General features: G+C 42.0%; 2 protein-coding genes across 2 annotated transcripts; both read left to right on the top strand.

The window, feature by feature from the left end:
- Positions 1 to 26,317: 26,317 nt before the first annotated feature.
- Positions 26,318 to 49,922, top strand: LOC134207264 (cystathionine beta-synthase-like). Its single transcript, XM_062682986.1, has 5 exons — positions 26,318 to 26,668; positions 47,969 to 48,075; positions 48,143 to 49,043; positions 49,104 to 49,432; positions 49,490 to 49,922. The coding sequence occupies exons 1-5, from the start codon at positions 26,493 to 26,495 to the stop codon at positions 49,597 to 49,599; spliced, it is 1,623 nt and encodes a 540-aa protein (XP_062538970.1). The 5' UTR covers positions 26,318 to 26,492; the 3' UTR covers positions 49,600 to 49,922.
- An 18,811-nt stretch (positions 49,923 to 68,733) lies between these two features.
- LOC134213510 (UDP-glucosyltransferase 2-like) lies at positions 68,734 to 70,563 on the top strand. The gene is made up of 2 exons (XM_062692634.1): positions 68,734 to 69,611; positions 69,669 to 70,563. The coding sequence occupies exons 1-2, from the start codon at positions 68,766 to 68,768 to the stop codon at positions 70,395 to 70,397; spliced, it is 1,575 nt and encodes a 524-aa protein (XP_062548618.1). The 5' UTR covers positions 68,734 to 68,765; the 3' UTR covers positions 70,398 to 70,563.
- Positions 70,564 to 72,089: the final 1,526 nt, after the last annotated feature.

The raw sequence follows: 72,089 nt of genomic DNA, 5'->3' as shown, positions 1-72,089 counted from the left end.
TATCGTCTTGCCCCTTCTCTGTATGTCATGTCCAATGCAAGCTTCATTCACCAGGTTAGGTTTTTGTTCTCTTTTGTTGGCGTTGCCATCGTAATGGGTGGAGCTTATTAGGTGTCAATTGACACACACACAAACAAGCAAACCATGTATAAAAAAGCCGCTGCTGCGCAGTGAATTTTGTCATTCCAGTTCGAGACAGCAACACGTACGGACGTGTTTTTTGCTCGCGCATTTTTTCGAAGTGTTTTTTCTCGTTCTTTCGCTGTTTACGTTTTCGCCCAGACAACCAGAATGCATGCATAATAGAATTGTTTTTCTGTTATGCGATGCCTATGCGCACAAATTTCATCGCTTACCAGTCGCGAAAACACTTTTTACGTACAAAAGTGGAGGCGATATATGTGTATTTCTTATCCGACGTTGCTCGGAAGTGTATGCGATGTGCACGATTTTTATGCGAGTTTGTTCGTTATGCATTGCGATGTAGTTTGTGATAACAAACTCTGTTTGACAGATAATCCGATTTCATGTGAGTTTGATTGCAGGAATATGCGATGTCAACAAATGAAGCTGGAATAAACTCGTAAAATAGCCTACTGTGCGGGAAAATTTATAAATAAACTGATGAGCTTTGCACAACAATGCGATTCTGACGAAACTTGGATCGGTAAACGATTTTGATTGTGCATTCTTATGCGATGTGTGGTTGTCTGGGCGCTTGTCGCGTTGGCGTTATTTTCTCCCGGACCCGTCATGGGAGACTCGGTGGCCGATTCGGTCGCTGGAAAAGTGCCTAAGCGCACTGCTCTTGGAGGCGCGGGTAACCCCTCCAAGCAGCTTTTGCAGAGCAACGTGTTCTCGCCGTTGCCGCTTGATGACGCCGGCAATCCGCCGAAAAAGAGGAAGAAGCAGCAATCGCAGCTGCCGCAGGTGCAACCGGAGCGGAAGGAGAAGTGCCCGCCCGTGTTTGTGAAGGGCGATCCGCCGGATTTACGCCCAAAAATTCGCCAGCTGATCGCTAAGGGGCTGAAATGTACTTTTCGGCTCTGCAGCGAGGGCGTGAAAGTGATTCCGGTCAACAGGGACCATCATCAATCCGTCGTGGAGTTCCTCGAGGTCCACAAGTATGAGTACTACACTCATGACCACCCCGGCACGAAGCCGCTCAAGGCTTTGCTGCGAGGACTTCACGACATGCAGGAGGAAGAGCTCCAAGCAGAGCTTGAAAGTTGCGGACTGAAGCCAGTAGCCGTCCACAAGATCGCTCGTCACGACAAGGCGAGGAGATATCGCGACCAGCTCTACCTGATCCATCTGGAGCACGGCTCCACTACCTGGAAGGACCTGAAGCTGGTTGGCGTTATAAATTACACCGTCGTTGACTGGAAGCGATATCGGCCAGTGCACCGCGATGTCACGCAATGCACCAACTGCTTCAATTTCGGGCACGGCACCAGGAACTGCCGCATGAAGCCGCGCTGCAACAAGTGTGGCGAACCCCATCCGACTGACGAGTGCAACAAAATGGAGGTGGCCGATCCCAAGTGCGCCAACTGTGGCGACAAACATCGGGCCACCACAAAGGGCTGCCCAAAGCGAGCCGAGTTCCTGGAAATCCGGAAGAAGGCTTCCACCAGGACCATTCCGAAGAAGAACCGTGTTCCTGTAATCAACGAGGTGAACTTTCCAGCCATCCCGGCTCCCCGTCGTGTGATTCCAATACTCCCACCGCTACAGCCGCACAAGCGACTGGCAGCGGCAGCTGCATCGGTCCAAGCTCCAGCATCGTCGGCACCATCCACCAGCGAATGGCCCCGCTTCCTCCTCCTGGGTTCCGTCGGCAGTCGGAGAACGAAGCCGTCCCACCGGAAGAATCTGCCCCGCTGTACACTCCGGAGCAACTGATGCCGATCTTCGCGCAGCTCGCCACTCGACTGCGCGGCTGCAAAACCCGATTCGACCAGGTCTTCACACTTGGCATGTTCATCATTGAAAATGGCTGCTAGGGTGGGCCTGGTCAACTGGAACGCTTGCTCGCTAAAGAGCAAAACAATCGAGCTGAAGGATTTCCTTGAGGAGAAGGAAATAGACGTGGCGTTCATCACCGAAACGCACCTAAAACCGGAGGTGAACATCAACATCCCGGACTTCCGCATCGTGCGACTCGACCGGCCGACCAGGGAGGTGGTGTGGCCATCGCTCTTCGCTACAACATCAACTGTCGTCTGCTTCCAAGCTTCCAGCTCAGTGTCATCGAGGCCATCGGTGTCGAAATCACCACTTCGGTCGGCACAATCGCGCTCATCGCGGCGTACTGTCCAACGCAAGCCAAAGCCGGCGATGGATCATCGGCTGCCCTTCGGAGGGACATCGTCAAGCTGACGCGGAGGCAAGGCCAGTATATCATTGCCGGCGACTTGAATGCCAAACATCAAGCCTGGGGCAACAGTCGCGGCAATCGAAACGGCACCATCTGGAGCAACGACATGGAGGAAGGCCACTACACGATCCTGAGCCCGGATTCCCCACTCGGCTGAGTCGGTCCGGTGCCCACGCAACGCTCGACCTCTACGTAACAAACCTGGGTGACCACGTCTCGCAGCCGGTTGTATACCAGGAGCTCAGTTCGGATCACTATCCGGTGGTGGCGGAACTGGGCTCCTCGGTCAATCGGCACCAGCAGTTACGGCGGAACTACCACCGAGTGAACTGGCAGCGGTTCCAGCAGTACGTCGATAACACCGTCGACTACGAGGTGCGTCCGGAGACGCCGGAAAGTATCGACCGCCAGCTGTGCGCTATCGAGGAGGCGATCACGGCGGCCCGAGAGCAACACGTACCGACGGCTCGGCAGGTAAGCAACTCCTTAAACATCGATACACTCACCAAAGATTTGATTCGATTGCGGAATGTCACTCGCAGGCAGTTTCAGCGTACTGGACTGCCTGAGCTTAAGGCACGCTGCAATCGAATCACAAAATTATCAAGGCCAGAATGGTGGACCTCAAAAATAACGACTTCTCGAATAAGATCCGCACTCTCCCAGATTATGCTAAGCCGTTCTGGAAAATGACCAAAATTCTAAAATCCAAGCCTCGGCCCATTCCACCTTTGATCCCACTAGACAATAATGGCTCTAAGGATCGCTTGATAACTCCTGCAGAGAAGGTCGCTGAAATAGGTCGTCACTTCGTCAGCTCACACAATCTTGGGCAGAACATCGTCAGTCCACACGAAGCAGCCGTCAACGAGCATGCTAACAACATCCATTTGATTCCCAACGACTTCTCGGAGGAGTTGGAGATCTCAGCTGACGAATTGACGGCCTATATCAAATCGTCGAAGAACATGAAGGCCCCAGGCTTCGACAGCATCCTGAATCTCGAGCTCAAACACATGAGTGCTCCGTTCTTTGAGCACCTCTCGCTGATCTTTAATCAGTGTCTCGGCTTAGCTACTTCCCATCGTCCTGGAAGTCAGCGAAAGTCATCCCCATCCGGAAGCCTGGGAAGGATCCTTCCTCCCCAAAAGTTATCGACCCATCAGCCTTCTCTCAGGGTTATCCAAGCTATTCGAAAAAGCTATTCATCATCGGTTACTTGAGTCTGCCGAAAATCTCAACATCTTGCTCGAGGAACAGTTTGGTTTACGACGCGGTCGGTCAACTGTACACCAACTGACCCGAGTTACCAACGTCCTCAGACGGAACAAGTTTGTCTCGAAAACATCCGCCATGGCCTTACTCGATGTCGAGAAGGCATTTGACAATGTATGGCATGATGGCCTGGTGTACAAACTACAACGCTACAATCTTCCCAGCTACCTGGTGAAAATCATCAACAATTACCTGTCGGCAAGGACATTCCGGGTCTCAATCAGCGGAGCGAGTTCCAATGCGCACAACATCGTCGCAGGCGTTCCCCAGGGCAGTATCCTCAGGCCCCTGCTTTTCAATCTGTTCACCTCCGACATGCCAGAACCTCCAGAAGGCGGCATTCTGTCTCTGTTCGCAGATGACACATCCATCGTCTACAACGGTAGAGTGATCAGAGCGCTAGTGGCAAAACTCCAACGAGGCCTGGATGCCCTGACAGAGTACCTCACCAGCTGGAAGATCTGTATCAACGCGGCGAAGACCCAGGTCATCATTTTCCCCACTCCAAATCCCCTAAACTTGTTCCGCCTGGGGACTGTAAAATCATCCTCAATGGCACGACCGTGGAATGGGCCAATGAGGCCGGCTACCTTGGCTTGACCCTCGACAGCAAGCTTATTTTCAGGCAACGGGTTGACAAAACGGTGACAAAGTGTAACGTCTTGTTGAAACTACTGTACCCTTTGATCAACCGCCGGTCGTCATTGTCCCTGAAAAATAAGCTTGCTGTCTACAAGCAAATCATCCTCCCTGTGATCGAATATGGCATGCCGGTCTGGGAGAGCTGCGCTAAAACCCACCACCTCAAACTTCAACGGGTCCAAAACAAATTCCTGAGGATGATCCTCAACACCCTCCCAGGACAAGAACATCCGAGGTCCACCGTCTGGCCGGAATAAAAACCTTACATGAACGCTTTGGTGAGTGTAAAGAAAAGTTTAGGGTCCGTTGCTTGCATTCGGATCAGGCTCCAATTAGGGCGCTAGTTCCAATCTAGGTTATCAAATTTCTTATTGTAAATATTAGTGTACATAGTAGTTAGGTTATCAAATTTAAAAAAACACACCAGCGCCTCCTAAAGGCCGTCATGATATATCATATTAACACTTAAATAACAATGTAAACATAAAAATTTAAAATTGAAGTTGGAGGGCCAAGCCGGCCGAGCACTGTACATGTAAAAAATAATTGTAGAACAGAAAATGATGAAATAAAGAAGAATTTTACTACTACTTACAGTGAATTTTGATTTTGTATTTTGTCGCTACGGAATAAACATTAAGAGGAAAAGCGAAACCCGAAGTTTTTACTGCCAGAAGCACCTCCCGATCCAGATTCCACTGCGCCGCTGCCGGAGAGCCGATCGCTGCTGCTGATCCACTGCCATACAGTCCACCCGTTCTGCCGCTCATTGGAGCATCGTCGGAGGAAGCCAAGGAGGAGGCAACAGTTAAAAATTGTCCCTTCGATACGATCCATATTAGACTCCACCAGTGGTAATCTAATGTGGACACCGTTTCGACTGCACACGGACAATCTGTTGCTTTCCTCAGTCAAGATCCCGCTGCTGGAGCCTCAACAAGAGACAACATTGTGTCCCAGCGAGCCGATCCACTATAAGACCCTTCCGGTAATCTTTTGTGGATATCGGTTCGCCTTGCACATGGATTACATGTTGTTCTCTGGCCTGTTGAGTGTTGGCCAGTAGCAACATTTTGACTGCACCCCCGGAAGGAAGAGTCCGATTCCCGTTCCCATTTGTGACGTTGTGCACCGCACATTTGGCTTGAATGCCTCCAATGTGACTTTTAAAAGTTATTTTTTGACCCAGCAGAAGTCCTAAATATTAAGCTTCGCTAGAACAATTAATTGGAACACCATTCATAGTGACAATATGTCTGCTAGAAGGTTTTAAATAAGAAGCTCTCGGCTTATGTGGGAAAATAATAAGCTGAGTTTTGGAAGCATTCGGGGAAATATTCCATTTTCGCAAGTTCACATATCCAAACTTTTTTGGAATCTACTACAAATGACACGAAGGCTTCGCCCTTTGGCTGAAAGGTCCGTGTCATCTGCAAACAAAGATTTTTGACACCCTGGTGGTAAATCAGGTAAGTCAGAAGTAAAAATGTTATGCAAAATGGGCCCCAGTATGCTGCCTTGGGGGACACCAGCCCTTACAGGTAATCTATCAGATTTAGAATTCTGATAGTTTCCCTGCAGCGAACGATCTGATAAATAATTTTGGATCAGATTAATACGGTACAGAGGAAAATTAAAATTCATCAATTTTACAATCAAACCTTCATGCCAAACACTGTCAAATGCTGTCTCTATATCAAGAAGAGCAGCTTCAGTCGAATATCCTTCAGATTTGTTGAGCCGAATTAAATTCGTAACTCTTAATAACTGATGAGTGGTTGAATGCCCATGGCGAAAACCAAATTGCTCATCAGCAAATATAGAATTGTCATTAATATGAACCATCATTCTATTTAAAATAATCTTTTCAAACAGTTTGCTTATTGAAGAAAGCAAACTGATTGGGCGATAACTAGAAGCCTCAGCTGGATTTTTGTCCGGCTTCAAACTTTTGCGTTTTTCCATTTATCTGGAAAGTATGCCAATTGAAAACATTTGTTAAATAAATTAACCAAAAAGGATAAAGAGCTCTCAGGAAGTTTTTTGATAAGTATGTTTATTTATTTATTTATTGTCGTCAATCATAATTGTAGACCTATTTACATTTGTATTCTTAACTATTCTAAATAACATTAAATAATGTTGATACTGTTTAAACTTATTGTAAAGTGTCATTAGCTTATAATACGAGAGAAGATCTGTTTCAGCTGTGTTTTGGACATCGATAAGTCAATAGTGTCACAATGTTTATTATAAGTGATCATCATTTGATTCATTGGGCCATTTTTTGCATAGTTTGTTCGATGATAATTTACGGAGAATATTTGAGGATGTCGTAACGATCGTAATGGAACATAAAATTAAGTTTTGATAATAGCTCCGTTGAGTCAATTCTGTTTGAAACAATATTGTTTATAAAAGTTACCATTGCTAAATCTCGACGCACTTTTAGTGAATGAATATTGATGAGCTTACAACGAGCTACATATGGTGGCAATGAAATTCGGTCCACCTAACTTTCGTAGTGCATATAATAAAAATTGTTTTTGAACTGACTCAATTCTGTTGCCATGAATAGCTGAAAATGGGGACCAAACTATGCTGCAATATTCTATGATTGGCCTTACATAAGCTGTATATAGTGTTTTATTGTGTATGGGTCCTGGAAATTGTAACAGAATCGGTTTATCAACCCTAACAGGTTGTTGGATGTGCTTACACTGAAGTTATAATGATCGATGAAAGTTAGTTTTGAATCCAATATTACGCCCAAATCTCTTACTCTATTGCTTCTTCCTACGTTCTGATCATCAAAACTAATATTTGCGCTGAGTATGTTTCGTTTTCTGCTGAAGGTTATTGAGTTGCATTTTTTATATTCAACTGTAGAAGACTTTTTACACCATGTATGGAATACCAATATTTCATCTTTGAATGTATCGATATCCTCGACAGTTTTGATTTTTAGGAAAAGTTTCATGTCATCTGCATTAATTAAGACATTCAATTTATGAAGCACAAGAGGGAGGTCATTTACAAATAAAATAAAAGTAACGGACCTAAATGAGATCCTTGAGGAACTCCAGAAGAGGCTTGTATTGGGGTTGATAATTTTCCTTTGAATCTTACAATTTGAACCCGACTTGTTAGATACGATTCAAGCCAATGAAGAAGTTTTGGTTGAATTCCATCTTCTGCAGTTTGAACAAAAGCATGGGTAAATCAACGCGATCAAAAGCTTTGCTAAAATCTGTGTACAAGGCTTCTACATGGTGACCACTATCCATTGCATCCAAAGAATAATTAACGAATTCTGTTAGATTTGTGGCTGTCGAACGACCTTTAAAGAAACCGTGTTGCTTAGATGTGATTCGATTTTAATTTGAACAAATATTTTTCATTAACAATTGCTTCGAACAATTTCGGTATGCAAGATATAAGAGCAATACCACGATAGTTACGAACATTGGATTTTATACCAGATTTAAAAATTGGAACTAAAAATGATTTTTTCCATATTAGCGGAAAACATCCTGATTCCAGTGACATGTTGAAAATCCAGAATAATGGAGCAGTAAGTTCAATTGCTAGAGTCTTAATAAACACTGGAGGTATTCCATCGGGTCCGGAGCTCTTAGACCCATCTAGATGTTTCAGGGCATCACAAATTTCGTGTACATTCAGATGGTTGACGCAAACGTCATTTGAAAACTCAGGATAAAAATCGAAAAAGTCGCGATCTCGATCATCTTCTGAGTGGGTAGTGTATACTTCTTTAAAGAAATCGGCAAACAAATTACATATTTCCTCTGGACCATTACCTGTTCTACCATCTAAATAAAGTTTCGATGGAAAATAGGCTGATTTTAATTTAGTGTTCACATAGCTGAAAAAATGTTTTGGACTTGTCTTGATTTCACGTTCAGTTTTTAAATTATATTCATTGTATGCGATATTTATAGCACAGTTCAGTTGATCACAAATATTAAGATACTCCTCTAAATAATGTTGAAGATTATGCTTCTTGAAGTTTTTATGTGCTTTCTGCTTGCGATTTTTAAGATTTCTAATATCTCTTGTAAACCAAATTGGATTTTTCGATACAGCATGACTTCTTCGTCTTTTAACCGGCACTTCTTCCATCATTATATTGTGCAATGTGTTATAAAACTTTTCTGTCGCTTTATCAACATTTTGTTCGTTCCTTATAGCAGTTTGCCAATCTATATTCTTCAGTTTATGCTTTATATTTCCGTAGTTGGCTGATTGATAATCGAAGATTTCTTCAAACTCACATTCGATTGGTATATCATTAACGTGTACAAACAAAGAAAATTCAATTGCTGTGTGGAATACTTCATTTCGCCAAAGAGGAGCTAGTGATTCATTTACACAAAAATCTTCATAACAGTTAGTCAGCAGTAAATCTAGATAACACTTTTGGATATTCTTCACATGATTGATTTGATTTAATCCTAAGTTAGCAATTTTATCGAATACAAAATGCAATAGCTCATTTTCCCCTATGACTGGAAGTAAAATGCTCTCATTGTCACAGTCCGGTATGAAATCTACATTTCTTTGGTTAAAATCACCATATATATGCACTTTTACTTCAGGAGGCAAGCCAGATAAAACATTCTCGGCGATACCAAAAAATTTATCATAAATATCTCTGCGAGCATTATATGTAGAAAATACCATCATCACCCGGTGCTTTCATATTTTTTAATTTTCTAGTAATAGATTCATCCAAATTAGTTCCCAACGAAGGGTCAAAAACATTCTCTTGATTGAGAATGTCTTCGAAGCTCCGTGTAACCTGATCCTCAATTGGACTAGTGAGACCTAGACTAAAATTATGGGCACTCTCGAACTGCTGAGCAAGTTTTTGAGCCTTTTCGCCATTTGTTAATAAAATTTTATTTCCCTCTTTAAGCGCTGGAATTGGCTTTTGAGGTTTTTTAAGAATTTTCGTTAATTTCCAAAAGGGTTTCGAACTGGGATCCAACTGCGAGACATTATTCTCAAAGTTGATATTTCTCAGAATAGCGAAAGATTTTTCAATTTCATTTTGCAAATCTCGCCAAATAACTTTCAACGCGGGATCACGAGTTCTTTGGTATTGCCTTCGCCTCACATTTTTAAGACGGATCAGTAGCTGAAGATCGTCGTCAATAATAACGGAGTTGAATTTAATTTCACAATTAGTAATTGCAATGTCTCTGGCTTCGACAATTAAATTTGTTAAAGATACGAGAGCATTATCAATATCACTTTTCAAAATTCCTATCGATATACTTCTTCTTCTTATTGGCATTACATCCCCACACTGGGACAGAGCCGCCTCGCAGCTTAGTGTTCATTAAGCGCTTCCACAGTTATTAACTGCGAGGCTTCTAAGCCAAGGTACCATTTTTGCATTCGTATATCATGAGGCTAGCACGATGATACTTTTATGCCCAGGGAAGTCGAGACAATTTCCAATCCGAAAATTACCTAGACCGGCACCGGGAATCGAACCCAGCCACCCTCAGCATGGTCTTGCTTTGTAGCTGCGCGTCTTACCGCATGGCTAAGGAGGGCCCCTATACGATATACGTTTTATATAATTCCCAATCAGCTCTATGATAATCAAAAGTAGAGCTGATTGGATAAATGGCTTCATGTGAGATTTCAAACGTAACAAGAAGGTGATCAGAGTCAAAGTTGGCATGACTTACCAATTGGCCACACAGCTGACTTGAATCCGTTAAAACTAAATCAATTCTCGCTTAACTTTTCAAAAGGACCTAAGTAACATTTTTTTCATGAATTAATTTGATTAGCGCAATCAACAGAAAAACATGAAAGCTTTCGATTGCAGTACTCAAATTATTTCATGAAAAAAATGTTACTTAGGTCCTTTTGAAAAGTTAAGCGAGAATTGTAGAAGTATTTCGATTGGAACAAAAAACAACACTAAATTAATGATTTTGTGTGTGTTACTTCTACGTGAAGTTAAACGATTTACAATGATATGGAAATGCTAATATCATCTTCCAAACTTGGACGTACATGTTCGTGATAGAATTAGAGGCGAAAGTATAGAATTGATAGTTCCGTTAGGATACGGCAGGCATGGAGAATGTTTTAATAGAAGTCGATTTGAAAGCGAGCGGAGGGCAATATTTGTGATGGCACATATCACACGACCTTCCTTCTGCCAAGCTCCAGTATGAAGGGGGATGGAAGAGTATCAGTGTGGAAGCTGATATATCTCCACTGGCCAGTGGAAAAATTTACCATTGGAATTGCTTTGAGCATTATTCCATGAACGGTACCAGTACCAATTGAAGTACCAATTATGAAAAACTTGGATTTGTTACGAGTTAGAATTTAAAGATCAGCTCCAACAAATTCCTTTGCTGTCCATTGCATTGGAAAAGCAAGTAGGCACCAATAGAGAATTGTGCAAAATTTGTTTCAACAGAAACTCCCAAGGTTTCGGAAACTTTGGTCTCAAACGAAGAATATAATTTATGTTTGATACGTCTATTAATGACAATGACGACCCCACCACAGGCGCTGTCAAGACGATCATTTCGGTAAATAAAATAATTTGGATCTCTTTTGATGAAGACCAGGTTTTACATATGTTTTAGTTATAATGGCAATGTGCACATCATGAACTTTTTTTTACCCTTTAAAGAACGGGCATTCCAATTTAAAACTTTCAAAAAATTATTTGGATCCATTAAAACGAAGTCCAATAACAATTCTTTGAGTAAATTTGTTACCAGCCTGAACAGCTTCAGTTTTGGTATTTGCTTTACATTTCATCAATCATGTGATGCATTTGTTCATTTAGAAAATCAAAGTCGGAGGCAGATATGTTACCTGAGTCGTTAGAACGAACGTTATTTTCCGTTGATGATAAAAGTCATTCATCGTCGGTAAATTTTCAGAAATGAAATTTTGCCTGCCTGCAGCGATGCTTGCATAGGAGGGCGTGATTGAAAACTTAGAATTCGACGAACTGCTCGTTACCCGGTGAGGGGTAGGAGCTAAATTTGTTCGTTGATTGTGGTGGGTATGAATTGCTCGACCGGCAAATGATTGCGGATTTTGAGCGTTTGAAATATGTTTTTGTTGAAGTGAACTAAATAAAATTCTTGTGAAATACCCCTCTGGGAAGTACCAGAGCGAGATTTCTTTTTCATCTTAATTACTTGGACCGGGGAAAATCCAAGTAATTGAGAAATTTCAATTTTAATCTCATCCAGTGATTTATCATCACTGGGGAGACCTTTCAAGACGACTTTGAACAATCGCTCAGTTTTGTCGACGTATGTGAAGAATTTATGGCGCTTCTCAGTTAAATACTGAAGAAGACGTTTGCGATCGTCAAAGGATCCCGGCAAAACGCGGCAGTCACCCTTCCTGGCAATTTGAAATGAAGCCATGATCCCTTAAAGGTTACTCAAAATCTCATTCCTAAAGCCAGCAAACTCGGCAACAGACAGCACAATTGGCGGAATCCTTTGCTTTTTCGCATGAATCGAATCACCTGGGCTAGAGGTAGATTCGATTTGCTCAATTTCAATTTTTATTAATGCTCATTGCTGAGCGTGGAGACGTGACCGTCTAAGAGGTTTTTTTTTCAAGAACGGTGTCCCTGCAGGATTACCACCGCTTGTCGGAATTATACTTCCGCAAACGGGTCCAACGTAAAACGACGGCACAGGTCCTTGCAAAGATCGTAACGGGATCAGTAGAAAAAGAAAGAGAGAAAAGAACCACACAGCACGAAAGCAGAATGTGGTCTGAATCATGATTCTAATGATTTCTTGATCGCAATATTCGACACGTTAACCAAGAACACGTAGGTCCCAACATGCAATTAGGTTCAAGTTTCCCATAATACAAGTTCCATGCAAATGCTTCCACACTTTTTCATTTATTTAATAAACCGGTTGAGATGAAATTTATGTAAAAAGTTTAGTCACAAGATGAATATCGCACAAATGTACCATGCGTCTCCATATGGTTTTATGCTTATATGCTGCTGAACAGTGTTCACAACCTCTTCCTTTCGTTTCCCCTCATTTTTGGCTAATTTTTGCCTGAAAAACACGCACGGGGACATTCAGATATCGATGATCCCCTTCATATTTTATGACAAAATAATCTCGGAATTTTCACTATCAAACAACATAGGGGAAGGGGGGGGCAAAATGCCCTAGCTAAGCAAACACTTCTTTATTGTCTCATTTGTAACGCTATTCATGGGTATTTTTACATTATACAACAGTTAAACAAGATAGCTAGTTGATGCTATTTATAAATTGTCAAAAATCTCAATCATATTGATAATATTCACATTTAAAAAAAATGGTGATATTCTGTTGCCGGAAAACTCATGAGGCAAAACGCCTTTTAGCTGGCAACTACTAGGGAACAAAGTACCATGCGTCGGCGAATCAGCATTCTGGTATGGATAGTGCGTGGAGACGCAAGTACATTGTAGGTTAGCGACACTAGGGCGTTTTGCCTCGCCAAAATGTTAGATGTTTCTCCAAAATGTGGAAATTTTCGTTTTTTCCGACCTTCCCATACACTATTTTGAAACTTTTTTCGCCTAACCTACATAATTTTAGATCTAGTTTTGTTACGGCCATCTTAATGACGGTAAATATGACGGAAACCACAAAAGGCGTTTTGCATCGGGGGGGCGTTTTGGGGCCTCTTCCCCTACGCCAGTAATCAGTCGATTTTAGAGGCCGAGAACTACTAATACACACTTAAAATAAATCGCCGACTTCGGTAAAATTTACCGAATACTGTAAAATGAGCTAAGTGTGTACAACACACGAGCATCGCAGATTTTTTTTTGTTGTATTGGGTGTAGGACAACACTGATGGGTTCATAACATATGTATAATTGTATAGCCATATCAATAACAAAAAAATGCAGAACATGTGCTTTAATTTTCACCTTTGTGTATGTGGTGGTGGTGGACCAGACTAAGACCGGAGTGGCCTGTGCAGTACATAAAAGTCTTCTTCATTCAGCTCGATCCACGGCTGCACGTCACCAACCACCTCCTCCACCTGAGCGATCCACCATGCCCGCCGTTCATCTCACCTTCTTGTTTCCTTCGGATCGTTGTCGAGAACCATTTTCACCGCAGTCTTCTGATTATCGCGATGGATGATTCTCCCATCAACTGATGCAACTCGTGGTTAATTCTCCAGGTCTCGTGTCCGTAGAGAACTACCAGTCTGATAAGCGATTTGTAGATAGTCGATTCGGTACGGCGGCGAACTCTATTTGATCGGAGCGTTTTGCGGAGTCAAAAGTACGTACGATTTCCTGCCATCATGCACCTCCGAATTTCTCTACTGGTATCGTTATCGGCGATCACCAGTGAGCCCAAGTACACGAATTCTTCAACCACCTCGATTTCGTCACCACCAATACAAACTCGGGGTGGGTGGCTTACATTGCCCTCTCTTGAGCCTCTTCGTATCATGTACTTCGTCTTCGACGTGTTCATAACTAGTCCAATCCGTTTAGCTTCGCTTTTCAGTTTGATGTAGGCTTCCTCCATCCTCTTAAAGTTACGTGCCATAATATCTATGTCGTTAGCGAAACCAAATAACTGGACGGACTTCGTGAAAATCGTACCACTCGTGTTGATCCCTGCCCTTCGTATTACCCCTTCCAAAGCGATGTTGAATAGCAGACGCGTATCATAGAAATTTCCTGCGTTATTATTTGTTTTTAAGGGCGCCTTAATGGGCCTGCGCAAACCTCCTGTCTCGTCGGAGAGCCGTCGTGTCAGATCTGTTTAGCGTCCCATCTAACACCAGGACTTGGGCTTGTGCGCTTTGAGCGGCACACGGTCGCTTTGGCGGAGTCTACTTGCGGATACATGCAGCTTTTTATAGAAGTTTAACAGAGCCCATTGTCAAACCCCATCACATCCTAGGCAGGCACCACAACTCGCAGGTGGCCTAGGAAGGGATCGTCAAGCCCTTGGACATAGCCCCTGCGGCCCCAGATGCTATCAGAAGGTGCATAATAAATAAATCTCAAGTACTATAACACTAATGTAGTTGCATTCAAAAAGAAAGAAATTCCCTCATAATTGCATGCAATTCGAGTTTTGAAACTACCAGTATCAAGTTTACTGACGGTCACAAAGTCTTTTAAGTGAATTTAATAATTAGAGAATATTTTTACTTATATAAAACTTAACACGAAAGTGCGCTTGTGTGTTTAATGTAACCTGTCAAGCAGAGACACAGAAGAATTTGTCATTAGATGCCAAGCCACGATAATTCACCTAATAGCAGCAACAGTAATATACTTCTGATGCATCAACCGTAAAATCCCATTCTACCTAATGTCTGCGATAAGCTTTGGTGCAATGAGATTCTAATTTGCAAAAAGCCAACTTGACCATTTTTCAATTTTTACAAACGTAAAATACATTAAGAAAATTAGTTTGATCTTTTTAGTGAAATGTCTTCACTTGTCATAAGTCGAGCTTGTACCATCCCATTTAATTGACACTTGATTGTACCTTGACAGATACGTATTTTGACCTCAACAGTAAGGTAGTCTTCAGTGTCTCGTACTTGACTCGAAGTCGAGTAAAAATACATGTCTATCTAAGGATACGTTCAAAACGCTAATAACTTCTTCTTCTTCTTCTTCAATGACTCTACATTCCAACTGGAACTTGGCCTGCTTTGCAACTTAGTATTCTATTAGCATTTCCTCAGTTATTAATTGAAAGTTTTTATATGCCCGCCATTGCATGAGTATGTATCTTGTGTGGCAAGTTCAATGGATACACTATGCCCAGGGTGTCGAGAATGTTTTCCCACCCGAAAACACCCTAGACCGGACCGAGAATTGAACTCGCCATCTCAGGATTGGCACTCCTACGCCTTTACTCGCAAGGCGACTGGAGACCCCAAAAAAACGCTAATAACGTCGATCCTAAATTAGGGGCAACGGATGACAGATTTCAATACAGTACTGCCTAAGAACCTTAGGGGAAGGTGGGTAGACTTGATCCCCGGGAAGACTTGATCACCCCCTGTTTTATCGAGAACTAAAGTAGTTTTGTTCTAGCGTAATTTTAGTATAGATCCTCTAGACAAATGACCTTTATGTGGTGAGTTATTTTTTGGATTGACAGCCTTATTTATTCTGCAGGGCGGTTTGTATGTTTTGACCTTCCTAAAGATTTTTTCATTGGCCTTGCAAAATTTGAACAACTTTTCATAACAATGACCAAAGTCTTTCGTTTTTTCACAGCAACAAGCCATAAATATGCTTATTGATCTGAACTGATGAAAATGTCAACATTACATCAAAGTTTTAGGATATTTGGATTCGAAGTGATTGCCTCAATATGGGGACACTTGATCCCCATACAAGTCACCCATACAAAAATTTGGCGAAAAAATTCAAAAAAAAATCAAAACCTTTCTTAGGCTTCTAATTTTTTATAGATTTAACGGATTTGATGAAGGGTTGGCAGAAAAAAATATTTATTGCGTAGATCTCATAGAAAGGGGATCAAGTCTCCCCAAACTCTAAAATTGCATGTGCTGTCGAATTCAATAATTCATGTATACGCACAGCAATTCGATAACTACGCGTATTTTGAAGGGAAATTATTTAAAAAATCTGAGGGCACCTTTCTAATTTTATCAAAGCAAGTTCTTGTAGTGGGATCAATTTTCCCCAAATATTTTCAAAGTCGATTTTTGACAGCACTCAGCAGAATCGATTGTGTATCAATAACAACAATAATTTAAGGACTGTCATACATCAGTGAATTTAAATACTATATTTCTTAGAGAGTCTATGTGGAAATCGCGCATGTTTAGTTATTTTTGGTTATGATACTTCGGAAATCAGAAAAGGGGATCAAGTCTACCCAGTCTCCCCTACAGAAACTGTATAAAATTTTGGCATATACAATTTCGGAAGATTTTAATACAACCATTGTATTGAAATCTCACAATTTTGTATTATTTTTATATAGGAGAACGGTTCGGCACGGCATCTCATGGCACCAATTTCCATCCCATCAAAAACAAAACAATGAAAAGGAATTTGATTTGTTTTTTATTTTTGTGATTTTTTTCACCAGTGAGCACGCATGTGAGCAAAAAGAAGCGATAAGATTGGATCTGTATTTCTCTGTTTTGCGATGAGATGAATATATGTTCAGTGATATGGAAAACGGAACAGTTCCCCTAGTACCGTGAGGCATCGAAATCCGTACACTTAAGCACCTTAGTATATGAAAAAGTCATTAGGAAATAGGAATCGAATGTAAATAAAACGTTTATCATCGACACAGGAGCATGAAGGCTTCTACTTTTGAAGTGTTTCACATTTACTCATTAAAAAGTACGAAAAACATGATAGAATAATGAATAAAATCAACTACTCCTGACTCGAAATCTGTCCACCGTGGACGGATTTTGAATCAAAGGATCAAAATCCGTACAGCTAATTTTTAACTAAATATTTAAATTGTAGCAGTCTGATTGACTAAACTACCACTGTAAATAGTTCGATACGCACCTTGAGAAGCGATCCCTTCGATTTGTATTCCGCTTATCTTATGTAATGATTCGCAATTAGCAATTGAAACACAGTTACTTTTGGTGTAAATATGCTCTACCCAAAAACAAAATGGCGGCAAAAACTCCGCGTTTGATGGGTGGCGATTTGTTTTTGATTTTTGTTGTTTTAATTTCAAAGCCTTGTTTCCATTTCTATGCCCTAAAAGCTTACTGCCAAGTATCTGAACAGGATAAGATAAATTATTTCTACATTAATTACCTTTTTCCCACTTTAATTTATTGATATCTCATGAAGTGGACGGATTTCGGTGCTGTACGGATTTCGGTCCCGCACGGTATCAGCCAAATGGAAAAAAGTAGGACGTGTGGAAAATCTGTCACTAGAGAAAAATACATGCACGCGCGATCACGGATTACTTCGATCTCCAAGTGCCTTACACTTATGAAAGTAGCAACTTCGTAACTCAGGCACAGAAAGCCACACGTGTTCCTCAATTTTTGTAGGTATTCGATCGGAAACCGATAGATTCAATTATGTGTAGGTTATCGCTTCTATCAGATTTGCTAAGTAGAGTCATTTATGGAGTCATGCGTACCAGCTGCCACATTTCATCAAACAAATATTGCGTGCCAAAATGATACCAAGTTTGCCGCCTCTTCCAACACGTGGTAATTGATGATGTTTATTTTTCATGCAAGATGGAAACAACAAGGTAAAAAAACGAATTCTACGAAATGCATTTCGTTTTCTCTAGCAACCTAATTCAATTACCAAGTAGAGTTTTACCTACTCATGCCACTTCTCAATTTCATATTGTTGAATAAATATACGCTTATAATAGCATGTTCAGATCACGATAAATTTAATCGGTTAACTACTATCAAATAGAGCTAGTGTTCCGAAACAATTCATTACCGGGAATGCTAGTTAGCTTCCTCTACATAACCCGAATGGAACGACTAGGCGGGACATAGATGAATGGTAGAAAAATCATGAATATCCCTGAGCACAAATTGTGGCCTTTTCATCCTTATGGTGCTATGCTGCTGGCTGTGACCATGACTGTGGGTAATGGAAGGGACGGTAAAGATCCAAAAGAATTACAATAATGAAAATACAGTCAAAGGTGATAGCTGCTGTTCACCGACGAAACATCTCTTCACAAAACAATTCATGTGCTCCTTGATGGCAGCATAATCGCTTAGGGTCTGTTCACAAATTACGTAACGCGTTTGGGAGGAGGGGGGAGGTCCAACTTGCGTTATACTTTGTTACACTATCAGAAAACGTCTACCCGGTCAACTGCCCTCCCACGCATAATTGTCTCATATTATTCTCAACAGATTTTCACTTTTTATCTCAAAGTTGTTTATTTAGATGTATTTTTTTAAATCCTTGAGATACCGTGCTTTGTTCGAAAGTCCGAAGTCCGTTTGTCTCATTCTCTCTCTCTTCGTTGGCATTACATCCCCCACTGGGACATTGCCGCCTCGCAGCTTCATTAAGCACTTCCACAGTTATTAACCGCGAGGTTTCTAAGCCAAGTTACCATTTCTGCATTCGTATATCATGAGGCTAGCACGATGATACTTTTATGCCCAGGGAAGTCGAGACAATTTCCAATCCGAAAACTGCCTAGACCGGCACCGGGAATCGAACCCAGCCACCCTCAGCATGGTCTTGCTTTGCAGCCGCGCGTCTTACCGCACGGCTAAGGAGGGCCCCTTTCGTTTGTCACATTGCTCCCCTTTTTTGTTTCGCGAGTCGCGATGAATATTCACCATTTGTGCGTATTATGTTATTTTATGAGACGACACTTATTGGAATTTGATGTCCAAATAAGGAATTCAACATTAGAGAGTTTTAATCCTAAGTAGGTAGATGCATTTTGATCTATACACTTTAACCACGTGAACATATTTCTCAGCAGAGCTTACCTGTCAAATTATTGTAATGGTCACTCACGGCCTCAAATTCTATTTTCGAATACAAAACTAGACTGATTTCAATAAAAATGAGTTTTCTTAACAGTCATGTTTCCAAATTTCCTACCAGTTGGACGCTAGCAATAGAAATTGAGGATTCAAATGCCATTTTCTAATATTTAATATTTACAATAAAAACTAATATACACTAATATTTACAATAAAAATTTGATAACCTAGATTGGAACTAGTGCCCTAAGCGCTTCTTGGTCCGAGTGCAAGCAACGGACCCTAAACTTTTCTTTACACTCACCAAAGCGTTCATGTAAGGTCTTTATCCCGGCCAGACGGTGGACCTCGGATGTTCTTGTCCTGAGAGGGGTGTTGAGGATCATCCTCAGGAATTTGTTTTGGACCCGTTGAAGTTTGATGTGGTGGGTTTTAGCGCAGCTCTCCCAGACCGGCATGCCGTATTCGATCACAGGGAGGATGATTTTCTTGTAGACAGCAAGCTTATTTTTCAGGGACAATGACGACCAGCGGTTGATCAAAGGGTTTAGAAGTTTCAACAAAACGTTACACTTTGTCACCGTTTTGTCAACCTGTTGCCTGAAAATAAGCTTGCTGTCGAGGGTCAAGCCAAGGTAGTCGGCCTCATTGACCCATTCCACAGTCGTGCCATTGAGGATGATTTTACAGTCCCCAGGCGGAACAAGTTTAGGGGATTTGGAGTGGGGGAAAATGATGACCTGGGTCTTCGCCGCGTTGGTACAGATCTTCCAGCTGGTGAGGTACTCTGTCAGGGCATCCAGGCCTCGTTGGAGTTTTGCCACTAGCGCTCTGATCACTCTACCGTTGTAGACGATGGAGGTGTCATCTGCGAACAGAGACAGAATGCCGCCTTCTGGAGGTTCTGGCATGTCGGAGGTGAACAGATTGAAAAGCAGGGGCCCGAGGATACTGCCCTGGGGGACGCCTGCGACGATGTTGTGCGCATTGGAACTTGCTCCGCTGATTGAGACCCGGAATGTCCTTGCCGACAGGTAATTTTTTGATGATTTTCACCAGGTAGCTGGGAAGATTGTAGCGTTGTAGTTTGTACTTCAGGCCATCATGCCATACATTGTCAAATGCCTTCTCGACATCGAGTAAGGCCATGGCGGATGTTTTTTAGACAAACTTGTTCCGTCTGAGGACGTTGGTAACTCGAGTCAGTTGGTGTACAGTTGACCGACCGCGTCGGAAACCAAACTGTTCCTCGAGCAAGATGTTGAGATTTTCGGCAGACTTAAGTAACCGATTATGAATAGTTTTTTCGAATAGCTTGGATAACCCTGAGAGAAGGCTGATGGGACGATAACTTCTGGGGGAGGAAGGATCCTTCTCAGGCTTCCGGATGGGGATGACTTTCGCTGACTTCCAGGACGATGGGAAGTAGCTGAGCCGGAGACACTGATTAAAGATCAGCGAGTGGTGCTCAAAGAACGGAGCACTCATGTGTTTGAGCTCGAGATTCAGGATGCTATCGAAGCCTGGGGCCTTCATGTTCTTCGATGATTTGATATAGGCCGTCAATTCGCCAGCTGAGATCTCCAACTCCTCCGAGAAGTCGTTGGGAATCAAATGGATGTTGTTAGCATGCTCGTTGACGGCTGCTTCGTGTGAACTGACGATGTTCTGCCCAAGATTGTGTGAGCTGACGAAGTGACGACCTATTTCAGCGACCTTCTCTGCAGGAGTTATCAAGCGATCCTTAGAGCCATTATTGTCTACTGGGATCAAAGGTGGAATGGGCCGAGGCTTGGATTTTAGTATTTTGGTCATTTTCCAGAACGGCTTAGCATAATTTGGGAGAGTGCGGATCTCATTTGAGAAATCGTTATTTTTTAGGTCCACCATTCTGGCCTGGATAATTTTTGTGATTCGATTGCAGCGTGCCTTAAGTTCAGGCAGTGCAGTACGCTGGAACTGCCTGCGAGTGACATTCCGCAATCAAATCAAATCTTTGGTGAGTGTATCGATGTTTAAGGAGTTGCTTACCTGCCGAGCCGTCGGGACATGCTGCTCTCTGGCCACCGAGATTGCCTCTTCGATGGCGCACAGCTGGCGGTCGATACTTTCCGGCGTCTCCAGACGCACCTCTTAATTGATGGTGTTGTCGACGCACTGCTGGAACCGCTGCCAGTTCACTCGATGGTAGTTTCGCTGTAACTGCTGGTGCCGATTGACCGAGGAGCCCACTTCCGCCACCACAGGATAGTGATCCGAACTGAGCTCCTGGTGGACGACCGGCTGCGAGACGTGATCATTCATGTTCGTTATGTATAGGTCGAGGGTTGCGTGGATACCGGACCGACTCAGCCGAGTGGGGGAATCCGGGCTCAAGATCGTGTAGTGGCCTTCCTCCATATCGTTGCTCCAGATGGTGCCGTTTCGATTGCCGCGACTGTTGCCCCAGGCTTGATGTTTGGCATTCAAGTCGCCGGCAATGATATACTGGCCTTGCCTCCGCGTCAGCTTGACGATGTCCCTCCGAAGGGCAGCCGATGATCCATCGCCGGCTTGCGTTGGACAGTACGCCGCGATGAGCGCGATTGTGCCGACCGAAGTGGTGATTTCGACACCGATCGCCTCGATGACACTGAGCTGGAAGCTTGGAGGCAGACGACAGTTGATGTTGTAGCGAAGAGCGATGGCCACACCTAGTCGGCCGGTCGAGTCGCACGATGCGGAAGTCCGGTTTTAGGTGCGTTTCGGTGATGAACGCCACGTCTATTTCCTTCTCTTCAAGAAAATCCTTCAGATCAATTATTTTGCTTTTTAGCAAGCAAGCGTTCCAGTTGACCAGGCCCACCCTAACATCCATTTTCAATGATGAACATGCCAAGAGTGAAGACCTGGTCGAAGCGGGTTTTGCAGCCGCGCAGTCGAGTGGCGAGCTGCGCGAAGATCGGCATCAGTTGCTCCGGAGTGTACAGAGGGACAGATTCTTCCGGTGGGACGGCTTCGTTCTCCGACTGCCGACGGAACCCAGGAGGAAGGAGCGGGGGCCATTCGCTGGTGGCAGTGTTGTCCTACACTCAAGGCAAAAAATTCTGCTCTTTGATTTTAAACCATGAAACATTCCAGTGTATTTTCAGTGCGTGCGCTCCTGTGGCTCTGAAGTGCATTTTTTTGACAGTTTGCCATGACATTTAGAAAATTCAAATATCCTTCTATTAGTTGAACTTACTTAGTTGAGACTATAAAATCGTTTAGATGGAGTAAAATCAAAGAGCAGAATTTTTTGCCCTGAGTGTAGGACAACACTGGCTGGTGGATGGTGCCGACGATGCTGGAGCTTGGACCGATGCAGCTGCCGCTGCCAGTCGCTTGTGCGGCTGTAGCGGTGGGAGTATTAGAATCACACGACGGGGAGCCGGGATGGCTGGAAAGTTCACCTCGTTGATTACAGGAACACGGTTCTTCTTCGGAATGGTCCTGGTGGAAGCCTTCTTCCGGATTTCCAGGAACTCGGCTCGCTTTGGGCAGCCCTTTGTGGTGGCCCGATGTTTGTCGCCACAGTTGGCGCACTTGGGATCGGCCACCTCCATTTTGTCGCACTCGTCAGTTGGATGGGGTTCGCCACACTTGTTGCAGCGCGGCTTCATGCGGCAGTTCCTGGTACCGTGCCCGAAATTGAAGCAGTTGGTGCATTGCGTGACTTCGCGGTGCACTGGCCGATATCGCTCCCAGTCAACGACGTTGTAATTTATAACGCCAACCAGCTTCAGGTCCCTCCAGGTAGTGGAGCCGTGCTCCAGATGGATCAGGTAAAGCTGGTCGCGAAATCTCCTTGCCTTGTCGTGACGATCGATCTTGTGTACGGCTATTGGCTTCAGTCCGCAACTTTCAAGCTCTGCTTGGAGCTCTTCCTTCTTCATGTCGTGAAGTCCTCGCAGCAAAGCCTTGAGCGGCTTCGTGCCGGGGTGGTCATGAGTGTAGTACTCATACTTGTGGACCTCGAGGAACTCCACGACGGATTGATGATGGTCCCTGTTTGCCGGCATCACTTTCACGTCCTCGCTGCAGAGCCGAAAAGTACATTTCAGCCCCTTAGCGATCAGCTGGCGAATTTCTGGGCGTAAATCCGGCGGATCGCCCTTCACAAACACGGGCGAGCACTTCTCCTTCCGCTCCGGTTGCATCTGCGGCAGCTACGATTGCTGCTTTTTTCTCTTTTTATAACAGTCGAGATTTAAAAGCTTAAAACTGTTATACCGCTCAGATCTATTTTCTGCAGATTTGAACCACGACTGACTCTTAAGATTCAAATATTTTTCAATTGTTTTGGTGCATGAATGCATCATTTTATGTACGGATCAATTCACTTTGCATTACCCGCGCCTTCCTCAACAGCAACATAATCATTTCATTTAATGGAAAAACAATCAAACATGAATAGAACACTACTGGGGAAGCCTGTGAGTTTGTTCTATTTTGGCTCATATTCAAATAGTATTCGAAAATTTGCAACCAAACTGAATCACTACTGATTTCACTCTCAATGAATAGATTATTGAAGCCATACCTTTTTAGCTCACAGTCTAGCTAATTTTGAACAGGAAACAAAACTTAAGAGAAAAACTTTCAACTGAAATTCCTAAAAAAGAGTTAGTTTTTTGCGCACACACATACATACACACACGCACAAATAAACCAATCCAATGATCTAATTGATAAAACCAATATTCAATTTTACCATTTTATCATATCAAAACTGCTTGGCTTTTTTTAGTTGCCAAAAAGCTCATATCTTTTAAAATATAGGGCACTCCAAATCTTCATAATTATTGGGGTTGGTCATATCGGCAAGTTTCGTAATTATCCGATGATTTCATCTCTGATGAGTGAGTCAACGGTATTAATTGCATTTACCGTGACGGTCGTCCTCGTTTTTTCCTTTTCTACCTTTAATCGTTGTAAATTGATTCAATAAATAGAACATTTTTTTAGTCGTGGGCATTTTCGGCTAGGCACAGTGAGTCGAGTTGTTGCCAAAACAAAAAAAATCTTTGCCTATCCCAATATTTCACAGGATTTCGATAGTTTGAAAGTGAAAAATCGACATTAGTTCTTATGAAGTACAACTTGGTGTTACGAAGTTACGCCTACCATTGTGGAAAGATAGAGTAATCTATCGAATTCTGCGTTAAATGATAAACACAAAAAATGTCATATTGATGATTACATTTTTTCGCGTTAGAAGGGCAGTTAATGTTCTAACGAATCCGGGAATAATCGGACATTCAACAGTGCAACAGTGTTGCTAAACTTAGTACCATTGTAAAACGGACTGTACCAATCTGCTCCAGAAAAATGTAAAGTAAATATGACGATGAATACCCTCAAAATTCCCTTTGAAGTATAGATTCATTAATCTCCTTACTCTCCCCCTTAATTTAATTTTGTTTTAAATTTGGATTGGATTTGGATTGGATTTGGATTGGATTTGGATTGGATTTGGATTGGATTTGGATTGGATTTGGATTGGATTTGGATTGGATTTGGATTGGATTTGGATTCATTTACACACGGAAATAGTAGCCATAAAAGTTATCGATGTGATGTAATTAAGTCGATCAGTCTTTTGTTTACACTTCGTAAAGTATGTAATATACTTTACTTGTACAATTCTTTAATTAACAGATGTGATGTAATTTGCGAAAAAAGTTTAGTCACAAGAAGTTGATCCACAAATATACCACCCGTCTACAATTGCTCGTATGTCTGTGTTATGATGCACATTTTTTATATTCCAACTTAGCCTGCTTTCTAAACGGCACATGCTCTTCGGAAAAACACTCATGAAAACATAAATATATCTAATTGTCGACACAACTTAGCGTTCACACTTCTATGAACCTGAAACATGCGAGCGACTCAATCGTCGAGGAAAATTATCAAGCGACGAACCCCCCTTTTTCGTGACCAAATAATCTCGGAATTTTCCCAATCAATCATCCGGCACTAGCCACCTGTCTGATACTGAGGTCGCGGCACATGAGCGTCACTAATACTCGAAAGGTGTCTGGTTTGGTCGTCCAATGTAATCAAAAGGGCCGTCCAAAACTATCAGTACACTCTTCATCATAAAATCAAATATTTCTCCGGTCTGATGAAAGCTTGTGTCTGCTAAATGTTTGCATGAACTCTGTACACATTTGACGATAAGACAATACAAGTAAACTGGACATTGACTCAGACCTTGGATAGATGTTATTGGGTCACTCCCTCTGAGAACCAGCGAGAGAAACTGATGCTACACGCTAAAGTTTGTTTACACACGAGTGAATTTGCTTCACATACAAGGTCTCTTCAGGATAAAAACATGAACAGTGATATGATTACACAGTCTGAGAAACGGCACAGATGCTTGATTATAAGAGGAATTTAACAAAATCTTAAATGTTTAGTTTCCAAGATTAATAAATTTATAAGTCATAAGTACTGTGATTGTGTTGGTCGACCCAAGAGAGTCTCGCGTTATCAAACTTATCAGTGTGTTGATATTCCTCAGCGTGCAAGAGACAAATTACAATTCTCTCACTGCACTTTGGACACTTCTCTGGTCTCTGGTTTCCGTTGATATGTGGCCTAATCATCATATCCATCCACACGGACAGGCATATTTTAACGAAGATGCGACCACATAAACCGCAGCATATCCAAGATAAGGAAAAACTTAGAATGATGTACGACCATATGGATAGTGCAACCCGATTTGAACATTCGTTTCATCTTTGTATTGTACACAAGCGTAATCGTATCAGTTTCTTTATATGCAGGAATGCGTTTGGTTAGGATCATTTTTTTCTGGATTTTTCTGGTTCTGTTCTACAAATTTTATCGCATCGTGATTTTTTTTTGTACCTTGATACGCACTACGCACACACGTTTAAAAATTCTTAAATATACTTCCAACCAACGAATGTATTGAATTTTGGCATTTAGCGAGATTTTGGTAAACTTTATTGAAACATCGGCACTCTTTACCGACAGCTCAAAAATAAAATCAAATTTCTGTAAATACATCAACGAGATTACAGCACTTGGATTCTTGGGAACAAAAATACTACTGCTGCGAAATAAGTTAAGAATGTACACAAATGTTCCTATACAATCGCCATGTAATATTTAGAAAAAAAAAACTTTACCCCGAAAATTAGATAAGATTACGTTCGTTAAGCTGCCAATGTAATTTTTTTCGACGGATTGAAATACAAATAGAGTTAACTGCAAGGTCCTTAACATTTTGTTGTATGGCCATATAATCAATTCAAGTATAAAATCAAACTACACCACGTCACGTATAAAATTCCACAAAATGCGGTTTGATACGAAAACGTTACTTGAAAGACACTGAGCGAATTTGAGCGTGCACTGTAAGCATGCTCTATGTATGGACAGCCAACAGCAACAGATTTAAATTGATTGATTTTTTTGACTGAGGGTTCAGTCGAATTTGTACCGTCGTTCGCATCGGACGACGAATTGATTTGGCAGGAAGCTCGGCCATTCGGAACTGTTTACAAAGTGCACCTGCTCGCTTCAGTTAGTGACCCTCGTCGGATTGTTTCTTTTCTTTTTCACGTGAGAGTTCAAGTGTGCCTGTTTGCAAATTACTGCCATGTCAGCCGAACAGAGCAACGGCCAGGTGTGCCCGATGGCCAATGGCCACAGCAACGGAGCCAGCGTCGAAAGCCGGGAGGAGTTCTTGGCTCACTTCAAGCGACCCGATCTGCCCTCGCGGTGCACTTGGGCCGTTGGCACCACCGAAGCCAGCGCGCACCATCACAAGCCACTGTAAGTACATTTGGTGGGATGGATCACGCACAAGAAGAACAAACCATGATGTGTGATGTCGGACGATGGGAATAGGGAAAAGGTGATAGATGCGGGTGCTGGGGCACAGTGACGATTCGATTTTATGGCTGGTGGTCTACGAATGTCAAGAATAAATTAAAATTGTGTGAAATTATGGCGTTGGTTGATTATTATAATAATTATAACAATTATTGTTTGCTAGACCCAACTATCGGAAGTCAGATTTTTCACAATTCTGTTCAACTTCCTAAAAACTGTGTATGGTTTTATAAAAAAAAAATCTGTAGAAAAAGCATGCCTTTCTTGTATAAAAGAAGTTTGGTTTGAACATTATTTTTGTATAAAAGCGATTTGCGACAAAGTATTGAGAATATTTGTAGCGAAATACGAAACACGCTTTTGATGAATATTTCACAGTTAAAAGGCGATTCTTAGTGAAACATCAAGTAGAATTCCTAAAAGTCATTCAAATTTGTTATTTAGAGGAAGGAATTTCTGAATAATAAACCCCAAAAAATTATGTAATATAAGTTTCAAACGCCATCATTCAAATGAAACAGCCATCATAAAGTCAATCTGATTAGTGATTCTAAAATATTTTTGCATGCCATTACTTCAACGCACCAAACTGCTATACGTTGCTTACTCCATACCATCGTATCTTGTACACAACCATGCAAATGGCTTAAAACACATTCACCAGGCATTAAGACGGCCCTAGCTCATTTCCCTAATTTTAATATAAAACTTTCTTTCACAATCTTATTTGTTTTGTTTTAAATTACTTTTTGGGAATAATTGGTACCGATGGTAATATGAATGCCCTCGTATTCAGATAAAATAATTTACCATACCTGTCTACACTCTTACACGCTCCATCTGCTGTACTTTCTAGCAACAGAAAAAATATTATTATCCACATTATTATCCAATCCAAACATATTCCTAAACCAAACTAGATTAAAAACCATATCCAATCAAAATCCAATCCAATTGAAATCAAAGGCAAATCCAAATCCTGTCAACCCTAATCCAAATCCAATCCCAATCGATTTTGTATCCAATCCTGAATACGAATCCAATACAAATCAGTTCCCAATCTAATTCAAAACCAATCCCAATCGAATTCAAATGCAATCCAAATCCAATCCAAATTCAATACAAATCCACACTAAATCCAATCAAAATGTATTCCAAATCCAATTCAAATCTGATCAAAACCCAATCCAATTCAAAGCAAATCCATTTCAAATCCAATCAAAACTCAGTCCACACCCAATCCAAATCCAAATCTCATGCAAATCTTATCCAAATCAAATCCAAATTAGATCCAAATTGAATTCTTATTCTAATTCAAATTAGATACAAATCACATCCAAATCGAATGCAACCACAATCCGAATCTAATCCAAATTGAATCTTATTCCAATTGATTTCCTGACGGAATTCAAAATCCAGTTCAAATCCAATCCAAATTCAATCCAAATCAGATTCAAATCCAATCCAAATCTGATCCAAACTTTATTCAATCCAATCCCAATCTAATCCAAATCCAATCCCAATCAAATAGAAATCCAATTCAAATCCAATTCATATCTGATGCAAACCCGATCCAAAACAAAGCCGATTAAATTCTAGTTTAAATCCAATCTAAACACAATTCAAATGCAAACCAAATTTGTTTTAAATCCAGTCCATAGCCTTCGAAATTTAATCCAAATTCAATCCTCAATCCAAATCCAATCAAACTCAAATCCCAAAAGAATTCAAATTCAATCCAAATCAAATTTAAATCCAATCCAAATTTAAGTCACATCCAAATCGAAATCCAAATCTAATTTATATCGAATCCAACTCCAACCGACTTCCTGTTGGAATCCCGGAGGAATTTCTTGACGGAATCCCAATTCAAATTCAATCGACTGCCTGACGAAATCCCAAATCCAATCCGAACTCTATCCCAGTCCAGATCCGGGGCCCTCCTTAGCCGTGCGGTAAGCCGCGCGGCTACAAAGCAAGACCATGCTGAGGGTGGCTGGGTTCGATTCCCGGTGCCGGTCTAGGCAATTTTCGGATTGGAAATTGACTCGACTTCCCTGGGCATAAAAGTATCATCGTGTTAGCCTCATGATATACGAATGCAAAATGGTAACCTGGCTTAGAAACCTCGCAGTTAATAACTGTGGAAGTGCTTAATGAACACTAAGCTACGAGGCGGCTCTGTCCCAGTGTGGGGATGTAATGCCAATAAGAAGAAGAAGAAGAAGTCCACATCCAGTCAAATCTGAATCATTCTCAAATCCGGGGAAGGGTCGTTTGGCCAAAACCCATTTGGCCGAATGCCACTAGGCCGATCAAACCATTAGGTCGAAACCCATCTGGCCGAAAGGGTCATTTGGCTGAAAGGGTCATTTGGTCGAAAGTGTCATTTAACCGGAAGGGACGTTTGACCGAAAGTGTCATTTGGCCGAAAGGGTCGTTTGGTCGAAAGGGTCATTTGGCCGAAAAGGTTGTTTGACCGAAAGAGACGTTTGGCCGCAAGGGTCGTTTCGCCGAAAGGGTCATTTGACCGAAAGGGTAATTAGGCCGACAGGGTCATTAAGTCGAAAGGGTCATTTGGCAGAAAGAGTCGTTTGGCCGAACGGGTCATTTGGCCTAATAGGTTATTTGAAAAGTAAGAAAATAAAAACGAGAAGAAAGACGTCTCACTTCTCACTTTTTATTTTTCTCTTCTCACTATAAAAAGTGAGAAGTGCGAAGAGAGTAGTGAGATGTCATTCGACAGCGAGAAGTGAGAAATGAGGAATGAGAATTGAGACGTCTTTCTTCTTACTCCTCATTTCTCACTTTTCAAATGACCTATTCGGCAAAATGTCTTATTCGGCCAAATGTCCCTTTCGGCCTAATGACCCTTTCGGCCAAATGACCCTTTCGGCCAAATGACCCTTTCGGCCAAATGACCCTTTCAGCCAGATCACCCTTTCGGCCAAACTACCCTCTCAGCTAAATGACCGTTTCGGCCAAATGACCCTTTCGGCCAAACGACCATTTCAGCCAAATGACTTTCGGCCTAATGGTCTGTTCGGCCAAACAACTTTCGGCCTAGTGGCATTCGGCCAAATGGCTTTCGCCCGAATGGGTTTCGGCCAAACGACCCTTCCACTCCAAATCCAATCGACGTCCTGACGGCATCCCAAATCCAAATTTAATCAAAATCTGATTTGAACCCTAGCAAAATCCAGTTTTAAACCAAATCCAAATAATGCAATCCAAAATCTCTTCAAAACAAATTGTTTTGACGGGTTGTAAAACAAAAGGTCGCAGGTCAAAAGGTCGTAGAACAGAAGGTCTAAGGTCAAAAGGTAGAAAGAACAAAAACGTCGAAAGGTCAAAAGTTCGAAACAAAAAATCTGAGTCAAAAGGACGAACGACAAAAGGTCGGAAGTAAATTCGAAAGGACAAAAGGTCGTAAGAACATTACGAACATTAGAAATTACGGTTGTAGGACACAAGGTCGAAGATCAAAAAGTCGAAGGCCAAAAGGTCGAAGGGTCCAAGAGTGAGATGGGATAAAAGGTCGGAATTTCCAAAAATGAGGCAAAACGTCGAGTGTTCTTTTTTTTGTCTTTATTAGCGAGACTTTCAGCCCACAACGTCGAGTGTTAATCAACCATTCTTTTGCACATATATGTTTATTTATGTTTCACCTGATACTATTTCATTGTTGATTTTTTCCTTCTTTTAGTCGTAGGCTGTTCTTTCGAGTTTCGCATATTTAAAATTGTACTTCCTGGAACTAGTTCTTCAATCATTTTTATCAAAACGGTCATTCAAAATATATCATGTTTGGCTTGAAATACCATTTTCTAATGATGGTGATTTGGTGATTTTAGGCGAAAGGAAACTTTCAAGAATAGTGTCTGTTTAAAATGTAAGGCATGGCTCGTAAGAACAGCCTATGATTATGTCATTTCGACCTTTCGACGTTCGACCTTCTTTCATTTCGACCTTTTGTCCTTTCGACCTTTTGTCTTTTCGATATTTTGTCCTTCGACCTTTTGACACAGATTCTCCTGACGGGATCCCGGCGAGGCTTTCAGACGGAACAGAAAGATACAAAGGCCTCTACCGAAGCACTATGAGCACCAAACCAACAACGTCGATGTCATCCTTTAAACCCATAGAGCAGTGGTCCCCAGCATGCTCACTATCAAGGGCCGCATAGCAATATTGAACTACTGAAGCGGGCCGCAGTACATTTGCAACATTTGTTTTGCATTTCATGAATGTTAAAGCTCAATCAATATTAATTTTTATATACATCTATTTCACATTTGAATAAAATAAAGATTGATCGCAACAAAATCTTCTTCAAATAACATACTAAATCTTGTAAGCACATTTTATTCTACGGGTTATTTTAGTTTATACTAACAGATACTTTTGTGCTAGCGGACTGGACACAAGAAAATTCTTTTCGAAACATTTTTTCAGCATAGTCTGCCGAACATATATTAAGCAATTTTTCCAAATTATCATAATGTCGTCCGATTCTAAGAATTTGAATTTTTGTTGAAGGATTATTATTCACTACAAAACGGTAACGATTCCTGTTTATGGATCTACTGTACGTTTTAAGTATATTTATTGAACGGCTGCTCTGTCTTACAATTTTTACAACGAGTTTATTATTTACCCAACGTTTCTACAAGATTGTATCTTAAAAAACAAAAAATATTTTCCCCTTAAAAAAGTCACAATACCGTGTTGAAACTTCGGGTAAATAATAAACTCGTTGTGAAAATTGTAAAACTGAATAGCCTTTCAATGATTATAAGTAACGATTACTTAACCTCATTGTATCGGCTCAAGGACTTTTAATATGCAAAATGCACGGAATAAAGAGATTTTGATTAGCTTTGATTTAACTCTGATAATTTTACTTCCTATTTGGGCAGTTAAAATATTGAAATCTTCCAATACTGTGTCATTGAATAGATAAATTCGAGATTCCACTGATCGTCACTTGTCGTGTCAAAAAACGTCAAACAAGCTTCGGAGCCAGGTGAACTTATTGCCAGCAATTTTGAATAGAAATTGAATAAATCTGAATTCCACACTATTTACCGTGTTTCCAGATTGCCGATCAATTGAAGTTTACTGAAACCTTTTATGCATCATGGACAAAATCTTGACTTTGTTAAAAAAAAAAGTAAGGTAGCGTAAAGTACAGTAAAGCAAAGTTTTCTGAGTTTAAAAAAAAACAATTTAAATTTTATCAAATCCTAACTTGTATTGAAAGATTTCTCATTTCAGAGCAGTGTATGGAAACATTATTTTGACCTCAAGTCCATCGTTTAGTTCGTTTGAATCTGTGGAAAAAAAGGACGAATTTTCTGTTTTCATAAATACCATCACACTTGCTTGTTGTTGTCCTTCGTATCATCTATGACGTGATGAATTAAATTAATCATGATGGTGCTTAAACATCATAATGATTTGAACTCGACAGATTCCTTGAATATACCTAACAAACAACTGGGCATTAGGAAAAAATTTCGTGAGATTTAATGCGTAGGGGAACTGTACCGGTGTTGGCCATGTTCCTAATTTGGCCAATTTTGCGAATAACTCCAAAAATGAAACAATTCACAAGGGTTTTATTAGTTCCAACAAGAGATATATCCCTCACGCTTCAACGCTGCTTTCAACTGATCGATTATTTTGGAAAAATATGTATTTTTCAGGGTTGGCCAAATTAGGCACTAAGTTGGCCAAAACCGGTGCACTTCCCCTATTAACAATGTGTATATTCTGAAATCCTTCGCGGGCCGCAGTAAAAGGCATCGAGGGCCGCACTTTGGGGATCACTGCCATAGAGCATCGGTTATCAACCTTTTTCCATGGTAAAGCTATGTCCATTTAGAATCCGGAATAATAAAATCATCTGTATCTCGGTAACGGATTGACGTACAAATAAGGTTAATACATCAAAACAAGGGTAATTAATATACTTTAAGGAAAAATTATTGATACAAATAATTTCTTCTTGTTTCTAGTGAAAATTCGCACCTTCTTCTTTTTTCCCCTCATCAAAAGTTGCACACCTCCGGAGTCAACTTCCTTGGCACATTTGTTCCACATTTTGGTCATCTGAGTCGCGTCCCGAGCTGTTTTTCCACTTTTTCCACTTTTCTTAAGCTTTCGCTTCATTACTGCCCAAAATGTCTCGATGGGCCGGAGCTGTGGGCAGTTGCGTGGATTTATGTTTTTATCGATGAAATCTTCGTTATTATCGCGGTACCACTGGATGACTTCCCGGTTGTAGTGGCAACTCGCCAAATCTGGCCAAAACTTAACGGGACCTTTATGGGCTTTATGGAAGGTCGACCGCGGTTTTTGAGACATTCCTCCTTGTACAGCTTCGAGTCCATCGTCTTATTCGTCACAAATACTTAGGTCTTTGCCCCACAGTTGCATATCCCTTGCCAAAATCATCCGCTTTTTTTTGCAAGTTTGTCCAAAAAGCAAACTTAAACTCCGCAGGAACTACTCCTCGTGCCGTCACCATGTAGAATTTTTGGCTAGGAAGCTGTCCGAAATCCATTTTGACGTAGGTTCCATCGTCGATAAGCAGGATTATCAACGTGGTTGTGCAGATTTTTTTTCTCTCCTTTCGGCTTCCATCTGGAATAATTTTTGACACGCTGCACGAAACTTCGTAAAATTTATACCACAGCAAGTGGGCGCCTAGGTAGACAAACCGCCGTAAAAGAATTCTTGCAGCGGTCACTTTCCGTGCCTCTGCAATACAATAAATGATTCCGAATTCTAAACGGACATAGCTTTAACCCTTCATGCCATTGCAAAACTAGAGTTTCACCCTAGATTTTTTAATTTAAATTGAGGTGCACAAGCAAAAACGGGTAATCATTTTTCCTTTAGCTTCTATCAAACTGAGCCATTTTGTTCCATTGAAGTATTTTTTAAATAATTTCTGGTTTCTAACGAATATACGTGCTGGAATCTGGAATGTTGAGCTACCAACCTTCAAATGAAATCTTAGGGCATAACAAAAAAAAATTGTTCCACGACAACTTTGGGAAATGACGTTTAGGGGTAGCCCCGATGCATTTTATGAAAAAAATACATAGAAAACATTTAAAAAAATGGGATATCAGAAAAAAAATTCGATGGAACACATCCATTTCATATTTTTTACATTTAACTTGGGAGTTTAACTTTATGGTAAAACATTAATACGGCATATTTTAAGCCTATATATTTTTCACTGATGCTTTAATTGCCCTGAAATGATAAATTTTTCAACATATTTTTCTATTAATGCATCCATAATGGGTATCCATAATAATGCCTTTGTAACTTAATACGCAAAGGCATTATAACCTTTCTCATTTCATCGAGCATGGGTGCCTCTCTGTTTGTTCGTTATCCTCAATCCCTAATATCTCTTAGTGCACCTTCCACCTAGCAGCTCTACCATTTTCTTGCGCATGTTGTTAATCATTTGGTAGAAGGGCCTCGGAAAGTCCACACTGCCGGAATCCCGGAGGGATATCGGAGAAATGTGAACCACCAATCAAAACATGTTTTTTTTCTAATACCGTTGACATCTGTTTCAAAAGTATACCAAGTTACATCAAATATCCGTCTGCACTTTCATGACGCTAAGTATGAAAAGTATACTGGAAAATGATTTTGTTCTAGTCTGACACTAGACTGCGATACATTCGCTGACTGGTATTTTTATTACGCTTTAGGTTCCGAACTAACGGGGTACCAGATGGGCAAAAATGTACCACGTTTAGTTGAACGATGACATGCCATCAGCATTATGGCCATTATTTATGCAACCTCAATCAATAACTACGAGCCTAATCAGATAGTGCGTCATGGTCGATCTTACTATAATTGAGCACCGGCTAATAAACCGCAGAATGCAAGTCATCGGACCGGGTACGATGTTGAAAAGAAATGTTTATTCGAAACATTACCAAGATTGCATCACATATTAGTTTTGCTTCTCTGTGATATATGCCGAAGTCTATTTTTGACAAATTTCTTACTTGAAGATTTTTATTTTCCAATATTATATTTCAAGTATGTTTGGCTGGATCATAACTCGTCAACTGAAATCTTGGTTGCTATTCAATGGATTCAATGGATTCAATTACTTACTTTCAGCACTAAACTCCAAAATCTTGATTAAAAGCAAATTTTTTCAGGAGGACATTCTTTTTAATCCTGTCATAAGACGAGTAAGCTCTATCTCATTTAATTCCAACACTTGATAGTAACTTTACAAATACGAATTTTGAACTGAACAGTGAGGCCGTCTTCAGTGTTTCGTACTTGACCCGACTTGGACTCGAGTCGAATCAAGTAATAGACACTGAAGATGGCCTTACCGTTGAGGATGAAATATGTATCTTTAAAGTTGCAATCAAGTGGTAAAGTATTAACTTGCAGAAAAAAAACCTCGCAGTTAACAACTGTGGAAGTGCTTAATGAACACTAAGCTGCGAGGCGGCTCTGTCCCAGTGGGATGCAGTGCCAATAAGAAGAAGAAGATTGACTTGATTTCTGACAAGTAAAGATATTCCATTCCTAAATAAATTTCTAATATTTTTTCCAAATCCAATGCATTTCAGTTTTGGAACTCATTAAAGGCGCTCTCAAAGATTGAAATTTTCTTTTAAATTTGTTTCCCGGACCAATTTACATATTCCGCTAAAAACCTTAGTGCATTCGTATTTAACTTTACCACCTGAAAATAACGAAAATTGAAATATCAATACCAGCCATAAAATCGCACAACAACTGTATCAAGCCATCTCCCAAAATACAAAAGATCGATCTAAACACATCTCGAATCATTCTCACCGAAACCACCAGCATTTATAGAAAGATACATAAATTACTTTTGTTCATTATCGTGCGACCTATCTGGCTTTGCTTTCCTTCACTTCATTTTCTCGTTGCATTTTTCGGTTACATCCGATCTTCTGCCAGCATCAGCAGCGGGAAGCATTCGAGCAGCCAGGAACCATAAATAGAACAAAACATGTCCCCGATCGTCACCACGCCATCGCACAACTTTCAAATCCTAAGCGAGAGTAACGTGCTTGGCAGTGAAGTCGCGTTTATTCGGAAAAGGAAGCTCTCAGTGATAACCTTTGCGAGATTTGAAAATTGCAGATAATGCTTCAAAATGGGTACCGTAATCCAGTGGCGAATTGATCATTCGCTGCTTAATTTGCTGAACATGTAATGATGCAAAAATTAACAACCCTGAATCTCGTTGATTTTTACGGATCTTCGTGATCGTGATCTAATATTCATTTTTTGCCTTTCTCGTATACTAAGTATACGTAAAGGCTATATGGTCAACCCAAAACCAAACTTTTGATAGAAGGCTCGCAACAAGTTCCATTCGACTGAGAATCCTGTCCCATTGTTTGCTATTGAAAATATGCCAGATTGGATCAGAAGCTATGGCCAAAATACTATTTTCAATGCAAATAGATGAAAGTTAGAGTGTAGTGCTGCTGATATTTCCGGGACATCGTTTCGATTATTTTGATTAACGCAAAGGTTGACATGATGAAGATCTGCATTCTAGAAAAATAGCAGCAATGGAGATAGAGATTTATATAGGGAACTATTCCGTGGTGCACTATTTCTAAGATTCAATGAAAAAATTGAAGAGCATCGAAACAGTTTGTAATGCGATTCGGAAGTATGGTGAGAAGTTTTTATTTCAGGACATGCAAAATCTGGACGTAAATCCATATGCACAATCGGAAAATCGTTCAAGCTTTTCCCATAAAAATCGTTCTTCCGTTCAACATGTGGAAAAATCTGAAAACATCAAGGAATAAAGTCGACCGAACAAGACATAAAATGAACTTCGAACTTTCAGGAAGCGGAAGAACAAAAAAGAAGTGAATAGCAAGCCGCATATGTCAGGACATGGGCCCTTAAGTTATACGATAAACTGTTGTGTACAAGATCGTTATGCAAGGTAATGAACCATGAGTGAAATTCGATCATAAGATGCTTCCACGGAACCAGTTCTACACGATCTGTACTGGTAAAGTATTGGCGATATTGATAAGCCGGTTTAATTAGAAAAAAAAAACTGTAAAGGCCATGGTTTGGCAGACCATTTGTTAGTATGAAATGCTCTCAAATCCATTCACAATCATTGATACAATAACAGTTGAAGTGTGCGTTCGAGAATTCTTGTAGCGGCGGCTACTGTCCATTATCCGAAAGCATTATTACCTAAAACTATTTTGGCCGGTCAGCGTCAGTGTATTACGCGATGGACACAATAGTCTGGTACAAACCAAAAAGAGTCGAATCCTTACCCAAAGAGATGGATTATCTATTTTTTTCCCAAGAAATTCCTATTGAAACTTTTTGAGCTTTGACGAAGGCCCATTTGTGGAGGCATATTAGGGCCGCCGACTCTATCACAATATTTGAAAAAATATTGAAAACAGTATCCTAAATCGTTGACAAACGGTCAGTGCTGAAGGTAATCGGTACCATACGATCAAAATTCCACTCTTTGGCGTACGATTGAATGTATCCCGTATGTGTGGTGCTGACATAAAAGCGAAACGATAATCAGTTTTTTTTACAAAAACTAAAATCGTAATGTATTTTTTTAAGTCGTACTTACCAAACAAACAAATCAACCTGAACAATCGATCTTTTTGTTTGACCTACATATACTTTATCACACTGTGAACAATTAATTTGATAAACCCCGGCCTTATTTAAAATTTCTACTCTATCCTTTGTGGAGCCCAACAGTGTCTTCAGTTGATTGCTTCTGCTGGAGAATACTAAATCGATGCCGAATTTCCTCAGTCGATGGCGTAGCTGGTGGGTGATGTGCTGATCATAGGGGACCGATACCCTCTTCAGCGATTCATCGATCGGTGTCAGTGTTGTCAGTTCATTTTTCCGTAGGTTCCTCTGCTTCTTGTTGATGATTGCTTGTATTGTTCTTACCTTGTATCCGTTGATTTGCGCTGTTTCCATGATGTGTTGTAGCTCCTTCGTTTTTCCTTCTTCGCTCAGGGGGATCGTCTGCATCCTATGGATCATGTGATGAAAAGCTGCCATTTTATGCTGATACGAATGATTTGATGTGAATGGGATGACTCTCATGGTGTTGGTGGTCTTCCTGTAGATTTCGAAGTCTAATGTTGCATTTGTTCCCTCGATAACCAGTAGATCCAAGTAATGTGTAGTAATGTGCTTAAAAAATATTCCGTAACCTATGAACTTCAAATCTTAACCAACATTTGAAAAGGGCGTAACAGCCAAAATGTATTACTAGCTATATATGTGGACGAAGAATCAGAAGGAATAAATTATGGCTGTTACGCCCTTTTCAAATGTTGGTCTAGAAATGAACTCTAAGTTGCTTCGTTCACATTATCTCATCAATATTTCAGGATTTGGCGATAACTTTACTTACTACACACTTCACTTGGAACTTATAGTCTATTCAGACTGAACCATTTGAGACTAATTATTAAAATTTCGTTTTTAAAACAACATTTAAAACTTTAGAGTTACTGAGCAAATGAAAAAGGAAAAAGGTTTGGTACAAACGAAGATATTTATACAAATTTTCAAATTCATTTGATCCGTCATTGTGTACCGAGGATACAACCAGAGCAATATTCAGGATGCTCCAGCCATATCGCGGTATATACAATTTTAGATCAGCTGAAATAACCAAAAGTAGAAATCGTGGAACACATTCTTATCCAGAGACCACATATGTAAAGATAGGCAATTAACTTTGATTGAACTGAACCTGAGTTGCGTGCTCTTGCCTACGCAATGCGGTCGGATCTGAGCTTGACGACCTACTGGCAAAAAACTTACACAACCTCACTTGATCAGTACAGTTGCTGATGAAGAATGTGAACAGCCGCCAGACATTCTAAATACTCACGCTCCTCTAATATGAACGTGTACTATACACATGTGGAAGTGTTGGCTTGAGAAATGGATTGCGAGTGATTTGGCTATGCGTCCAATATGGGAATCTCGAGCTCGTTCAGTAGCCGCTAGGTTGCGAAGCCCAACGGAAGTCCTTCGTAGCTTAGTTGGTGTAAGCACCAGTCTAGCGTACTGTAGGGTCATGGGTTCGAATCCCAACGAAGGGAAAGTGGTTACCTCCAATCAATATGTAACCACAGACAAACAGACGTACCAGCTAGAACAATTTGTTTCAAAATCCATCGCCCAGTTATTTTAGCACCACCTAACGTGCATGTTGTACGAAACAAAGTTTAGTACAACACTGTCAACAGAAGGCGCTAGTGTGAGATGTCAAATACACAGGTATACGACGCGCGCGCCCCTGGACGTGAAACTCGCCAGCAGTTGAATTTAAAACGACCGTTGATCTCATGGTCGATGGAAATTTCCTCAGTGTTACGTCTGTTTGTCTGTGATGTAACTCTTCGTGACGTCCACACGTCTGTAGAGTGGACGTCTAAACGTCCCTAACTAGCTCACCGAGACAAATCACTCAGGGTCGACACCAACCTGCTCAAAGGAACACACGAAAACCAACAATTGGAAGTGGACGGTACAAGAACCAACGTACGGACATGCAAGGAAATAACTAGCTAATTAAATAAGCATTGAAAGTTTTAATTCAAGACAAAATTTTCAAAACGACTTATCTGCTTTTGTAAACAAAGATTCAAACGACGAATGACGAATCTAATAGGTCTGCCACGCAAACCAACACCATCAACAGGTAGCGGAATCCTTCACCTACCTATTAATGGTGTTGGTTTGCGTGGGAGAGCTATCAGATTCGTCAAATCGTCGTTTGAATCTTTGTTTACAAAAGCAGATAAGTCGTTTTGAAAATTTTGTCTTGAATTCATCTTAGCTTTATGTTTATTTTCTTATTTGTATAGGGTTAGTGGTTAGGGTTAGAAACGTTGCGGCCGATTGAGGAGTTGGGGCCCATATGGATGGCATGCTTACGTGATCGATCTTTGGAACCTAATTTCGCCTTGATACTTGCCACGGTGTGGTTCTGGAATGTTCTGCCGACGGGTGGCGTTGCTGTGGCCACCATATCGGGCCGGAGTCGGCCAGGTTCTTGAGATGGTCGTCGAACGGGATTCGGGCTTGATCTGAAGTCGATTACGGTCTGGTATCGGCGGGACGCCAGCGATAGAAGAGGCCTGCAGGGTGGCGAGGCCGGGTGGGGTTCGGGATCGACCTGATATCGAGCACCGATAGATACCGACGAGACGCCAGCGATGGCAAACGTTGCAGGGATCTTGAGATGGTGGTCGGACGGGGTTCGGGATCGACCCGATGTTGGTCCCCGGCAGGTACCGACAGGACGCTAGCGATGGAAGAGGCCTACAGGGTGCTTGAGATGGTCGTCGGGGTTCGGGATCGATCTGCTGTCGGTTACCGGTAGGTACTGACGCGAAGCCAGCGATGATAGAGGTTAGCAGAGTTCTTGAAATGGCCGTCAGAAGGGAATCGGGCTCGACCTGTTGTCGGTTCCGGACTTGTACTGACGAGAAGCCAACAATGACGGAAGCACTACGGTTTCTTGGAAAAGTGGAAATCGGCCACGTGTCCACGCAGAGCCGATCCTCACAATGGTGGACGGCGAACGGCTTCGTCGCGGAGCTCGGTGGCCACACCAAACGCTTGGTCCGATTCTGTTTAAAGGAAATCCTCTGAGGGCGATAGCTTAGTATTTCTCCGCTGGTCGCCACCTAGGCACAACCTTCTAGGAGCGTGGACTCCGGCCAAACCTGGCGGTAAAGATGGCGACTTTTTTTACTTGCTTGTCGGTGTTGTTGGCGACTTAAGAAACACGTCTCACTACCTTAATAGTCTATTCCCGACTGCCTTTTTCACCCTCTCATCCTTCTTTTTCTTTCGTCTTCGCCCTCGGGGTTGGGTTACCCGATAAAATTTCGCTCGTTTTCGGGGTTCCACAGTAGCGTTAGTAAATACACTATTAAAGGAGGAATAGTCATTTTTACTAATAAAATAGATGTCTATTCCCCCTTGTTGGCACTACATGCGGAGTTTCACAAAATTTTGTTAGTTTTTTTTGCAGTTGTTATTTTTGGATGAAAGTAAGTTGATTCTCAACGAAGGTATTGTAACCGTGTTTTGGTAACAAATATTCTCCACGTAACGTACATATTCACATGAGTTTTCACTTTCACAACATTGTAAATTAATGTCCAAGTCGGGTGGTTTAATCCCCGGAAATAGGCAATTAACTTTGATTGAAAAGAAATTTTACTTGGGCACCTTTACCAGAAATTTAGAGAAAATGTGAGGAAATTGTTATGAGGAATCGCTAACAATATTTCTGGAAAATGGAAAAAAGGTATGGAATTCTATCGATCCAACCTCGGAATTGCAGGATAAATTCTCACGGATTGTTAAGAAATTTATTATTAGTCGAGTCAAGTACGAGACACTGAAGACGACCTTACTGTTAAGGTTGAAATACGTATCTGTCAAGGTACAATTAAGTGGTGGAATTAAATGGGATTTTACAAACTCGTCTTATGACAAGTCTCACGGATTGTCAGGAGTTTTTTGGAATCCCAGGAGAAATTTTCTCGAAATTCCGAATTCTTACGGATTTCCAGGGAATCCTAGGAGGAATTATCTCAACGTTACAGGAGGATTTCATTTTCCGACAATGGAATGAAACAGTGATTTTTTTGGGTTCCTTGGATCGTTTTCGCGTTATTATATTGCTTACTGAGCTCTGAAGCCGTTATTTCGTACTCTTCAGTAGTAGTAAAACAAAATGATAATTTGGTCAAATCTTTTTATTTTCTACGATTCGCCCAATAAAAAGTTCTTTCGCAGTTTTAATTGGCCATGCGCTTTATTGTTCCTCCAATAGTATCACAAGGACCTTTGCCATGTGACGTAGCAATAAAATGCCATTCTGCATCAATTCCGTACATTGATTTAAATTTACTTTTTCGAAAAATTCTTACGATTTTTGTACTGCGACGCTGCTCCATCAGTCATGAAATATATCGTTTTGACTACTTTATTCTTATCAACGCGTAAAAAGATATTTATTTTGGCAATGAACAAGCTTACGGATACTGAATCGTGTCTTAAATCTTCTATTAAACTACAGTGTTCAATTTGCGTACTTCCATTAAAATAAATAACGAATGGATGAATTGTAGCTTGTTGTACGTTTCAGTGATGGGACTGCATTTCATCTTGCAATAAAGCTGTAATTTTCAGAAAAAATCACAAATGACTAAAAATTCACTAAAAATTGCATTGCCTTGGCCGAGGGCTTGCAAATGAGGAAAAACCTACTTTAATATTATCGTGAATTTCCTTGAAGCGTTTGTACGCTTCTTTCAAAGTCGTCATCATTAATCGTTTTTGGATTTTGTTAAGAAAATTATTTTGAGCTTTTTAGTGGAATGTCTTCACTTGTCATAAGACGAGTTTGTACTATAGACACTATAGATTCCATAGACGAGCGGAGGCACGGTTGAGTCATTTCGTTTTAGTGTGTTTTTCCATTTTTTCACAGTGTACCGCGCGAATTTGACGTCACAGGCTCCATTGCATGGTTTGCATTCGTGACGTCATGCTCGTTTGGCTACACTAACTGACAGTTCGTTTGGCTACACTCGCCTTCGCCTCAGCTCGTCTATGGAACCTATAGTGTCTATAGTTTGTACAATTTCATTGAATTCCACCAGTTAAAAATTATTTTTGGATTGCTTGACGCTTTCCATCTTTTTTTAATGATATATTATAATATTTTTGACCAGGCATAGTTCGACTTACTTCATCATCTTCAAAATATTGAACTACTATTTCTTTTGTCTCATCTGTTAATGCAGTAACAGACCTAGCATTTTTGGTTGAATGACAGTTATTCTTCAATTGTTTTGCCTCTTTCACTGTATTTCTATTGGTTTTGAACTCATCAATGACATCCTGAATAGACCACGAACTTGGCAGCATCGACAAAATCAATAATTTTCTTTCCTTGTCGTGGCTGGATTCGAGAAGCTTTCCTTCATATTTATAATTACCTCATCGTAGTAGGTCTGTATATTCCACATCCCCAGGTTCTAATTTGAAGAGGTTTCTTCGTACAGCTTCGTTTATTTCATGGTATTTTTGTAAGAGAATTTTTCGCCAGTCACGTACAATAAAATTATGACACTATCAATACTTTTGATAATACTTTACTTTCAGATATTTTCGAAATGGTCGCTCGGGATCAACTGGCATGCCTCCGTGGAATTCTTCTACTAGGAAATATACACAAGTCGATTTTCTAAGCAGTTAATTACTACCGCCGTCATTTCCCATAATTTTCTTGAACTTGCAGATAAGTTGAAACCACTTTTGGAACAATACTACATGAAAAAGATAATGTTATTATGTTCAATAGAAATTGCCATGTATTCAAGTTCTATATTCAAAGACAAATTTAAATATTTGAATTCAATTTTGTTTTTGATGGGCTACAGCTCTTCGACGAACCTACGCCGAATGGAGTATCCTTCTCCACTGGACTAGATCCTGGGCCAATCGCTTCCAGTCGCTCTGAACATTGAGCGCCCTCAGGTCCTCTTCAACTGCAAAAAGGCATCGTGTACGCGGCCTCATCCAGGTTCACTACTAAATATTATCTTCGCTTGACGTTCTTCCAGCATACGAGCAACGTGACCAGCCCACCGTAGTCTGCCGTGTTGTATAAGCCACCGGAAGAATAAAAGTAGTATACAGCGAGTTTTGTTTTCGTTTGCAGACTACGGGACTTAAGCTGGTTACGAAGTCCGTAATAAGTCCTATTTGCAGCTGCAATACACCTTTTCACCTCGCGGGTAACATCATTCTCGCACATCACTAATGTGCCAAGATACACAAATTATTCTACCATTTCAAATTTTTCACCATCCAGCACCATTGCGCTCCATCCTAGCTAACAAATGACGTCGATATGTCATCCGCAACCCTTACACTTGATTTCGATCCGTCCGACGTTATACGAATCAGCCGTATCATTTTCGCCGGAAAACCATGTTCAAGCATAACCTCCCGGAGTTTATCAAGGATTTGTCTCAGGATAAACATTTGATCCGTCGTTGATCGGCCCTCACGAAAACCTGCCTGGTATTCGCCGACGAATGACTCTTCAAGCGGTCTCAATCTGTTGAACAGAATACGGGACATAATTTTGTACGCCGAATTAAGGAGGGTTATTCCTCGGTAATTGGCGCACTCCAGTCTGTATGAGAGGGCAAATGAGGCCGTCTAACCAGCTAGCAGGCAATTCCTCGTCTTCCCATATTTTCGACATAATAAGGTGCAGAACTTCATAAAGCTGCTCACTGCCATGTTTGAGAAGTTCAGACGGGAGCTGGTCCTTCCCCGCAGCCTTATTGTTTTTCAGCTCTTTAATTGCTTTTTTAACCTCATCTAGTGTAGGGGACTGCACAGCTTGTCCATCGTCGCTAATATTTATTCTGTTCACCGATGCACCGACACTTCCACTATTCAATAACGTCTCGAAGTGTTGCTTCCACCTGGCAGCCACTTCGGTTTTATCTGTCAGTAAATTCCCTTGTTGGTCGTTGCACATGACGGGAGATGGCGCTGTTTTTCTCCGCACGCCATTGACATTCTCATAAAACCTCTGCATACCATTCTGCTCCATTTTTTCCTGCGCCTCGCTAATCACTTGTTCTTCATATTCTTTCTTCTTCCTCTGGTGGGTTCGTTTTTCGACTGCTCTATTCGAAATGGTGCCCATCCACCAGACCATGGTCTATCTGGTTGTAAGTTTCACCATTTGAGTGTCCCCATATGTGCTTTCGGATATTCTTTCGTGCAAAGTAGGTGCTACTGATGGCCATCTCTCTGACAGCAACGAAATTTACTAGCCGTAGGCCGTTGTCATTTGGTAGCGGAGTGAAGGCGCTCCCTACCAATTATGGGACGGAAAAAGTCCTCTCTACCGACTTGAGCGTGAAACAGGAGGGGGGTTGAAACAGTTGACGGAGCCTGTGGAGGTTCAACAGAGTGAGGGCGGCTTTAGCGGCCCAACAAGGTTGAACAGAGTGAGGGATCGAATGAATGGGGAAGGTAGGCCGGGCTGGTAAGATCTGTTGGTCGAATGTTTTTCTTGGTACTATAAGTTGTTCGGATAAATGATATTTACGGCCATATCGACTTCGAAATATTTACGACCGTAAGTGAGCTTCCATAAATTACGTAGCGCTAAGAAGGGGAGCGGGGGTTGTCCGAAGTGTGACAATCCATTCAACAATTTTAAGTAATTCATACAAAAAGTATGACATACGGGGAGAGGGGGGTTGAAAATGGGCAATTTTTGCGTTACGTAATTAACGGATCTTCTCTAAGCGAAATGGCCCATTCTACCAAACGATATTTTCTGCCGTATGACCAAATGATCTTCTTCTATCTTCTATGATGGTCGTACACTCCATGTTGTCCGGAGCAAAACCGAATGTAATGTCATATAGGGTCGCCTCGCCAGACAGACGTCAGTCTCCCTGCAAACCAACTGCACGCGCATCTTCCTCGTTTGCACACAGCCAGCGAGTGCGGGCGAGGTCTACCCCGAAGCCGACATCCTCTTCCAGGTTAAAAGGCACGAAAGCCACTGCCCTGCGATCTACACCAATGGTGTCGACCAAGATGAATACACAGCTAGGTGTTTCAATGTGCTCAATTTATGGACGAGAAGAAGGCGGGGGAGAAAAATTCATTTTCGGTGCAAAACATAAACAAACCGGCTGGCTCTCCCATACTAAAATCCAGGATGGCTGAATCGTGAATTTGGCAGATTGGAACACCTAGTGGTGTATTCATCTTGGTGTCGACTGTCGATGTCATCCGCAACACCAAGGAGCATGTAAAATTTGCTGAGGATGGTTCCGTTTCTTTGCACACCATATCTTCGAATTGCACCTTCCAGAGCTATGTTGAACAGCAGAGTAAGGAGCGCATCGCTCCGCAATGGCAGAAACACGGACAAAACCTTGAAAAAAATTCGTTCTTTTCGCGAACCTCTTTTTTTTATTTTTCACATATATCAAATGAACTGATTCCAAAATTTGATGATTGTAGCTTGGAAATTTAATTTTTGGTGGCTCGTACGAATCAACCTAATACGCTTTGCCGGAAAGCCATGTTCAAGCATTATATGCCCCAATTCGTTTCGTTTCACTGCTGCCTTAAAATCCACGAACAGATGATCCACGAACTAGTTGACCCGGCAGACGTTTTCCTGCATAGTAGGCGGCGAGAATGCGCGTTGTGATCTGCCCATTCAAAATTTCCATACGAATCTAAATTTTAGTTTTACACAATAACGAACATAACAACGATCTGCTGAATGAATGAAGAAAATCCACCCAGCCGTTTTTGTGTGATGCTGATACGAACACAGACCATTTAATTCTTAAAGTGATGAACTTTATTTTAACAAGTGTTCGTCGTCCCTCCGCTGAAAACCGCTTTGATATTCAGCGACAAAGGTCTCCACAAGTCTGCTCAACAGGTGTAGGCGGTATTGAGGAGTGTTATACCTCGATAATTAGCACAATCTAGTCTGTGCCCTTTGTTGTAGATAGTACATTGGAAACCATCAAGCCAACTCGAAGGCGTTTCTTCACCCTCCAAATGCATACTACATACAGTCGAACACAAATACCCTTATTTTATCAAGTAATATTAAACCGGTAGATCCTCGGCCACGCGTAGCTACGCTGAACCAAGTATTGGAGTAAGCGGCTAAGCATCAACTTTGGATGAGAGAGCGTTTATTATTTGTTACAGTTCAGCAATATCATCTATTGAGCAATATCCTCTTGAGAAATTCTAAAGAATTCTTCGTAACAATTCTAAACAATTTCCTGTAGAATAAATCATCAAATTTTTGTGAGATATTTAAAAGAACCTCCCGAGAAAATTCAAAATTATCCCACCGGAAAACTCTCTGCATTTTCTCGGAGCTTTTCAGAAGAATGTCTCTTGAAAATTCAGAACTTCCCTTTGAAAATCAGTGAAATTTTCCGAGAAACACAAAATAATTAACATTACTTCAGCAATTGATTTTATAAAGGTAATCAATTTTCCTACGGATTACGGTCGAATATTTTTTTTTAACTTGTATTGTCTCAAAACGTAGTCATGCGTATAGATAGTGGAATCTGCATTGACGAGAGAAAGCATGGTTGGGTGCGTTTTTTGGCCGTGTGCTCCTCATTATATTTTGATTGCACTCGTGATGTCATGCTCGTTTGGAAACACGTTTGCCGGTAATTTAAGGCAAATAAGGCAAAAGATTTCTCTCCGCTCAGCGATGTATTCTACTAACCATATAGTCATGCGTAATTTGGCATAGTTACATTCAATGTATACCACATTTGATTCTTCACTGGATAGCGCACTTTTGACACATAAGTACGGTATCGCGAAAAAAGGGCGCTAGTGCATTTAATCTTGTCAATATTATCGACACACTTGTTCTTTGGTTTATGAACAATAACTACGTCAAAGGCTCGTACAATACTTCATGAAGTAGTGCCGATCTATTTGCGAAACCGCACTAACATCTTATAAATGTGGTGTGATTAAAATAATTGAGAATTTTAGCAGCCAAACCCAATAACTCAGTAATAATTAAATTGATAAGATAACCAAACCACGGAAAACACTTTCCGATTATCGTCACTCTTCCGCACAAACTTTAATCAATGGTTAAACAACTGTCCACCAGCTTATCACCAACTGAACAAAATGCAAACGTAATATTTGAAAGCCACTAAAAACAACATCATTTCCCCTGCCGTTTGTTATCACCGTAAGCACGAGCAGCGTGTATCATCCGAGGCTAATCACAATTCGGCGGATTTCGGCGCAGATTCGGGTGTGGCGTCAGATGAGTCTTCGTTACCACACGCGAAGCACGCCGCTGCGTTGCGCTGAGAAACAGGCATTTCTCTCCCTCTCTCTATCTCCGGGAAGAGATTGAGAGCTACTAATAGCACATGGTTGCCATAAGGGGATGGTCGTCGAAGGCAGACTTGACCTAGGGTTATCAAAGCATGCAAAAGAGGCGTCCGCGTTCGCGTCTTGTTATTTACTTTGTGAATTCATTCAACGAAACTCCGAAAATATCTTTCTTTGCAGGACGCCCCGTCCGAAGATTATGCAAACCATCCTCGAAGCTGTCGGCAACACCCCTTTGGTCAAGTTAAACAAGATACCTAAGTCGGCCGGACTGAAGTGCAATTTCTGTGAGTATTCTTGAAGCATGACTCTCCCAGCTAAATTCCAAACAAATAACGTATTACTCTTTGCCAGACGTAAAATGCGAATTCCTCAGCGCTGGTGGATCGGTCAAGGACCGCATCGGTCTACGCATGATCGAAGAAGGTGAACGCCTGGGTCTGCTGAACCCTGGATACACCATCATTGAACCCACGTCGGGTAACACCGGTATCGGTCTGGCCCTGGGAGCCGCCGTCAAGGGCTACAAGTGTATCATCGTCATGCCGGAAAAGATGTCAAACGAGAAGGTCGACACCCTGAAAGCCCTCGGTGCCCATGTCATCCGTACCCCCACCGAAGCGTCTTTCGATTCGCAAGAAGGTCTGATCGCCGTAGCTCAGAAACTGGAACGCGAAATCCCGAATTCGATTGTACTCAATCAGTATACCAATCCCGGAAATCCGTTGGCCCACTACGACGGAACCGGTGCGGAGATCATCGATCAACTGGATGGAAAGGTCGATATGGTTGTTGTGGGCGCCGGTACTGGAGGAACTGTTTGCGGCATTGGACGTAAGATAAAGGAAACCTGCCCGAACTGTGTCGTCGTGGGTGGCGATCCCGAAGGATCGATTCTCGCCGAACCGGAAGAAATGAACAAAACCGATGTTAACTACTATGAAGTGGAGGGCGTCGGTTACGATTTCATTCCGACGGTTCTGGATCGCAGCGTCGTGGATCGCTGGATCAAGTTCCGCGACACGGATGCTCTGCCGATGGCACGACGCTTGATCGCCGAAGAAGGACTACTTTGCGGAGGAAGCAGTGGCGGTAACGTCGCCATTGCCTTGAGAGCCGCCAAAGATCTTAAAGAAGGTCAGAATTGCGTAGTCATTCTGCCGGATAATATTCGCAACTACCTGACGAAATTCGTTTCGGACAACTGGATGGAGGCTCGCAATTTTAAGACTTCGGAGAACGTACATAAGCATAAGTAACTTTTTTGATTTCAAAGTTAGTTAACTGTACAATAACATATTTTAATTTCAATTAGATGGTGGAACAACAGCATCTCGACCCTGAACCTCAAAACCCCGCTCACCGTCGGGGTTGACGTGTGCCTGCAGGAGGTTATGAACATCATGAAGACGAACGAGGTCGACCAGCTGCCGGTGATCGATCATGACGGTTCGATCAAGGGAATGGCCTATCTGCCAAATCTGATGAGCAAACTTTTGAACCGACTGGTCAAACCGAGCGATACCGTAGCGCGTGCGGTATTCAAAAAATTCGTCCGTGTTGATCGCAATGATGGATTGGGGCATGTATCGCGAATCCTCGAACAGGATCCGTTCGTGTTGGTCGTTCAAAAGGAAAAGAAATGTAAGTTAAAACTAATATTACTGTAAATAAAAATGCTTATTCGTTTATCGTTTTCAGTCACCGACGGAGATAATTTTGAACTCAGAGAAACAGTTGCTGGAATAATCACGCAACGAGACATTATGGACTACCTGTCGACATCTGAAAATCTGGCCAATGGTGTTTAATAACTGAACTGGGAAACCAAACAAAAGCCACGTGATGCGCCATTCATGTATTGTGGAATGCATTTAATGTCTACCTTAATATCTCAACTCAATGTTTGACAATAGGATTAAGCAGTACAAATGTGTTTTAAGCAAATTATTCTCTCTCAACAATCAGTCCTACTTAGACTATGGAAGGAACCACATAAAAAACGCATGATTTGATAGATTAATCAATAGTTTTACATATCAATGAAACAGACTGCACTGTATTTCTACTTAACTCTAGGAAGCATGTTTTAGAGCAAATAAATCATAATAAACTATAACTTTTAGCGTTATAACTAACACGCTCTTTATTTTCTTAGCCCATGAACCCCATGAACGTCAACTCACTGACTGTCCTCAGGCCCACATTCACCAATGTTCAAAACACATTTCCCTGTATAGGCCGGTAGGCAGGCACCACAACTCCCCTTTTTTGAAAATAGAAAGTTGCACACGATAAGTCCATCACGCTGAGTTACGTCGTTTGATTGTTCTTTTTCAAACCCGTGAAATTTATTCTCCCAGGAGAGTATCAGCTACTTCCGAAAATTCTTCAACTGATTTACTATGCAAAGTTTCGCCAAAATCTGATATTTACTTGAGGTGCGCAACATTCCGGTCGTATGATTTACCACTCAAGGAATCCTCATCAGTAATTCGTGCGCCGGACCAGGACACCACGATGAATTCCTTTGTATTGTATGTTGTCTGGAGCTTATTGCCTGATAGAAGATTCTGCATGAGGACTGAATCGCCTGAATCCATACCCCAGTCGCGTGAATATTTTATCTAATCTTGAAACTGTATCATATGCCGTGATCTTACTCACTAACTCCACCTCCTTGTATAGACTATAGCAGTGAAATATAACAAACAAGTGAACTCCGTCGGCCAAAGGCCCTATACAATCAATTGCTATGCCCACCCAAGGTTTGACCGGCAGCTTACGACGAAACATAGGCTCAGGTTTGTTTGACAGTCCAACTAATCGGCATCCTTCGCACGCTGCTACACGGATTTATACTCACGGTCCATTCCTGGCCATCATACTCGATCTCTAAGACGACGCTTAGTCTGCAGAGAGATCCTTGGTAGATACTGGGAACTAATTAACCACACGCTGGAAGAGTTCTGAAAGCTGTGACCAATAGAACACTTGTTGGTGATCCGTCGACAACCAAACAAGTTCGAGGAGTCACGACTGGCGACCTGGTGACGGTTGTAAACCCGTCCAAGTGAAACGGATGGTAACGTGGACGCATCGTCCACCTTATTCCGATGGTCCACATTGGCAGGCTATCGTGCAGATTCGGGATAAGAACATGGTGTGCCAGGTGACACGATTGGTGCCGCTCGGCCAAGTTAGGGCAGTGGACTTCTGGAACAATCCGAACTACACCCGGGGGCAGGGATTGAATCCTAAAGAGAAAGAGCAAGTCTCTCACTTATCATCTCTGTATACATATACGATATGTAGCATACCGCGAGAAACTTTTTTCGCAAGCTGTCATGATAGAGAACTGATTCGGGATGTTATACCCCATGATAAATTTCTTTTAGAAAGTTCCAAATGCGGGGAGCACTGGCTCTGATGATGCATTTCAACTTGTTCTACACAGCTGTGCAGTAACCAACACGAAAGGAGCGAAAACAAACCGAGAATCATAATTTTTCTGTGGGGGCTGCCTATCCGATTCTGTTTTTTCGCACTTGTATACAAGTTTGATAAATTTGTTATCATGGCTTGTTATGATTCGGAACAGTTTTTGCCTCTCTTTTATCGTTGTTCGTTATCTATTGAGAGCGATTTCTGCAAACCCTGCCCGGGGGAGATTGTTTGCGCAATAAACGGTGAACTGAGACACTGGCCACCGACGCTCATCGACGCAAAATGCCGCGTCGAACATTGATACAGCGGTCAACGGACTGTCAAGCGTGCTGACAGTCGAAACATCAAAACAGATTCCGGGACAGTTTGGACGACCGAACGAAAGCGCAGCACTTTGTACTCACATTCTCGATGGCTACTGCAAACAATCGAAGATCGCACTTGTTTCGACCGGGGCAAAACGCAATACATGCGCCACAGATAAACAGACGTCTCACTCAACACATGTTCCATCGTTCACCTTTTTAACGATTGATATAATTTTTTGTAGGTGGTCAATCGGCCACCGATGGCACTTCCATCGATTTTGCTTGTGTTTGACGTTTGCACACTACCGCCATCTGTTTGCCGCTTGACCACACACCGTGATTTTAACACTGGGTGACAATGTTTTCGTGACGAAGATTTTGATTGCATTTCGTTCTAAGTGAGACGTTTGTTTCTCTGTGCATGCGCTTTAGCCACCGAACAGAGGATGGATATTTTATTATTTTCCTGACGACTAAAACACGCACTGCACTTACTTGCTCGATGGCTACTGCAAACTATAGAAGATCGCGCTTGTTTCGGAGCAAAACGCAAAACATGCGCATTAGCCACCGAACAAATGATGGATCGCAAGCTGTATCGATTGTAGGTGGTATGAAAACTTAATCAATTGCGACTAAATGGAAATTAAAGGTCCATTTTCCACACACGCAGTTTAGTGTCCGGTGAATATCCGGTGTTTATGCCCGTTTATTTTCCAGCAGTTTTGTTACTTCTGTTCTGGGTTAGGAATAATGAAATTTCCAAAAAAAGAAACGAGGCTGATCAACACGTGATCCTGTTTTCAAATTATCAATAAAAGGCATTTTATGAGACAGATCGAAACAGCTGTTTTTCTCGTGTTTATCTATTTTGACAATTAGTGGGAGCCCGTTTGTTTTTGGTAATTTCAGGCATAACATTCCGATGGGTCCCATCATCATTTCTACCGATTCTATTATTCGGCTACCAGCGCCTTAAAACAAAGTTTTTCATATGATTCTTAAAACCTGTCGTTAGATTATTCATACCATTGCATTCTAAGCATGAAAAGCTGAAGAAAACACGAATGAAAAGTAAAACTTTTCAAACATTATTTTGTGTTCGGACCTAACGGAATGTTCACGCAGAATCATATGAAAACAGAACATCAAAAGTAAACAAACGGGCCACCACGAATATCTTATTGATAAAAATTCAAGTAAAGTGGAGCGAGTAAAAATTCGAGTAAAGTAGCGAGTAAAGTAGCGAGTAAAGCATCGTTTACCAATCGTATCTTGATTTAAAGCTTTTACCGTTAGTTTTTAAACCCCTTTTTTTCTTTTCTACCATGGAACCATAACGCCAAATAGAAGATTTAACGGAACTGTTTACATTTAGCTGCTGGTTCCTATTGGAATGAATATCATTCTGAGTTTATCATCGTTTGAGTTCATAATTTGAGAATTTGAGAAAGCGACAACTCGCCTACTGTTTTTATTTTTATTCAAATAAAAGTTGCAATTATTATCGTCTGATAATAATTCAGTACAATACTACTTCTGTTATAACGTGTTCCATGAAAATGCGTCGTTTGCCCGTCGCAGCTGAAGAAACCCTGAAAAGTAACTAAAAAGAATGTAAGAAGAATTATAGGAACTTTTTTCAAATAGGCGTAATTGTATTTGCCCTTGAAATTTGAAACGAATCATACTTTCTCTATTAAGCATATTTCGTTCAACTGACGGTACTACTAGATAGATCGCAATCAATTCTTTCTGTTGGTTGCATTAGTTGACCAAAATAGTTTGAATTAACTCTTTCAGGACGGATGGGTCATATACGCCCAGCGTTTTAGATTGGCTGTGTAAAATCATAGAAGAGAGATAGGTACCCACTTTCTTCAGCAAAACTGTTCACCAGGATGTTGGCTTTGAAGGAAAAAAATTTCGAGGGTCAAGTTTGACTATACTCGGAAGAACCAGATATCCGAAACCTTGGGAAGACGTTCTGGAGTTGAGCCCACGGTACCTACCGGATCAATCAAGGCTTTGGCAATGTCCTCACCGTCAGTGTACACTAGAGATGGGCAAAATGGCTCAGCTTATTGAGCGATCCGGAATCGTTCCGCTCAATAAAGTGAACTAGCTCATTTGAACGGTTCATCCGCTCACTACATTTTATAAAGTATATTTTTTGATAAAGCGAAATACAATTGATTTTTTCACTTCAGTTCAGTGGTTATTTACTTTATGGAATTAATACAATAAGAGATAGATTCTTTTCGTTAAGACTTCGCTTCTATCGTACCAACGCATGTTTTTTAATTACCCTAATAAAATTATAATACTTTACCGCATAGGGTAAATCACTAAAGCACTACATGACTACTAAATAAGCTGCAGTGCACCAGAACTTCTTTTCAAAACGCCTGTCTGTCTTACTTTCAGACATATAGACTTTCACCCATATATAAATTAGACAGATTAAATAAACAGAAAAAATAATGAAGGACATATTTATCAAGCAATAATCATTGACGGAAGGTTATTCTTACAAAATTCATTCTTGTTATTCGCTGTCATAAATCACAATAATTTATGCTACGATTTGACAGGGCAAGTCAATTGAACAATTCAGTCGAATTCAATTGACTTGCCAAAAGTTGAACTTGTTCAACTTTCTTTTCGTTTAAGTGAGTTGAATGAAGGCCTTTAAGGTAGCCTCACACCTCGGGAATTTGTTTCGCGGATTTTTTCCCCATGCATTTTTGCATATGCGATGTTTTCGGAATTTGGACACGGAAAATAAAAATCCCGGCCCCATTTGAAATACACGGGGCTCAAAATCCGCTGGAAAATTTTCCCGAGGTGTGAGGCAGCCTTTAGACGTTCAATTCAAGCGACTTGTTCTTCACTTCATTGCCTTGTCTAAACATAGCATTAGTCTGATATACTCGCACAGCACACGCTGGCTACAATCGACGACTTGGAATTGCGCGCATTTCGCTGTTTCCCATTCGACTTTGCAGCCCGTTCATTTGTTTCCGTTTCCGTCGTTGCCGCTCTCGAACTGTTTGCCGATACGAAACAGAAACGCGCATACACTCACATACACGCTCAAGCTACCGCTAAGCACCCAACGCGCCGTGGGCCACGCCGATATTCTGGAACACATCGACTGCACGCTCGCTGGTTCGTTCGCTCATTCAAAGAACCATTTCTTCAGCACAGTCAGATCTGCACTGTGCAAAAAGTGCGCTCCCGCTCCACGCTCCTTTGTCTTTGTTTTGGTTCGTTCGTTCGTTCAAAAAACCCTTTCCTCGGCTCAGCAAGACTGCGCTGGGTAAGTAGCTCTTTTTGCGCTCCCGCTCAACGCTCATTCATTCGTTCGTTAGTGTGGCGCAATGAATAAACTACCAGCAGTAAGCAGTTTCAAGCGTTTGTGTGGAAAGAGCGAAAGAACTACCGTTCGTTAAAAAGGAGCGAGCGCTTTCTCAGTCGCGTAGAAGAACTAGTTCTTTTGAACCATTCACGAGCGGGCTGCCCACCTCTAGTGTACACCCTAACCGGTTCAATAAGCATATACGCATGATGCAAACCCAATTTTCTTAAATACGAGCTGCTCAAATCCTATCGGTCAATGGATCTGCTGGGAGGTTTAGCAATTCTCGGATACATCGTTCAGGGCTTGGTTGATCGGGTAGATCGCATGTTTTGAACTCCAGGACGTTTTGGAGAGCCAGAAAGGCCTGTACTAGTTTATAAAAGAAATGAATGCAATCCTATCGGCTCAATGGACCTGCTGGTTCCTAGAATTATAACTTACTAGCTTTATGTACCCGGCCTTGCTCGGAATTGCCAGTTTGGTTTGCAGTTTTCTTTTACAATCGGAAAATCATAAAACCAATTGGTCAACAGGGTAATTGTGTTTACTTATTCATACTTTATCATTTGATTAAAAGAAGACTTTTGGAAACATTGACTGATTTTGAAGAAGGGATTGTGGGTTTGAAAGGTCTTATTCCGGGCAAACGTCTATTTCTAAAGAAGGAAAAACATCCATCGATGCCATTTTCCGGGCAACGCATATTTTTAAAGAAGGGATCACACCCATCATTGCCTTATTCCCGGAAAATGGCTACTTTTAAAGAAGCAATCACACCCACCATTCAGAAGAAAACTCATTAATCATTGCTTTTCACTGGGCATACCATTATTCCGATGAACAACAATACCCAACCCTAATACCCCCTCTCCCATTCCAAAAGTCTCTTCCAGCCTCTCTATAATTGTTTCCTTTGGGTAGGGATTACGTGTTTACGTGTTTGGTTTGAATTGACCTATGCGATAAAAAGGTATACCAAACTGTTCGTTTAATGAATATACCCTCTCTCTCATTTAGCTATGGCACTCCTACCCAGTCTGATATAGTCTTCCTTAGACAGATAATATGGATTCCAAATTTGGTGGACATCGATAAATGGGTTCAGAAGTCATGCTGAATTGATCGATAACTAAACAATACCCCTCTCCCACACCCTCCCCCTTTTAAAATTACTTAACCACATCCACTAAAATCGCTTCCTTAGGACAGACGATATTTGATACAAATTTGGTTCAAATCGGTCATGAGGCTCAGGATTTACATTGAGTTGATCGATTGCTAATCAATACCCCTCCCCCCATACCCTCCCTCTTTTGTAAAGAGCATCCCTAATCTCCTATCGTCGTCTCCTTATGACAAAGAATTTGTGTTCCAAATTTGGTTGAAATCGGCCAAGGAGTTCAAAATTTACACTGAGTTGATCGATAACTAAGCAATACCTCTCCCCCCATACCCTCCCCCTTTTCCAAACAGCATGCTTAACCCTCTATCGTCCCCTTTTTAAGATAAGGAAGTTTCGTTCCAAATTTGGTCGAAATCGGCCAAGGGGTTCAGAATTTAAACTGCGTTGATCGATAATTAAATACCCCTCCCCCTTTTCCAAAGAGCATGCTTAACCCCTTATTGTCCCCTTCTTAAGATAAGGAATTTGCGTTCCAAATTTGGTCGAAATCGGCCAAGGGATTCAGAATTTACACTGCGTAGATCGATAACTAAGATATACCCCTCCCCCCATACCCTTCCCCTTTTCAAAAAAGCATGCTCAATCCCCTATCATCCCCTACTTAAGATAAAGAAGTTGTGTTCCAAATTTGGTTGAAATCGACCAAGGGGTTCAAAGTTTACACTGAGTTGACCGATAACTAAGCAATACCCCTCCCCCCACACCCTCCCCCTTTTCCAAAGAGCATTTCTAACCCCCCTATCGTCGTTTCCTTAAGATAAAGAATGTGTGTTCCAAATTTGGTTAAAATCGGTAAATGGGTTCAGAAGTTATGCTGGAACATACATACAAACATACATACAAACATACAAACATTGAGTTTTATATATATGGATGGATTTACTTATTTATAAATCCTATACACTTCCGGTGGTGCAAAGGGCACACCATCTCCACCCTGAGCGTTGTCCAGCTATCGTTTTAACCTGCTGCCGCCATAAGCCTCTGGGACTGCCTCGGCTGCGATGTCCCGCTGGGTTCCAGTCTAATTTCGTTTCCGGCGATACGTAGATTGTGGCCGACCCAGCCCCACTTCCGATCCCGAATTTCTGTTGCTATCGGCCTCTGGTGACAACGACGATGGAGCTCATTGTTTGAGATCCAGTTGTGAGGCCACCAGGCCCGAATTACATACCGCAGACTAAGGGTATGCGATAATAAACTTTTTCCTGGCGAAACGAAACGAAACGAAATTTAAAATGTTTATGTTAATTCGAAACGAAACGAAACGAAATATAGATTTGTTTTCGAGACGTTGAAACTATACGAAATTATGGTCCATTGAATTGGAAATTTTTCGAAACGAAACGAAATTTCAACTTTTTTCCGCGGTATTTTTGTTGATCTGCTTATGTACACAATTTTAAATTTTTGAGTCAGATAAGGCCTTTACAAATATTTAATTTGAATTATGTCCTACTGGTCTCCGCAATGAAAAAAATAAAAAATAAACTCCTCGGGGGGCATATTCCATATCGTCATATCACACTTAAATTTTTCCACCGATCTCGGCTATGCAAATCTCGGTTTAAGTTCGTTTGCTGGAATATCGGCTGAATGAACGTATGTTTACGGTGGCTCCTCTAAGTGCCGCAGTAAACAAACTAATTTTTCAGCTGAGATATCAGCAGAAATTCACAAACCGAGCGCTCGGCTGTACGGATCTCGGCAAAAGAATCAAAATATGCCGAGCTGAACTGAGTGTGTAGATGAGCATAATATATCCGCAATACAATCAGCGAATCCGATCATCGACCGATCCACTTCAGAGGTGGCTAACCATCTGAAAATACTATATCTCGCGCTTAGGATCATAGGGCATAACTGCGTGGTGATCGATTTCTCTTAATCGATGCTTTCTTTTTGACAATGAGGCGAATTTAGACAGTTTGCCATAGATTTTAGAGTTTGAGGTGGTAAAGGATGGTTGCATCTTGCTTCAGAAGCAACAATTATGGTTGTAGCTTTGATTTTTTACAATATTAACGAAAGAAAAAATCGATGAGGAGAAATTGATCAATGAATTTACGCCCTTAATGCCCTTAATTATGAAACTATGCGCGAGATATGATTTGTCACGATTTGTCATGTTTTTCCAATCCTTCTTCTCCGAGATGTACTTTAAAATACGTCCATTTCATCAATTAAGGCTCAAGAGAAGTTGACGATGAAAAGAGCTTTCTGAAGGATTTACCACCGGCGTTATGTCGTCTGTCTCTTTCCGTCCTTCGAAAAATTGTAATTGTAGTAAAAAGATATTTTAGTTACTAGATAAAGATTGTCGCTGTCGTCGCTGTCCGGAACATCTTTTGCTGGCGAGGATAGGAGAGCTAAATGTCAAAGAAGGAAAATCCATACGATTTGACAGCTTGGTACCCAACATGCTCCGGACAGCAGAACAAAGGGAACTGAAGCGACAATCTTTATCTAGTAACTAAAATATCTTTTTTGTAGTAGTGCAACACCGAGAAATACTACAAACACTCATTCAAAAAATACGAATTTGTGAAGTGGTTTAATGCCAATCTTTGTTCCCCATTACTACTAATTCTACTAATCTTTCAACCCGTTCTTTGGAAAATTCCATACAAAGCTCTAGAAATACCCAGGACGCTGCAATGTTACATACATATTTTGCAAATAGTCAAACAATATGACAAAATGTATATATGTATATTTTGTATGTATATTTAAATAATTCGCTGAATATTGACTATTATATCACACATAAGTTATATGGAGAATCTTCAATCCTCTAAAAAACTTATTCTTACATTCGGTGAGATTCAAATGTTGCATCTTTTGTTTTCCTTAGGGCATTCTTCATGCTCGCTTAACTCTTGAACGGTGCTTACTCATACGCTTAAACCTGGTTTAAAGTCTAAGTGGAGGTGGAGGAGGCCTTTAGCAAGAAAGAGGCGTCCAGAAAAGACTTCGTCAGGGAATCCACGACTTTGCCTGCTAGACAAAGTGATCAGTATAACTAATTCTTATCACAAACATTTAAACTCTAAGCCTGACGTACTAAAAAATGCTTTAAATCCGACGCATTTTTTAAACATAGGATAGCATAGCATATATAACCACACACTATCCTGGGTTGGCTGTCGATAGGGACGTTAGATGCGCCAGAAAAACAGCCTGGGGCTTGGCATGTTTTTCATTCAACGATCCCTTTGTTCAACACCTGGCCAGGTCCTTACGATCAGTGGGGATTTGGGTGAGAAGTGTTGATTTACTTAAGAAGATGCGAAGAGCTCGCGCGACTTTCATAGGTATCTGGAGTTGAAGTTTGGATGGGTTATTAAGGGGTGCTTTTCCTGGCGTAAAAGCGTAAATATAAACATAGGATAACCCAAAAAATGTTTTTTTGTTTTCTGTTGAATATTTCCAGCAAAACACTGAAGACGTTTCTAGAAAAAAATCAATACGTATATATTTGTCGACTCGGAATGGGGTTATGTAAATAGTAGGCGTCAATATAAAGGTAACAATATTATAAAATAGCCCCTACGATTTTTTTCCAGCAGCGCAGCCAAAATTTTGAGTAATTTGAAGTAAGATATTAGTTTAAATTAGATTATAAATTCCGCGGAATTTCGTTAAAAGCTACTTTTTGATGGCGAAATTTATGTAAATTAACGAAATGAAACAAAATCAAGAAATCAGATTTCGCCATGCTCAAATTCCGCGAAATTCCGCGGAATTTCGTTTCGAATCACCTGAAACGATTTTTTTTTTTCGAAATACCGCATATGCTTACATCTGGCATCTGTTGATGAACACCTGCAGCCGTTGAGTGTCCTCCACTGATACACACCATGTTTCGCTAGCGTATAACAGAACAGATTTCACGTTAGAGTTGAAAATTCGTGTTTTGGTGCATTCACTTATCTGCCTGTTTTTCCAGACTCGCAAAGGCAGCTGGCAAAGGCAGCAAAGGCAGCAAAGGCAGCTGGCTACGAAATGGTGTGTTGACATCCGGGAAGGGGCGCCTTACAAAGCTCTGGTCCTCACAAGTTCCAATACTCACGCATCCACGGGTCTTCCGATGACAATTGACCGCCAGCTAAGGGTTGCGTACTTAGCTGGTAGTGTAGCCTGGGCACTGTTGTCCTTCTGACATCAGCTAGAGTGAGAGAGTGCGTCCTGTGGGGACTGCCTAGGATGTGGTGGGGTTCGACAGTGGGCTCTGTTGAACTTCTATAAAAAGCTGCATGTGACCCCAAGCATGCCCTATCAAAGCGGCCGTGTGTCGCTCAAAGCGCACTAGCCTAGTCCTGGTTTTGGGTGGGACTTTAAACAAATTTGACCCGTCTGATCGAGCGTCTGTTCACCAAGGAGGTACGGCTCCAACAGCGTCTGTTCTGGAATCCAGCGGCTGAATATGAAGTGCTATTCCCCGGAAGCTATACCTAAGATGGCAGCCCCATCCCGGTGGATGGGGAACCTTGTGCCACCAACCTACTGTTCCCGAAACATCAATTTGTTCGAGAATCCGATAATGAAAGAATACGGACTGATTTTACGGCGACGACTCTTAGCGCGAAACAACGGACACGAATAGGAACATGGAACGTTTCAACCCTAGCCCAGCAGGGTAAATTGGCACAACTTGCCAATGGGGCACGCCGCATGAAGCTTCCTGGGACTGAGTGAAGTCCGTTAGCCAAACTTTGGGGAACACAGAACGCCGTCGGGACAAGTTCTGCTATACTCTGGTTTACGAGGTGAACACGCTCCCCGGCATCGCGGAGTTGGCTTCCACTAAGCGCTAAGGCACACTCTGCGCTTATGAAGTGGGAACCTATAAGTGAAAGGATAATCGTTGCCAGATTTAGAACACGGGTCCAAAATCTTACTATGTATAATCCAATGTTATGCGCCAACCGACGCTGCCAAACTGCCAGACAAAGAGAACTTCTACAGTCAACTCAATGCCGTCGTAGATAGAATTCCGAAGGGTAGTGTCAAGATCTGTTAGGGCGACTTCAATGCGAAGATCAGATCCGAAAACTCGTACCATGAGCGCATTATGGGACGCCATGGTCTCGGAGAAATGAGCGAAAACGGAGAGGTGATCGCAGAATTTTGTGGTAATACCGACATGGTGATCGGGGGATCGCTCTTCCCTTATCGACCGGTTCACAAGGTCACGTGGGTCTCCCGTGACGGCTTTTTACAGAAAATCAAATCGACCACATCTGCATCAGCCGAAAATGGAAACGGAGCCTTCTTGATGTACGGAATAAACGTAATGCCGATATCGCGTCTGATCATCACCTCCTCATCGGCGAAATACGCCAGCGCATTGCGCGGATTCGTCGGCAGGAGGAAAAAATTGGACGACGATTCAACACACGCCGACTGGAAGATGCCACGGTGAAACGGTCCTTCGTTGAAGAACTGGAGACGCGTGCAGCGTGGAAAACCAATGGACCGCCATCAAGAATGCCTTCATCACCACCAGCGAGAACAATCTGGGCGAACTACGCACCCAGAGAAAACAATGGATCACCGATGAGACCTGGAGGAAGATAGAGGAGCGAAGAGAAGCCAAAGCCGCGATAGAGCGATCGAAAACCAGAGAAGCCAAAGTCTTAGCCCGTCAACGATACTCGGCTCTTGAGAAGGAAGTAAAACGCTTATGTCGACGGGACAAGCGAGCGTGGGCAGACTCTCTGGCCGACGAAGGAGAGAGAGCCGCCGCAACCGGGGACATTCGTCTCGATGCCTGTGAAAGACGCGAATGATCAGTTATTGACCGACCCAACTGACCAGCTGAAACGCTGGTTCGAGCACTTCGAACAACTTTTTCAAGTGCCAGCCAGGCCATCACCACCTCGGCATGATCTGCTTAGGATCCGACGTATAACACACGTCAATACCGAAGCTCCATCACTGCTAGAGATTCAAACAGCCATCCAAAGCATGAAATTGAATAAAGCCCCAGGGGTCGACCGCATATCAGCCGAGATGCTCAAAGCTGACCCCATGACATCCGCTCAACTACTGCATCGTTTACTTCGTAATATCTGGGACACCGCAATTTTCCCGGTCGACTGGATGCAAGGTATCTTAGTGAAGGTGCCCAAAAAGGGTGACCTGACTGTATGCGATAACTGGCGAGGCATTATGTTGCTGTGTACCGTTCTCAAAGTTCTGTGCAAAATTATCCTAGCCCGGATTCAGGAGAAGATCGATGCGACTCTCCGGCGGCAGCAAGCCGGATTCCGTGCTGGAAGATCCTGTGTGGACCATATTGTCACGCTCCGCATCATTCTGGAGCAGGTCAACGAATTCCAAGAGTCCCTTTACTTGGTATTCATTGACGACGAAAAAGCTTTCGACCGTCTCAATCACGAGAATATGTGGGGCGCCCTGAGACGCAAGGGAGTTCCTGAGAAAATCATCGGCCTCATCGAGGCACAGTACGAGGCCTTCTCGTGTAGAGTGCTGCACAATGGGGTCTTGTCCGACCCTATCCGGGTCGTAGCTGGTGTGAGGCAAGGATGTATTCTATCACCGTTACTGTTCCTCATCGTAATCGACGAGATTCTGGTAGATGCGATTGACCGTGAACCAAACCGCGGGCTGTTATGGCAGCCTATAACCATGGAGCACCTAAATGACTTCGAATTGGCGGATGATGTTGCACTCCTCGCGCAACGGCGCTCTGATATGCAGAGTAAGCTCAACGACCTTGCCGAGCGCTCCTCTTCGGCAGGTTTAGTCATCAACGTCAACAAAACCAAATCGTTGGATGTAAACACGGTGACTCCTTCCAGTTTCACAGTAGCCGGGCAACCAGTGGAGAATGTTGAAAGCTTCCAATATCTTGGTAGCCAAATGGCGTCAGACGGCGGTACCAAGATCGACATAGGCGCACGGATAAAGAAAGCAAGGGCTGCCTTTGCGAGTTTAAGAAATATCTGGAAAAACAGATAAGTGAACGCACCAAAATACGAATTTTCAACTCTAACGTGAAATCTGTGCTGTTATACTCCCATGACAGAGTTTTCCACCACACTTTGTTCAACGAAGCACTTCATTAAAAGTTATTAACGATATTAGTAACAATTGGCGCCAAACGTGGGGCGCCAATTGTTACTAATATCTTTAATAACTTTTTAATTGAGTGCTTCGTTGCACAAATAACCATTGTTTGCACAAAGAACCATTCACTCCTCACGGAATCCAAGTTTCAAAGTGCTTGCGTTTTCGGGAGCTACATATGTTGTTTTCCTATGTTGGTCATATCACGAATCAGATGGCGGCAATAAACAAACGTCAAACTCGAGTAAATCAGATGCGTGCGCCACGAGTGATCGATTGGCCAACTAATGATTATTTAAATCAACCAGTAAATCAGTGAACGATGAATTTTTCACATGTGTTTTGTCTGTTTGTCTGTGAAGTGTAGTTTTAATGATATTCAAAAATCTATTTTTTTTTTGCCAAAAAATTCGTTTTTGTATTAACGCAATATTTAATATGGTCGAAACTTAGGTATGGTGAAATTCAAGTTATATCTGAGCTCTGGTAAAATTTTCAGCATAATTGGTTCACAGGCAATGCTGGGTAAAGCGTACCATTGGTACTTCGCGTACCTGAAGGAATAAAATAGACCCCATCTCGCGGTCCTTAGCCTCTTACCCAGCAACTCCTATCCCTACCTCCCCGCGGTGCTGGCCGGGATACGAGCAACCTTAGGGAAGATCGGGTAACCAACCCCGGTGGGAACTATGGTCGTATGCTGACAGGGAAGGGGGTTTGCTCTTCTCGGAGGTGCAAATCTTATTGAGCGTCTGTTCTCCATGTCAGGATCGGCTCACAACAGCGTCTGTTCTACATGTTAGGGCGGCTGATCATCGTCCGAGTGCCAGCGAGGGACTCTAAAATGAAACTGTGCACCATGGTCCACCGAAAATAAGGAGGAATGGTCCTCCGGAAATTTAGGGGGTTTGGTGTCAGGCCCCGCAAGCCAGCCTTTAAAAAAATCATAAGCAACGAACAATCAACAAGAGAGTACGGACCGGAACCATCGGCGAAGACCACTGCGACGAAAAGGGACTAGCGATTGGAAACTCGGTTCGTGGAACTGCAAATCTCTCAACTTCATCGGGAGCACACGCATACTCGCCGATGTGCTCAAGGACCGTGGATTCGGCATCGTAGCGCTGCAGGAGGTTTGTTGGAAGGGATCAATGGTGCGAACGTTTAGAGGTAATCATACCATCTACCAGAGCTGCGGCAACACACACGAGCTGGGAACAGCTTTCATAGCAATGGGCGATATGCAAAGGCGCGTGATCGGGTGGTGGCCGATCAATGAAAGAATGTGCAGGTTGGGGATCAAAGGCCGGTTCTTCAACTTCAGCATAATCAACGTCCATAGCCCACAGTCCGGAAGCACTGATGATGATAAGGACGCATTCTACGCGCAGCTGGAACGTGAGCATGACAGCTGCCCAAGCCACGACGTCAAAATCATCATAGGAGATTTGAAAGCTCAGGTTGGCCAAGAGGAGGAGTTTAGACCGACTATTAGAAAGTTCAGCGCTCACCAGCTGACGAACGAAAACGGCCTACGACTAATTGATTTTGCCGCCTCCAAGAATATGGCCATTCGCAGCACCTACTTCCAACACAGCCTCCCGTATCGGTACACCTGGAGATCACCACTGCAGACAGAATCACAAATCGACCACGTTCTGATTGATGGACGGCACTTCTCCGAGATTATCGACGTCAGGACATATCGTGGCGCTAACATCGACTCTGACCACTATCTGGTGATGGTTAAACTGCGCCCAAAACTATCCGGCATTAACAATGTTCGGTACCGACGACCGCCGCGGTACGACCTAGAGCGACTGAAGCAACCTGATGTCGCCACTGCATACGCGCAGCATCTCGAGGCAGCGTTGCCGGAAGAGGGTGAGCTCGATGGGGCCCCTCTTGAGGACTGCTGGAATACAGTCAAAGCAGCCATTAACGACGCAGTGGAGAACAACGTCGGGTATGTGGGTCGAAGTCGACGGAACGATTAGTTCGACGAAGAGTGCAGACAGATTCTGGAGGAGAAGGATGCAGCGCGGGCGGTCGCGCTGCAGCAAGGTACCCGGCAGAACGTGGAACGTTATAGACGGAAGCGGAGACAGCAGACCCGCCTTTTTCAGGAGAAGAAACGCCGCCTGGAAGAAGCGGAGTGCGAGGAGATGGAACAGCTGTGCCGTTCTCAAGATACACGAACGTTCTATCAGAAGCTCAACGCATCCCGCAAAGGCTTCGTGCCGCGAGCCGAAATGTGCCGGGATAAGGATGGGAGCATCTTGACGGACGAACGTGTGGTGATCGAAAGGTGGAAGCAGCACTACGAGGAACATCTGAATGGCGCTGAGATTACAGGTAGTGAAAGTCAAGGCAGCGGAGGAGATGACTACGTCAGTTCAGCGGACGACAACCAGCCCCCACCTTGAGGGAAGTTAAGGATGCCATTCAACAGCTGAAGCCCAATAAAGCAGCTGGTAAGGATGGTATCGGAGCTGAGCTCATCAAGATGGGCCCGGAAAAGCTGGCCACTTGCCTGCACAAACTGATAGTCAGAATCTGGGAAACCGAACAGCTACCGGAGGAGTGGAAGGAAGGGGTTATATGCCCCATCTACAAGAAAGGCGACAAACTGGAGTGTGAGAACTTTCGAGCGATCACCATCCTTAATGCCGCCTACAAAGTGATATCCCAGATCATCTTCCGTCGTCTGTCACCATTAGTGAACGAGTTCGTGGGAAGTTATCAAGCCGGCTTCGTTGGCGGCCGCTCGACAACGGACCAGATCTTTACTGTACGGCAAATCCTTCAAAAATGCCGTGAATACCAGGTCCCAACGCACCATCTGTTCGTTGATTTCAAGGCGGCATACGACAGTATAGACCGCGTAGAGCTATGGAAAATTATGGACGAGAACAGCTTCCCTGGGAAGCTTACCAGACTGATCAAAGCAACGGTGGATGGTGTGCAAAACTGTGTAAAGATTTCGGGCGAACACTCCAGTTCGTTCGAATCGCGCCGGGGACTAAGACAAGGTGATGGACTTTCGTGCCTGTTGTTCAACATTCTGCTAGAGGGTGTCATGCGGAGAGCCGGGTGTAACAGCCGGGGTACGATTTTCAACAGATCCAGTCAATTTATTTGCTTCGCGGATGACATGGACATTGTCGGACGAACATTTGCAAAGGTGGCAGAACTGTACACCCGCCTGAAACGTGAAGCAACAAAAGTTGGACTGGTGGTGAATGCGTCAAAGACAAAGTACATGCTTGTGGGCGGAACCGAGCGCGACAGGGCCCGCCTGGGAAGCAATGTTACGATAGACGGGGATACTTTCGAGGTGGTCGAGGAATTCGTCTACCTCGGATCCTTGCTAACGGCTGACAACAACGTTAGTCGTGAAATACGAAGGCGCATCATCTGTGGAAGTCGGGCCTACTACGGGCTCCAGAAGAAACTGCGGTCGAAAAAGATTCGCCACCGCACCAAATGTGTCATGTACAAGACGCTTGTAAGACCGGTTGTCCTCTACGGACATGAAACATGGACAATGCTCGAGGAGGACTTGCAAGCACTCGGAGTATTCGAGAGACAGGTGCTTAGGACCATCTTTGGCGGTGTGCAAGAAGACGGTGTGTGGCGGCGAAGAATGAACCATGAGCTCGCCCAGCTCTACGGCGAACCCAGTATCCAGAAGGTAGCTAAAGCCGGAAGGGTACGATGGGCATGGCATGTTGCAAGAATGCCGGACAGCAACCCTGCAAAGATGGTGTTCGCTTCCGATCCGGCAGGTACGAGACGACGTGGAGCGCAGCGAGCGAGATGGGCAGACCAGGTGCAGAATGACTTGGCGAGCGTGGGGCGTATCCGAGGATGGAGAGATGCGGCCTCGAACCGTGCATTGTGGCGTCAAATTGTTGATTCAGTGTTATCTGTTTAGATGTTAACTAAATAAATAAATAAATGGTTCACAGGCATACTCAAGAATATTCAGAAGTTTCGTAATTTTTTCTGGGAATACTGTGATTTTTTATAATGATGAAATGATGTTCCATGATTCTTCTGCAACTAGCAAACAAGCTCTAGAACCTTCGAATCACTTTTTTTTGGTCTTCTAGACCTCCATAATGGGGCCCTCCTTAGCCGTGCGGTAAGACGCGCGGCTACAAAGCAAGACCATGCTGAGGGTGGCTGGGTTCGATTCCCGGTGCCGGTCTAGGCAATTTCACTATTGGAAATTGCCTCGACTTCCCTGGGCATAAAAGTATCATCATGTTAGCCTCATGATATACGAATGCAAAAATGGTAACTTGGCTTAGAAACCTCGCAGTTAATAACCGTGGAAGTGCTTAATGAACACTAAGCTGCGAGGCGGCTCTGTCCCAGTGTGGGGATGTAATGCCAATAAGAAGAAGAAGACCTCCATAATATGAACTCAAGAAAGGTTTAGGGTACCGTAGATATTGTGAGAATTTTGCTCATTGTTTTCTTCTCCTTCTTCTTCTTCTTCTTCTTCTTCTTCTTCTTCTTCTTCTTCTTCTTCTTCTTCTTTTTCAATGGCTCAACATTCCGAGTGGAACTTGGCCTGTTTTTCAACATTCAGTTATAAATTGGAAGCTCCTCTATGCCCGCCATTGCATTGTATGTATCTTGTGTGGCAAGTACAATGGATAAACTATGCCCAGGGAGTCGAAAATATTTCCCTGCCGAAAAGATCCTAGACCGGACAGAGTTTCGAACTGACCATCTCCGGATCGACAATCCTACACTTTTGCTCTCAATGCTACTGGAGACCCCAGTATTTGTATACACTTGTGTAATGATGCCCTATGGGGCTTCTCCAACTAGCACACAACCTCAGGAACCTATTAATCACTTTGTTAATCTTGAAGACCTCCAAGATCTGAACTCAAGAATAATTTAGTTGATGTTCTGGTATAACACTGTATTTAATAAAAAATAGTTTAATTATATTTCTAGCAACATTTCCAGCTTCAAATTAGGATTGAGGACCCATAAAACGCTGTGTTGTTTATGAAAATTATCAAAATCTGAAGTCAATGAAAGCTTGGAAGCCCTAGAAGATCTAAAAAGAAAAAAATCCCTCATATTTCTACTTTTTCAAGGTTTTGGATATACTGCTTCAAAAACGGATACAGTTTTTGAAGCAGTATATCCAAAATATATGTTAAAATAAAGAGAAAAAAAAAATCTATATAGAATCGGTTAATGATTCAAAATGAGACTCAATGACAAATAAGATCGTGATGCCTTTAACAAATCCAAAGGAATATTCATATCTTATTAATATTTAAAGGCCTAATATTTTCTTTTAATCTGCACAAAGCTTTCCAATAGACATAACTGTTTCCCACCTCTACATTTACATGGGTATATTCTAGCTTTATTAAAATGAGTGTCATGGGTAAAAATGAGTACATTTAAAAAAAATGGGTAAAAATAATTTTTGATTTTTTCCCGTGTCTTTGCACCGTTTGCCGCGTTTGCCGCAGAGATGTTTGCCGGTAATAAATAAAAATAAACAACCGACAAGCTTTCATTCTTGCTTCTCGTCGATCAAACATGGCACTAATCAACATAACAGCAACCATTCTCCTGCTTTTAGTGGCATCATCCGAAGGGGCTAAAATTTTGGGCGTACTACCTCCAGGAGGAAAATCACATTTCTACATCGGGGCCGGTTATATGAAAGCGTTGGCCGAAGCCGTCATCAGTCACAGTCACGATGTCACAGTCATCAGCTCGTTCCCACTGAAGAACCCGCCCAGCAACTATCACGACATCGAACTGACCGTAGAAGAGGGCGAGGAAGAATACGATGAGAACATGTTGGATAACAGAAGCTCGAGTTGGTTCACTGCACCCTTTCACATGTTGAACATTTTGTACGAAATGTTGCCCGCTGGAATGTGTGGATTCGTTCTGAAACATCCGAATGTAGTCAAGCTGCTCAACTCGGATGAAAAGTTCGATGTCGTACTGGTGCAGACCTTTATAACGGAAGCACTGTATGGATTTGCACAGCACTTTGACGCCCCACTTATCACGTTTGCTACCTTAGGAAGTTCCATGTGGACCAACAGCTTGGTGGGAACGCCAGCTCCATCGTCACACGTATCTCACTTTCTACTAAGCTACACAGACGAGATGTCATTCTGGCAACGATTCTTTAATACTATTGTTACCATTTTTGACAGAATGTACTATGAATGGCGATATCTACCCGTGCAGAAGCAGTTGTATGAAGCTGGATTTCCAAACGCCAAGATGACTTTCGAGCAACAGATGCAAAATGTCTCGCTTGTTTTCGTAAATCAACATTTTAGCTTGGGCAATCCAAGACCTTTGCCGCCAAATATGATTGAAGCCGGAGGTATTCAGATTCAAGAGGCGAAACCTTTGCCACAGGTGAGTACATGATAACATAGATAACACGAATGCGTCTAAAATTAATCACTTTTCTAGGATCTTCAAAGATATTTGGATGAGGCTAGTGACGGTGTCATCTATTTCTGCATGGGATCCAACATCAAATCCACTCACCTTCCAGAAGAGAAACGAAATATTTTTCTAAAGGTTTTCGCCAAACTCAAACAGCACGTTCTGTGGAAGTTTGAAGATGAAACCATGTTAAATCAACCATCCAACTTGATGATCAAAGCCTGGATGCCACAGAACGATATTCTCGCCCATCGCAATGTAAAACTGTTCATCACTCATGGCGGTCTTCTCGGTACTACCGAAGCGCTATACCACGGCAAACCGATGGTTGGAATTCCGATCTTCGGTGACCAGCCCACGAACATCGAGAAAGCCGTTCGGGGCGGATATGCTGTGCTGCTGGAATACGATGCAATTACTGAGCAGTCCCTCGAGCAAGCAATCAAAACGGTGCTAAATGATCCATCGTATTCCAGAAATGCGGAGCTGGTATCGGAGCGATTCCGGGACAAGCCGATGACTGCGAAAGAGACGGCCGTGTTTTGGACCGAGTACGTAATTCGACATCGGGGAGCATCTCATCTGCGGTCGCCTGCCATGGAGCTCTCACTGCTGCAGTACCACCTCCTGGACGTTTATGCTGTGATGATGGCAATCGTGATGATAGTTGTTGTTATGAACGTGTACATTTTCAAGAAATGTTTCCTGAAGGTTTTCCGATCTTCGGTTAACAAGAAGAAAAAACTAGTTTAGTTGGTTGATTAATGAAAACACCCGCATTTAAGCAATCATATGAAATTTCACAGTGATTTAAATTAGTCGGTTTCAGAGAGATTTTTACATAGTCTGTTAATCGTACTACCTATTAAGAACTGTTGTGCTTCCAATACCTACTAAAGAAATATGAAAATTGAAAATCCTAATTGTTATTTGTTTATAATAAGGGATACACAGGGGTCGCTTTTTACGCGATTTGTATTTGGCTTTTTCTGGCTTTATGATTCATAAAAATATTGAGATGACCCCACGAAAAAATGATGGAAAATCAGGTGATATTTCAATATGCGTGGAAATTAGGGAGATTCAGATACAGTCACTCTCAAAATTGAGCGTACAGTATGGATTGGTTGACTACATTCGAAAATTTCAAAGGAAATTAAATAGTTAGCTCGGTTGTTTTTAATGTATTTCAATATTCATCCCTTCCTTTAATGTATGTGTACATAAAATTGTTTAATTTTTTGACCCTTCCTTCGGAAGTGTCTATAATTTCGCTTTGTATGCGTTACGCAGGTGTGTTACGTATTAATCTATCAAGAAATCTCGTGAATTATTAAATAAAATGTATGGTGTTTGCAACAAATTCACTTTGACATTGAAAATATAAGTATAACAAATGATATGATATGGAATTATGCCTATTTTTCTGATTTGTTTCAAAGAAACAAATGATTTTAATTGAGGAACATATAGAAGCATGTACAAAAAAATCTTCTCAGAAAAGCAAAAACGTAAAAATTTAAAGGGATTTCAAAAATTTCTTCAGTGGAAGCTAGATAGCAAATGTGAGCATGTTTTGAGACACTAATAGATCACTTGCATGCATGTATGTGTGCGTATGTGTGCAAATTTTGAAATTTACTACCATAAAAATCTAGCTCATTTTTAAGGTATTTAACAAGTTCAGTTTTATCAAATTAGACATCCATAAGGCGAAATATATGTTATTATTGAACGCTATTGAGTTTCGTTCAGATCAATGACTGATTTAGTTAGTTCTGGTTTAATTAATATCAAGGTCTCTGGAAATTACAAGTACATTATATGCAACCAGCGTTACGATAGTTACTAACCATGTCACAATAGTTATTCAATCCGACGAGCGCCTTATAGATAGGCAACATAAAGTACAGTACGTAATCATTCGTTGAGTTGTCACTAAACCCATGACATCCGCCTTTGGGTAGGCAATTATTTTGTTACTTTCACGGTAAATCGCCGTGGGAAGCTGAGTAGTTTTATCTCGTTTTAAATACTGGAGTCTGGAAAAAAATTCCTCATAACTAAGGAAGGGTCAAAATCTCACTGTAGGTGGATTAATCTGGGTTTTTTCTCTAAAGTTCATTTATTTGAAAATAATCTCAAAATACGCCTATTAGATGTGACAAAATTGAGCGTACAGCTAATGTTTTTCTATAAAATTTCTTATTATAAACACGATTAATGTAATTTAATATTGTTTTTTCATGATTATATTTATAATAATAAACATCCGCTACTTAAACATTCAATGTTTTGAAATTAAACCATGTTTTGGTCAAAATGGCGAACAAGTGAGAGGTAAGAACATTGCTTTTTAACAATTCAATGTCTGTGGGCAAAATAAATGCTAAAATTTGTATGTTTCACCAGCATCGCATCTTATATGTGATAAATAATCGAAAT

Source organism: Armigeres subalbatus, chromosome 1 (genome assembly GCF_024139115.2).
Source record: "Armigeres subalbatus isolate Guangzhou_Male chromosome 1, GZ_Asu_2, whole genome shotgun sequence".
NCBI classification, from domain to species: domain Eukaryota; kingdom Metazoa; phylum Arthropoda; class Insecta; order Diptera; family Culicidae; genus Armigeres; species Armigeres subalbatus.
The sequence above is the reverse complement of the archived record's forward strand: the minus strand, read 5'-3'. Positions and strand labels throughout refer to the sequence as shown.

Excerpts from the sequence above, each read along its gene's own strand:
- LOC134207264 (XM_062682986.1), top strand. The coding sequence starts at position 26,493 with ATGTCAGCCGAACAGAGCAACGGCCAGGTGTGCCCGATGGCCAATGGC. Across the intron at positions 26,669-47,968 it reads GCGCACCATCACAAGCCACT|GACGCCCCGTCCGAAGATTA; the intron begins GTAAGTACATTT and ends CTTTCTTTGCAG. Across the intron at positions 49,433-49,489 it reads CGTTCAAAAGGAAAAGAAAT|TCACCGACGGAGATAATTTT; the intron begins GTAAGTTAAAAC and ends TATCGTTTTCAG.
- LOC134213510 (XM_062692634.1), top strand. The coding sequence starts at position 68,766 with ATGGCACTAATCAACATAACAGCAACCATTCTCCTGCTTTTAGTGGCA. Across the intron at positions 69,612-69,668 it reads AGGCGAAACCTTTGCCACAG|GATCTTCAAAGATATTTGGA; the intron begins GTGAGTACATGA and ends TCACTTTTCTAG.